Source organism: Syzygium oleosum, unplaced genomic scaffold (assembly GCF_021117445.2).
Source record: "Syzygium oleosum isolate NSW1041296 unplaced genomic scaffold, Sole_v2.1 Sole_v2.15, whole genome shotgun sequence".
Taxonomy (NCBI): Eukaryota; Viridiplantae; Streptophyta; class Magnoliopsida; order Myrtales; family Myrtaceae; genus Syzygium; species Syzygium oleosum.
This window is the reverse complement of record NW_026607499.1, coordinates 4,653,926-4,725,122: the sequence shown is the minus strand read 5'-3', so window position 1 is coordinate 4,725,122 and position 71,197 is coordinate 4,653,926. Positions and strand designations below refer to the sequence as shown.

Genomic DNA, 71,197 nt, shown 5'->3' with positions numbered 1-71,197 from the left:
TCCGCCGCCGAACAATCCGTTCGGGGACGTGTTCCAGGGGCAGGAGATGTGGGCGAAGCTGACGGCCGATCCGACGACCCGAGGTTACCTGCAGCAGCCGGATTTTGTAAAGATGATGCAGGATTTGCAGAAGAATCCTAGCAGTCTGAATCTGTACTTGAAGGATCAGAGGGTGATGCAGGCGCTGGGAGTGCTGTTGAACGTTAAATTGCACACTCCGGGTCAGGATGCGGGCTTTGAGGCTGAGGCGGAGGCTGAGTCATCGGCAGCGAATAAGCCAGACAACAAGCCAGCCAAAGCGCCGGAGCCGGAAGCGGAGCCAGAGCCAGAGCCGATGGAGGTAAGTGAGGAGGAGCGAGAAGTAAAGGAGAGGAAGGCTCAGGCTCAGAAGGAGAAGGAGGCCGGTAATGCAGCTTATAAGAAGAAGGATTTCGAGACTGCGATACTGCACTACACGAAGGCTATCGAGCTTGATGATGAGGATATTTCTTTTCTCACGAACAGAGCTGCTGTGTATTTGGAGATGGGAAGGGTAAGCACTTCGTCCTCTATGGCGATTATATAGTTTATGCTTATTCGTTCTGGTGCTTGTTCTGATGTGAGCACGAATTAGGTTGAGTGCTTGTATGTTGATTTTTATAGGCAAAAGTTTTGCCGGCAGGGCACCCAGGCAATGGTCTAGTTCGAGAATGTGCTTGCGAATGATTAGAAGGAAACTTTAATATATTGCTGGCTGTGCTCCTTAAACAAATTTAATTTGAAGTACACATGTCTGGCCTTAGGCCATGCTCAATTGATTGGTTTAGAGCCATAGGTAGTATGGATCTAGGACGTGGGCTAATGGGTAGACCGGTTATGTCCTTTATCTGACAGTTATGTTACTCTAGGAAGGACATTACCATTTCCGGGAGAAAATTTAATGCCTTGAGTGGAACAATGAACTGCATAAGTACCGAATGCGTGATGGAATGATATTGGCCTGCCTGATGGAAGTTGGAACAATGAACCATGAAGTACTAAATGCTTTGCTATTGTCCTTTTTAATCAGCTTTTTAAGTCTACCTGGCCTGCTCTAGATGGTTTCGGTGGATGGTCATGTGTGGAAATCTAGTAGAGTTGATGTCAGTATCTTGTTCTGTATCTGAGCAGCGTTGCCGTGTCTTTAAACTGTGTTCAGCCTTCTTGGCTTTGTTTCGTGGAAGACAAATGGATGGTGCTTTTCTCATTCTTATTAAAAATCACTGACAGCCCACTGATGTGAAACCTGATAATTCTGGCTGCATGGCATTGACATTGAGCCTTAATTTCTATGCATATCCAGCACTGTGTTTGGGTGTGTTCATTTGTGTTTTGGAGGATTCTGAAGCATGGCAAATTGATTAAGGCTCTAGTGATGTACTTTACTGCGATTGGTATGAGCTTTCTTTTGTCTTTGTCTTCTTCTTCTTTATACCAGCAAGCGAGGCGGCATTGGGTTCTGTGTGGTTATTTATAGGAAAACAGATTCCCATTCTGAGCGGTGACATTTGTAGAGTTCTTGATAACTATGTCTCAATCTTGGTGTTGAAATTTTTGCACTGAGATAACAAGTATCCAAAGGCAGGAGCAATTCCTATTGATGTTCTCTTTACCAAAGGAAAAAAAGCATATCAGGCAACACTTTACCATGTATGTCTTCATTGTAATTTTATCACGTGTCACGTCAATATTCGTGCAGCAGCCTCGTATTGTAACTGGCATGGCGTATTGATGGATGTTTTTGATTTGAAGATTGTGTTGCTATCCCTGCTTAATTTTTGGTAATCTTCTTCAATCAGAGATTCTGAGCTATTGAATTGGTCCTAAGAAGCATGTGGTCCTGCAATAACCATTGATTTATTCATTTTGGCCTTCAGTTGTATGTGCTCCTTTTTCATTTGTTGTATTTCTTGCCACTAGATATTTTTATCTGGCTTCTCTTTTCTCAAATTTTGACACTGCTTCCAGTATGAGGATTGCATCAAAGATTGTGATAAGGCTGTTGAAAGGGGAAGAGAACTGAGATCAGACTTCAAGATGGTAGCTAGAGCCTTGACAAGGAAGGGAACTGCCCTTGTAAAGATGGCAAAATGCTCTAAGGACTATGAACCTGCTATTGAGACCTTCCAAAAGGCTCTTACAGAGCATCGTAACCCAGATACATTGAAGAAACTAAATGAAGCTGAGAAGGCAAAGAAGGAACTGGAACAGCAGGAATACTTTGATCCTAAATTAGCTGACGAAGAGCGCGAGAAAGGTTCTGTATTTTGATTTATCTGTATGCATGTCTGATGTTCATTCATAGTCTCTCTCTGCTGTTTATTTACTTGGTTAGTGCTGAAGTACTGCCTACATTTGCGGACAGGAAATGAATATTTCAAAGAGCAGAAATATCCCGAGGCCGTGAAGCATTACACAGAATCATTGAGAAGGAACCCTAAAGATGCAAAGGTAAGGATATTTGGGTTTGTCGTTATTGCTATTTGTATGTCAGTTGGAGCATTGCTGATGCTTGTTTGTCTGTTTCCAGGCATATAGTAATAGAGCAGCATGCTACACAAAACTTGGGGCCCTGCCCGAGGGTCTGAAGGACGCTGAGAAATGCATTGAGCTTGATCCAACTTTCTCCAAGGGTTACACACGAAAAGGTGCTGTTCAGTTCTTCATGAAGGAATATGATAAAGCTTTGGAAACATACCAGGAGGGGTTGAAGCACGATCCAAACAACCAGGAATTGCTCGACGGTGTACGAAGGTATGGATGTTGATGTTGGAGGTCCGCTTTTATTGTTGGCTTTTGTGATATTGTTTGTTGCATTACATAATCGAGGCTTAATACTTGTTACAGATGTGTAGAACAAATTAACAAGGCAAGTCGTGGTGATTTGACTCCAGATGAGTTGAAGGAGAGACAGGTACTGCATTTTGTCAAAGTTTTAGCTTTTACCTATTCAATTGTTTTGAGAGGGTCCTGCTCTTACTTACGTCTCTTTTCTGTAGGCCAAGGCAATGCAGGATCCGGAGATACAGAACATTCTCACTGATCCTGTAATGAGACAGGTTAGGAAACTGATGTCATGAAACATAGCAATCAGCAGGATTTTACTGGGTTGGCTGACATCCACGTGTGTTTGGCAGGTGTTGATAGACTTCCAGGAGAACCCGAAGGCTGCGCAAGAGCACCAAAAAAACCCAATGGTGATGAGCAAGATCCAGAAGCTAGTCAGCGCTGGAATCGTCCAGATCAGATGATTACTGTAATTTGCATGAGAAGGTCATCAGTTTTTATCTGTATTTCCCTGGTGTGAAATCGAGGGGGTCTTGATTGTTGGAAACAGATTTTAGATGCAAATTTTGAAACGCTTTCTTCACGGTCTAAATTGTGGGTTCTTTTTCGGTTCAGCCGCAATTTTGGTGTTCTGCCAGATTTGTCAGCGGTCCATATACACTTGAGATTTGAATATCAGTAATGCAACAATAGTTCTGAAGGGGATGAAGGGGAGGTGGCGCAGCCTCTGTGGATGGAATCGGTGTTTGTCGGTTTCCTTATCAGAAGTTGAAAAGAGTTCTCTGTGTTGATACAGAATGGTGTCCTTACCGGTTCCCCTATTAGGCAGGCTAATCAAGATGTGCCTGGTCACTCTTGTGATGAACGTGTCTAGTCTTTTATGGATACTTAGACGTTGAGTGACATATATGGAACAAGGAAATGCGAGTCAATCTAGTCAAGTGTAGCGTTGCGGTCAAATTATTTCTCCGTGATATTGCTTTCATTGCGAGAGATCTGTTGGACACTGGAAGGACGAGAAAGCCAAGAGAAGGTGGAAAGTTTGTTTCTCGGCATTGTCGACGGGGGCTTGCTTCCGAGTCGAAATATCCTGCATGTCCATTGAGCTGTGATGATGTAAGGATCGAATGATATCAGTGTCAAGGTCAAATGCGTCCCTAAGAGAAGATTAGGAATGCAATACCTTCTCTAGATGGAAGGCATCTATGTACCTGGAAAAAGAATGGGGTTTGATTCCAACCTCATTCCCTTGTACCTGGCATCACGTTGAACTCTCAACCACCAGATTCTTAATTTGATTATCTATATTTCTTAAATCAAAACTACTAAGACAGGCGGTGGAATCTTCTTTCATTTGGGAAGGGAGGAAGGAGCCTGCTTCGCCCAGCTCCTATGCCTACCCCAAACTTAAATCATCACGTTGCTGTTGCACTCGCGGTGTCGAGCCTTTAGAACCTCGTAGTTTATATCGAAAGGCTATGCTGTGCATTGTTTCCGAGCTCTTCTCACTCGAATACGGAGACCTATGCATTCGAACGAGCATTTGGTGGGCCGATCCTAATATTTGCGTTGTCGTACTGAACATCTCTGGCCATCAACTTCTACTGTCCCGGAGATTTCTGGAACCCAACAGCGGAATCAAATTGGTCTTTTCTGTCTTTCGTGAAGGATGCTATTACCGCGACGGAATCAAGGCATAATAAGAAGACATTCCATAACATAAATATTAAATTACGTGATCAAACGAGCATTTGCAGCCTTGGCGGGCCGATTATCGTGTCTGCATTCTCATATCGAACGTGTGTGGCGAGCGACCCTCACAGTCCCGCATACTTCCGCAACCCAACAGCGAAACGAAATCGGTCCTCCTTGGCTTTATGTAAATGATGCTTTTACACCGCGACGTGATCGAGGAATCCGGACAAAGCCTAAGATCTCGTAACATGGAGAGACTATATCTTGCATGCTTTTGTCAAGCGCATGGGGCAGGCTAATCAAATTCTAAATTGTGAGTGCTTCTGTCCTACATGGCCCACATAGCGAGTACCGGGAAAATTAGACGTTGAAATGAAGGTTGATAATTAATGGTAGTAGCCCACGATACTCCTAGACAATCAACTTCACTTAACAGCTATAATGGAAAATATCTATTCTAACTTTATACTCCAACAGGCCCAGCTTTGTCATGGCTTGAATTGAGTGAATTTTTATATCTATTCAATTCCACCAGCCTCAGCTTTGTCATGGCTCGGCCTGGATTGACAAAGAGATTAGAGAATTTGATATGTTCTAAACCTGGGATCAAATAAGGACCGTTCAAGAACGTAGTTCTGGTTGGTAGGTCCCTCCATTCAACTTAGTGGAAGTCGATATAATTCTAGATGCTTGTAGGGTCTTAATCAAGCATCAACAAGAGAATGATTTAACGTTCTTGATAAATTACTCAAGTAAAGACATTCATTCCAATATCAAGTTGGAAGAACTATATGAACATACACAAATCGATCCGAAATCTGCCATGTTAAAATGACGAGAAAGGGGAGTAAATTCGGGTACTTTGCAGCCCTAAAATCTCCAAGCGCTCAACAACCAAAAGTCAACCACAAGCTTTAAGGGGACATCTAATGAACACGACTAGACATGACTTATGAGTGAAAGGGTACTCAAATTATTCTAAGTTTCCAGTCCACTCTAGCAAAACATGGGGCGTCAAGAAGAATCAAACCTCAGCTTGGAAAGGCTCCAGTTTTCACGCACCTTACTATGTTACTATAATGTCCATTTCAATCACCTCCATCCATACAAGAGATCATCTTCTGTCCCCCCCAAAAAAAGCTAGAGTTTATTAAGCAGAGCTATATAATTTAACAACAAAAGACAAAAGGTCTTTTCCTCATCAAATAGCTTTATCAGCAGGGACTTTCGCAAGACTCTTCCTCCCACAGAGAAAAGCTGAAAACCGCCTCGTCTCCGTGACCTCGCACAGCTGGTGCGCGAGGAGCTTCGAAGGACCCACCATTTTCAGACCTCCTTCACGCGTGTCGCTCTCTTCTCCGACTGCATGCAACCCCCTGGCTTTGCTGGGATCAAATAAGGCTCTCCGTCTCTGTCTCACTACCTTTTCTCTCTGTTGCATCAGCCCCCTTCTACTCATATACTCTCTCTCCCCGCCTTCTGGCCGCTGTCTCCATTACTTTTTTTAGTTTGCTTGAAGCGGGTTGTTGTCTCTCTGTGCTCATGGGTCGGCGACATGCTTTCTTCATCCGCTCAGCCTTGCTGCTCATGCTCGTAGCTTGCTTGGAAGCCCGAGGAGCGAGCCTAACCGGTCGACCTGACTGGAGGTTCGGCTTCGCCGAGCCGGAGATTCACATGCCGACCGAGAGAGAGGAAGCCGCGGATGATGAAGGCCAGGGGGTCGGGACAAGATGGGCAGTTCTCGTGGCCGGTTCGTCCGGTTATGGAAACTATAGGCATCAGGTAATGCTTTGCTTTATCTCGTGCTCCTTTTTTTTTCACATGGAGAAGTTTTCTGCATCTAAATCCTCCCGTTTTCTTCTCGAGGACTCATCAATTGGGATAACTTGTATTTCGTTTCTTGGAGTTGAGCTTAAGTTTAAGCTATCGGAAAGAGACATGAGGCCATGTTGTGTAGCTTTCAAATGGTGGATGGAGATATTTTGCTCTTTGTGGATCTCGCCTCATTAACTTACTCAAAACAGCTTTTATTTGCAATCTTCCTTGTTTCTACAAGCTTGTGATTAGTATGCTCGAGAATGATCAGTGAAGATACAAAGTGTATGCGTTGGGCATGTGTACATGCAGGCGGATGTGTGCCATGCGTATCAAATACTGAAGAAAGGAGGGCTCAAGGAAGAGAACATAGTGGTGTTCATGTATGACGACATTGCCACAAATCAGTTGAACCCTAGGCCTGGGGTCATCATCAACCATCCCAAAGGTGATGATGTCTATGCTGGTGTTCCTAAGGTTAGAACTACTCTTTTTCTTTTTTCACTTGCTTAAAGAATATTCCGCTCCATTGTGGTTGTCTGCCTTTTATAAAGTCTTATATGTTCATTGATTATCTTTCGGTTGAGTAAAAAAAGAATTAGTCCTAGCCGCTTTGTTGTTTGGATGATTGCGCGGGGGGAAGAAATTTGAGTTATTATGATGGTGATGGATGGTGATAAGGGGATCGTTATTTAGATCTAATGTATTTTGTTTATAGGTAATTAATGAACTTAATTATTGAGTAGAACCAAGGTTGATAGACTTCACTCTTGAAACAGAGACATTGAAAAGGACTTCAAAGAAAGTTATGTCGCATCAATTATTGTTTATTGTTATACAGATCTATCAATCTGACTTCTTTCTATGTCCGAACTTCCCGAAAAACCTTCTTAGTTCACTTGGATCATGGAACAAACTAGCAAGTGGAAAAGTAATGAAAGTGAAACAGTTCTAATTGTTTGCTGATATTGATGGTGATCATGGTAGGATTACACTGGCGGAAATGTTACCGCAGCGAATTTGTACGCGGTGCTTCTCGGGGACAAGAGCGCCGTGAAGGGCGGAAGCGGGAAGGTGGTTAGTAGCAAATCAAATGACAGAATCTTCCTCTATTACTCTGATCATGGTGGACCTGGTGTTCTGGGTGAGTCTTAGACTCTTAGTACTTGTACCCATGTTAAGTCTGCTGCAATTTCTTTGCTACTTTGCCCTGGGTAACTTCGAAGATGATCGATATTAGACTTGGCAGTGACAGTAGTTTTGACCAACAGGAGTTGCCAAACTCAACAATGATGTGGGGTGGAACTTATACTGTGAAAGAGATGAGACAATGTTCAATAAGAGACTGATATTAATGTCATCATCTTGCAATGGGTAGAATAGCAATTAATTATTAGTAGAGTCGTAGTTGAAGTACGCGAGCGAGGATATTCAATTAGTATTAACTGGTAGACCAGTAAATCTCTTCATTTTATGCTTGAAGTTTAATCCCATTTATTGGATTTTGACAATCACAGAGATATTTGTCTAACCAGCTCTGTACTTTGTATCTGAATTGGACAGAAAATGCATGATAGTTTTATCCTATGAAAGGCTGCATGTTATTTCAATTTCTCACGCTCGAACTCAAAGTAACAACAACAACTGGGGTGCTCTTGGACCAAAAAGAAAAAAGGCTGCATGTATTTGTATTGTGGTGGTTAAGATTCAAAGACATCTCTCATGGAGATGTTCAATTTATGCCAAATTTGGGGGCTCTTTGACATCACTAATTGCTAATCGATACAGGGATGCCGAACATGCCGTTCCTCTATGCCATGGACTTCATCAATGTATTAAAGAAAAAACATGTAGCCAAGGGCTACCAAGAGATGGTATTTGTTTCATTTTTGAAATTAGCTTTTTACTTTCCCATCATTTTTGCTTTTAATTATCCGATGAGGCTATCACTGGCATACGCAGGTTATATACGTGGAAGCATGCGAGAGTGGGAGTGTCTTTGAAGGGATAATGCCTAAAGATTTAGATATCTATGTGACGACGGCATCAAACGCACAGGAGAGCAGCTTCGGATTTTACTGTCCTGGGATGGAACCTTCGCCGCCTCCAGAGTACATCACTTGCTTAGGTGACTTATATAGTGTTGCATGGATGGAAGACAGGTAAGTCTGGTTTTCTGGACTGTAGTCTTTTCCTAAAATAACTGCCACACCGATTAGAAAAGGACATTAGTATATACAATCTCTAATTGTTCGATGTAAAGCCTTGTACATTTGGACTTTTGGACTCTGTATGTTAACCAATAGAAGTGAATTGCCAGTTACGGAATCATATGTTGTCCTGATGTTGATTAATGATCTAACTCTATGCAACCTTGTACAGTGAGACTCACAATCTCAAGAAAGAAACCATAAAGCAACAATATCATGTGGTAAAGTTGATGCTCTGAGCATTCGAAATGGCTTTAAACCCTGTGACTGAGGTTGATTGCTGACAGATCGATGATCGTGATGGTGCAGGTAAAGCAGCGGACATCCAATTTCAACACGTATAATGCCGGTTCACATGTGATGGAGTATGGGAACCAAAGCATTAAGGACGAGAGGCTTTACTTGTATCAAGGCTTCGATCCTGCAATGGTGAACTTCCCTCCGAACAGAGTCCCTCCCGAATACATGGGCGTCATTAATCAAAGAGATGCGGATCTTCACTTCCTCTGGCAGATGGTGAGCTTAAGCTACATCTTTTACTCTGATAATAAACCTTAACCGTCCATCCATTCTTTCGGACATTCTCTAAATAGAAGACGGGTCTTTTCTAACTCATCTTCTGTTGTCTCCTCAAGTCAATGGACTGTACAAATATACTTATTCTATACTTGCATCGGGATGTTGTGCTAATGAAAAATTGGCGCTACTAATTTTAATGCACCAGCAGAATTCAGATGTACAATGAGGCATTGGATTTCACTTTGGAATGTTATTGTGCAAATTTGAACGAGCCTGTTGCAGTTTCTCTTCTTCAAGCCTTAACTAGACATAATGCTCTGCAGGTTAAGAAAACAGAAGACAATTCAGAGAAGAGGAAGGAGATCCTAGGGCAAATATCTAGCACTATGAGGCACAGAATTCATCTTGATGGAAGCATCGAGATGATCGGTGCGCTTCTTTTTGGACCTGAGAAGGGCTCGTCCGTCCTAACTGCTGTGAGAGAGCTCGGTCTGCCTCTCGTCGATGACTGGAAATGCCTCAAATCTATGGTTACTCTAAATCTTTTACTGATATCATTCTCTTCCCTGTTTTCACTTGGGAACCGGTAAAGACTTCAAGCTGATGCCTTAAACTTTGGAACTTTCAAACTTGTTGTAGGTTCGAGTCTTTGAGACGCATTGCGGGTCGCTGACGCAGTACGGGATGAAGCACATGAGGGCGTTCGCCAACATCTGCAACGGCAGAGTGACCCGAGAATCAATGGAGGAAGCTTGTGCAAGTGCATGTGGTGGCCATGGTGGTCTCTGGCATCCTTCAAATCTTGGTTACAGTGCATGAACGAGTTAAGTCTCAGCAGAATAAGGGAAACTTGTATATATATAGTTCAGAAACATAAGAGAGTCCATTTCAGTGGTCCCTCTGTTAACTACATCTTTATGCAATTGCAATGATCTCAATATCTTATGTCGCATATTGGTTTACATAGGATCAGGCGAAGCCATGCATCCCACAAACTCTGTTTTGTATTTGTTAATCTGTCGTCTCCTTGCCTCATATACACAATATACACAAGCAATCTGATCGATAATAATGGAAGCAGCCGAACCTGTCAAAATGGATAATAAACCTATTTTTTAACTCATATATTAATAAATAGGTTGAGTTAGTTATATTTAGTAAATGGGTCATAAATGGGTATAGGTATACTATGGGTGTTAAATGGGTCGTAAATGGGTTATAAATGAATTTATAACTTATTTAATCTCAATTCATTTCTTTTGTCCTCATTCAATCTCACGCTCACTCCGCGCACTCTCGTATCAGTTTAGGTATAAGTTTTTGTAGATTTAGTTAAATATTTAAGTGTTTTAGCAATATGGATCAGGCTGGATATAGGTTGGACATAAATCAAGTCGGGTATAAGTCAAGAAAATTACATTGCGTATAAATGGGTCATAAACGAATCAATGGATCAATTTAGATTGAACTATTTGTGATTCGACCCAAACTCGATTCGATCGATAGATCTATAGCCGAAGCAGCTTCCTGATGCATGACACGGAGATTACGTCTTCTTTCACTAGATTAGTATAATATGCTGTTTTAGCTGAGAATAACCTAGTTGAAAAGGTCATCTGCGTTGATTTATCAGGAGAGGTTTGAAAGTTTTCAGGAGCAGATTCATTGGATGTGTCCAAAGTTAGTGATGTCGATCGAGTTGTCCCATGTTGCAGAAGAAGTCCCAGGAGCTCGAGAACTACTGGTTCGACCGAGAGGCCGAATCAGACATGCAGGTCATGTCATGGAAGCTCTGCGCGGATGGGGATCAAGTCAAATCACACTAATGATGAACAAGAAAGAAAAACGTGAGATCTATCATTTCACTAAAGAAAAGACGAACTTCACATATTTTCAAGGTTGGAATTGATCCTTCCCACATGGTACGACCAAGGTGAGAGTATCAGACTATCTACAATCTAAATGGATTTATTTTGGATCAAATTTTAATTTATTCAATATGTTATCAAAATTTTAACTCAATATATAATATCGTCTTTAAATTTTAATTTATTCAATATGATCATGAATTTTTGATACATGATCAATTTTATCCGTACACCATTTTAAAATGTTCAATAGTGTCCTTAAATTAAAATTAATGAAAGGATAATATTAAGCATTTTCAAATAGTTTTTTTTGTTCGGGATATTTTCAAATAGTTCAAGCATTGAGCAAATTAAAAGTTCAGGAATGACATTGCACATTGGACTAAAGTTAGGGACCATATTGAACAAATGAAAAATTCAAGGACCACATTATACATTAAGTCAAAGTTCATAGATTATTTGTGTCATCATCCCTTCTTCCCTCTACGCATTCTACTTTACTAAAACAATTTTCGGCTTATGATATAGCAATGCTCTTCTTCCAATAGCACCATATTGGGGTGGCGGGTTCGCTCGAAATGACGGGCAGTTATTGTTCAGACAATATATCATGTCGGCATTGTGGGACTCATATGTGGCATCCGGGATGATTCGTCGACTTCCGATCATCTCTTCTCACCCTTTAATCCATTATTTAAACAAAAAAGAGCAAGCGCACTAAAAACCAGGCTACTAAAAGTAATCTGTACATGTTCAAAGCCTCTAGCTCAGCTTTCAAACACGTAGGACCTATTCAAGATTTCATATAATCTCCGTCGCATCACTTAATCAGTCCATAAAAATTAATCAGTCTGCCAATAAGAAGATGATTTGAGCAGAGAGAGGGAGAGAGATGTTGCGACTTGCCCTTTAATCAATTCATTTTTTTTTTTGTTTATTCGCTGTGGTAGGTAATTTCTCCATCTTTATCGTACACGTCAAACACAGAGCAACCAACCAACCCGATGTCCCTTGGTGACGTGGACACCGTACACTGAACAGCCCGCGTAAGGACAAGTTAGAGCCGTGTCGGATCCGCACTCCTCGAACCTGAGCTGGGCCCACCGAGCTTGACTCCGGCCATTGGTGGGCCCAAAGTCCGCTCCCGTTTTCGGCCCACAGAAAGGTTCACGCTCTCTCTAACTAAGTTACTATTGGACAACGGCAGCTCGAAAAAAGTATAAAAGGAAACAAAGGATAAAAGGTGAAAAGAGGCTTTTCTTGTTTTTTGGTCGGAAAGAAAAGAGGTTGAAAAGAAAAAAAAAATTTATAGTAGTCGCGCTTTATTATTAGATTATGTGGTATGTGATTATCGGTATTGTGCCTTATCTTGTGCCGACCTATCTTGCTATATCTCCACTGTTACGAAGGAGGCTGTGATTTTACTAAAACACGCAAATCATATTAACGAGGTTAATAATTTTTATTTCTTCTTTTTTTAGTATTGTTTCCACTGAAAATCACATAGATGAAATTAATATATACATGATAGCTCAAGTTGACAACATTGACACGTTACGCCCACTTAGTAATTAGTTTTGGGAAATCACATTACATTGCAACATAAGCTCTATGCCTACATTTTATCTCTGATTAATGTGTGATGTTGCTGGTGTAAAAGTTTTCTTACACGATTGATATTGGACGAATGAAATATGTGTAGAGCCGGTTTTATAACTGCACCGCATTTTCCGGCATTGCAGCCATCGTAGTGTGAATGAGTACATTATTTTGTACATCGATAATAAATTTGAGAAAAATCTTTTAACCTTTGCAATTTTGTTTTATCCTTGTGGAGAGAGTAATCTCTAATCTTTGCAATGCAATCTACACAATTCACTTAGCCACCATACAAAAGAAAAAGAACCTACAACAGCCAAAGAAAAAAAAAGGAAATACAGAGAAAAATCTTGAGTAAAAAAAAAATAAAAACGCTACAAAGAAAATCAAGTGACCGCTAATTTGGATCAAAATTTGGGCCGCGAAATTCTCGCCGACCACCCAATCCCGATCCCAGAAGGGTCCCCGCCCCGCCCCCGCCCTACAATGCAAGCGAGAAAGCCTCAGCTCCGCCGCCCCCACGCCGCCCGCCGCCGGGGACCGCCGTCCACCGCGGCGATCCTGGTCTGGACCCTCTCGAACTCGGAGATCCCGCAGGGGAGCGTGATCCCCCCCGGGTGGTCGTACCCGTACACCCGCTCCGCCTCCCGCAGCAGGTCCCCGAACAGCGGGTGGTTGAAGTACATGACGGGCACCGTCACCCGCCGCGCGTCGCCCCCGGACCGCCCCACCACGTACACCGCCAGGTGCCCCGTCGGAACGTCCGGCGACGGCCCCTTCTCCCCCGGGTCGTGCCCCACCCGGACGTACCCGCGGCGGCGGGGCTTGAGGCGGCGCAGCCTCTGCCTGGCCAGATCGAGGATCTTGCAAATGGGGTTGCGAGGTGGAGACCCCAACCGGCGGTACGCCGGGAATCCGGGCAGCCGGATCTGCCGGAAGAGCCGCGCGAGCTTGGTCCGGAGCCTCAACCCCCGGCCTCTCCGCCTCCACCTCCTCAAGCTGGTGGCGAAATCAAGGTGGTTCATCCTAGAAAATCTCGAATTCTCACGTGTTTTTCCGATCGTGGGTGTCGAGGGAATCGCCGGAGACCAGCACGAGATGAAGCTAACAGCAGTGGGTTTGCATGCGGCGTTGTGGCGTGTGAGCTTGAATCTTTATGGTGGTCAAAAGCACTTCTCGGAGAGAGAGAGAGAGAGAGATGGTCGGCACGCGGAAAGGTGGGGGTGGTGGTGGTGTACTGAAGGGGGAGTGTGAGGGGACGAAAGTGAAAATTTGGGGCATGAGGAAAATGGAGGAGGCGTGACGATTTTATAATTATCACACGCCAGTGGGAAAAAGATGCAAAAAAATGAAAAAAAATAAGAAAACGGAAAGGAAATGAAAGCAAAAGAAAAAGGAAAGAAAAGGGCAAAAAGAAGGAAAGGCTCATCCGACTTTAAAAAAATAATGACATAAGTAATCTCTAAATTTTGACACAATCCGTAAATTTTAACTCAATATTTAATGTGATTTCTGAATTTGTAATTTATTTAATATGGTCCTTGAACTTTTGGTGCATATTCAATATAGTCCCCGAGTTATATAAAAAATATTGAATCATATTAAATATTGAAAATGTTATAGACTGTTTACGTCGTTATCCTAACTTTAAAACAGATGGGAAATGTGAAAGGAATTAAGCTAGAGAGGGAGAGGGAGTAAATCTCGGCTGGTTGGGTGTTTTCAGGGGAAGAGATCAAGTTAAGATTAGGGTAATTTAATTAGGGTTTTGGGGGGAGTCGGGGTGAGCGAAGTTGAAACGCAAACGGGGGCGATTAATAGTCAAATCAGCCAAATTAAAGATGTCCGATCTTATCCCTCTTATGTCAGTTGCTCATCGAGGGTGAGATGATGTTTTTGCTCGCACCACAACAATCACTAAGCATCCAACTCCGGGATTAACGTTTTCCATAACCTGCCCAAAGATTCAATTAATTGAGTCGGTTTCGTTTGAAGCCTTCTAGTTGGTCAAAGTTACCGGGTTTTTATCTTTATTCACGTTTGAAATCATCGACGGGAGGCCCAGTCTTAATCACTTGCCCTAAGATTCGAGTCATATTGGATATGGGGGGCGACTGTGTCAGTTGTAAAGTAGCAAATAAAAAACCCTAATGACCCCAAGACATTGATTGCGTGATTACAAAAAAAGGATAAGATTTGGTTTATAGGAAAGAACGAAGTTCCGGAAGCAACGGGGATATAAATTTTTTTTTACGGACCGCGAATGACATGGTGATCCGTCTTTGACTGTACCAAGAAGACAGATTTAATACAATATTGGCAAAACTGACTCGTGACACCACCCGATCACTTCATAAAAGGAAAATTACGACTCCTTTGAATTTCGCCTTTTTCAGCCGCATCCATATCGATTTTCTGTTACTCCGTAAAACTTTTACGAGGATGGATGGATGTATCGATCCTTCTTTCTTTTCTTTAAATCCAATGGGTAAAAGGAAGATCGACTCTTTCTGGGCAAAGTTGAGCGGGGCGTGGTTGCTTGTCGCTATTGATCCCAACGCATTAGTCCTCACGGATTATGATGAAAATGCAGACCAACAACACCATTAGCTTCGATGAGATCTAACATAGGACCACTATAATCGAAAAACACGTACGAACTTCGGAATCTTGGCAAAGCCAAAGAGGCCTACACAAAATAATAATAAAAAAAATCGGTCGTACACTGATTCATGTGGGGATCTTCAATCAACCACACACGTGTCCCTCTGCGTTTTGAAATTTTGTTTATTCTCTATTTCGATTGGTTTTCTTATTGGGACTGTAGGGCTACAGCCAAGACATCCTCAGATTTCTCATCAGAACTTGCCAAATTGATGTATGATCCCTTGTCTTTCTATAAGAGAACACGAAGGGGGTTGGATAAATTCTTGGTATTCGGTTAAGACTGAAGCCTCATCAAAGAGAGGGAGAAGAAGCTCTTACGAGGGTCTTCGCGGTTTGTCCGTTTAATATACCGGGACTCTATGGATGCGTTTTTTATTTTAACGTGCTGATGCCCACACGTTTCGCACATTTAATTTATCTTGTATCTTTGTTTTTCTCAAGAAAAATAAATATCCTCTGAAAGTTTTATATCGTGGTGATTTTGAGATTTGGACGAAGATTAAAATAGAGCAATTTAAGAATTTGCTAAGCCTTTGTCTTTCTACAAGAGAACACGAAGGGAGTCGAGTAGTTGCAATGGGAAAGCAAGACAAGAGGTTGGGGGGGTTTTATCCTTTAGCAGGTAGCTTGTACTAGTAGTACTTGTAAGTGGCCCTATTTGGGCAATTAGATGGGTGCTACATGGCGTGCGTTCATAGAAGTTCCACTACAGGGAAAGTGTTAAGACTATGGATTTTCCTTCTTCTTCTTCTTATTTTTGTAATATCTGTTTAATGAATTTTCATTTTCATTTACCCCAGACATTAAGGAACTGCAGAAGTCAAGCAAAGGACCAAGACCAGTGAGAGCTAAGGGGAACTAACAGCACATGAGATGGAACGCTGTTTTGTTTGTTTGTTTCGGTTTTTGTTTAGTATAAGGTAAGAAAATTTCAAGATATTGAAGATAAGGTTTTGAAAAGAAATCCATGCCCGCCTTTCATTGTTGTCACCACTGTTTTCAAGAGATATTTTCTCCTGAAGGGTTCGAGAACACATGCAATTATATAGAGAACATGATTGCATTATGACTTGCTGGGGCATCAAGATTACGTGTAGATGGTTTCAGGATAGGGCGGCTTTGAGATTGAAATTTTGGAACCTACCTGTAGGTCTCAATATTGAAAAATTTGAATCTAGAATCAGACCAATTATACTCGGAACCTGCTTGGAACTTGTCAAAATAACATAATTGATATTATCTATCATGTATTTTGTAGTCAACGACTAGTAAAGTCTTGTTAGTCGAGTGGTCTTGTTTGCCATATCCAAGCTGCATGCCGTGGGTTTCATTTTCCCCAGTTGTATCTCACTTTTTTTCTACATAAAGTCTATAAAACCGGTTCAACCCTAGAACCGGCTTGCTTGATTTGTTCCCAGGTCGAACTGGCGGTTTTGACATAAGAACTGGGACTAAACTAGATCGGTCCGGTTGCCAGATTTAACTAGCTCGGTTGCTTGCTCCTACAGGGTGTTAGGTAGATGTCAAAAAGAACGAAAAATATCTATCAATATAAGAGCTCATATTTTTTGTTGCCATATTTACTGAGTTCCTCACTAAGAAGCAGAAGATGCATAAGTATGCAAGTCGCTTGTCGATTCCCAGCATGGAAGACAATCCGTATGCTATCGTCCAATCTCCTTCAAAGGAAAATTAGGCACGCATCTTCCTTCGAACAGTTGAGAGTAACTTGTCGAGAGCAAACGATGGCGTCATGAATTCGTGTATGATTGCACCTACTGTTGTATATGAATCATCTAAGGACATTCTGATCGTAGTGACTGGCCTTGACAAACCAGACAGGAAGAAAAGAGAACACCTTCAAAAGGGGGAATTTCTCCGGAGATTAACAATGGAAGCAGAGGAATTCATTCATCTTCTTGCTCTTACTAGAAAATTTGGGTTTGGTGCATAGTTAGATTTTGTTTCTTAGATTTCATACGTACTCCACATATATACTCAGGGAGCTGCAACTTTGTGAGGACCATGCGATCGCAAGATTGTCCGAGAGACTAGCTATTCTTAGTTTTTAGTTTATTTAATCAATCTCTAATCATAAACATAAGTTAGACCAGCAAAACTTTACATATACATTTATGTTACGTTTTCTGTGATCCTATTCTAATTGCTGAAATCGCAACAAAGCTTGATAGGCGATACATCTATCGAGATAGTCTCTACTCTGCATCTATACGACAATATATATATTGATACGTAACTTTATACCAATCAGCGCTATCAGCTTCTTAACTATTTTTTTTCTTTGTAGTATGATGTGAATTTCAACCTCATATGGGTGCACAAATCTCCAACTTATGAATTGTACCATTAGGCCTCCTATTATTTTTGAAACGTTCATACCGCTACTAATTTTTTTTTTTTGGGGTCAAATTCGTACCGCTACTAATTGACTTCATGCATGATGGACGTTTCTCTTGGGTGTCTCGCTTTCTGGATCTTCAAACTGAGGATGCCATTATTTACTCTTCTAGAAATGTCTCCTTTCGTTTTGGGGGGGTAAAGTCAACAATCAATCTTGTCTTTGATCTTCTGGAGGTTTTCGTTCAAAAGAAGTTTCTTTCTTCTCTCTCCTGCATGTATGGCTATCGTTCCATTAATGAAGGGGGACCAGGCACCTCTTTAATATGATTGATGATGCCTAGTCCAGCTTCAAGTTGACCCTCATCAGTTTGCTTGAAGAATGCAGGAACTCCTAAACAGGAAATTCAGCTGAAAATTATAGAGCAAAAAGGACAAAACCAAGAAGGCCGGTCCTTTACGTCTCCCAAGTCTCATTATATATATATTGGTCAGAAAGTCTCATTATATTAAGTGCACGAAATATGTTAACCTATAAAGGACGAGAAAAGAGCAAGATAGAGGCTAGCATCTCGAATAGTGTCTAGTCTCATGATTATGAGCGGCATGATCATCCTATATTGAAACTGGTTACTTGCCTTAACGAAGACATTTTCTGTTAATTGACTAGTGAGCAGCTCGTCTCCTCGTCGATTGAGCCCTCTCTGTCTCGTACGCAACCTTATCCAAATGGTAGAGAAGATTTATAGACCAAAACTGTAGTGTAGTATCTCCAAGTTCATTGACTCCTAGTTCCTAGAGACAAGAAGACAAAATGGCATCCTCACTTTTGTCCTTACGTTTCCTGTCGTTCTTAGAGGGTTCACAGACCTTGTCGCGCTGCATTATTGACGTTGTTTAAGTGAATTATGCCGGTGTATATTCCTTCACAACCCGCACGAACAGTTTCAATTATAATTAATGTTGGTTCCGAAACCTAGATCTTCGGTCGCCGTGCAAGTTTAAAGTAGTATAGTTTTTTGGAGTGAAAAATTGTAAGATATTGTGGTAGAGATTTCGAATGCCTTCGTCGTTTAGCATTGATGATTTTGTCTCGAGTCAGTTGAGATATTTGACTGCTGGTAATTCTTGGGAGGAACAACGTCGAGTCATTTGGTTGAGAACCCGATTGCAAAGCAGTGAATGGTGGAGTGGACGCTAAAACAATCTCGATCAGTAGTGATTCCAACTCGGGAACAATTGGAGTAGGTCATTTGCAAAATCTAGTTATAGGGCTATGAAGCAAATCTAGTTATAAACCTCACTAAATATAACGTGCGCGCAATATCTTGAGCATCTGAGTGATTTGCAAAATATAAAGCGCATGGATAAGCTTGCTGTAATATGGATAGATATTCACAATTTCTTTTTAAGTGGGGCTATTCTCGCACTTTTTTAGTGTAGAAATGAGGGTAAAACATGATATGGCTAACCCAAATACGACACGTTTGATAAACGCGTTGAACTGTCTCGACACGAACATGACATGACTAATAAAGTGGGTCCTACAACATGGCATGACTAACACGATTATCAAACGTGTCACTGTGTCTTATGTCAACAGATATGATAAGCTAACCTGTTTAAAACGATAAACACTTAAGACATGTTTATACACAAATAACCCGCGTTAAGTGTTAAATCATTTGACTCATTTCAATTAAGGGTGCGTTTGTTTTAGGGAAGATATTTTTCGAGAATCCGTTTTTCGGACTTTCACTCGTTTGGTTCACCGAAAATGATTAGTCAATCGAAAACACTTTCCGGTTAAGGAAAACATTCATGTATAAAATTAAGAAAGTGAATTCCCTAATCTAAGAAGGTGAAAACACTTTCCGGAATTGTTTCCCTTTACTTTTTAATATTTTATTCTTTTCTTTTTTTTCTTTTTTTTTTAAATTCGAAATTTTTTTTTGCTTGAGATAAAATCATGGGATTGAAATCATTTTCCAAACATTTTCCAAATGAGATCAAAATACCAAAAAATGTTTTCGATCACATATCACTAAACAAAGGAAAACTAACTATTTTCCTGGAAAATGATTTTTCGGAAAACATTTTCCAAAAACGTTACATTTTCTGTGAAATAAACGCACCTTAAGTTTCTAGACAATTAGTACCGTTTACATTTAGAGATACATTCTTCAGTGACGAGCTCTTTATGTCATATGACTTTTGTAGTCCTAAATATGTTTCGATTTACCATTTCTTCTTTTTTACATGTGTTTTATTTTTATGAAATTTTAATGATAATAAAGTCTTTGGAGATGAGTACTAAAAGTGTTAAAACGTGTCTTATGGTATCTTGTTAAAAAGATGACATATTAATACGTTAACTTAAACGTGTCAATTCGTGTCTAAACGGATTAAGTATGTCAATCTGCATAAAACATAATTTTGGTCGTGTCTTAAACGGGTGACCCGTTTATGACACACACCCGTTTATGCCAAACTCAAATTTATCGAATTACTCGTCGTGCAGTGTCACGCAAATGGGTCAAGCCGAGAATTGATGGCCCTAGTTTGAATATAAAGAACTCGCGACTGGGTTTCGTCCATCATCAGAATCGCATAAAGCTTCAATAAATGCATAAGTATTGAACGATGCATTAACAACTCAAACCAAGTACCAACAACATCAGACCAAAACACAAATGAATTCCTGATCAAATAGAGAAAATTTGTTTCTTCAAATTTAAAACACGGTTAAGAAATTTTTTTATATTTAATTCATATGTCAAGTTCGTGAAAAAAAAAAGTAATCTACTATCATTGTCATTTTCGACCCACCAAAAAAAGCATTGTCATTCAAAAGGAAATCTTGAATGAGAAAGAGTGCTAACATAACTTTGGGCTTAGTACCGACCCAAAATGGAGAACTTGGCCCCTTTGGGATGGGTAATTATTTAAGACAAATTGGTAACCCAGCACCGATGCCTTCACACATGAACTGGCCCGATTGTGGATTTTTTTTTTTTATCGAAGATGGTCTACCCTTCTCAGTTTCTCAATAAATCTCGACCGTTGATACATTTAGTCAGAAATTTCACAACCACCCTAATTCATATGAAACCGTGGCTACGGCAAATGAGAGATACGGATAGAGATAGAGGATGAGTGCCCCGATCAAGTATTGACAGATGAAGATCCTCCATCATGTTGGGCGTCTCCATTAGTATCTCAATAAATCTCAATCGTGGATGAATAAGGCATCGAATTGGTGACACCAAGCATTGTAAAAATATCTAAGAAAAATAACTTGATTAAGCAGCTTCTCTATTTGAAAATCGATATAATTAATTGTTGAGAACCCTATTGGCGATTCAAGAGTTACTAATATATGATGGTGAAACTGCATAAATCATTGTTCATGAAAGAGTTCAAACAAAACTAGCTTAGTCAATGGGCACACCAAGAGCTCACTCTATAAGAAAGCGAGTATTTAAAAACCTCAAAATTGGAGATTCAAAACGTGACCTCGATAGTCCAAACCTTTTTGTGAGAAGCGATAATTGTCTAACGTGAATATGGTTTAAATATGGCAGAGGTCTTTGCACTAAACCCTACTCAATAGGCACCAAATACTTAGTCAATTGTGATCAATTATGACTATCACATGAATCATATGCGTGATGAGATATCCGACCCTTAGGAAAGGCCGATTGACTCAAGTTGATGACTTAGGCTATGTGTGGCAGTCGGGATAAAATTCAGGATAGGATAAAATTTTCTACCTAAGACGGATAAAATCGGATATAAGAGGAATATAGCCCGAATAAAAATATTTCATGGGGTAAGTGGGATAAAGGTGGATAAGATTTCTTATATACATAGTATAAAAGTTACATTTCTCGAATAACAAACTTCTTAAATTAATAAAATTGAAATAATAATTAAATGTAAATTAAATTTGAATTCTATTATACATTTCAAAATAACAAAAAAAAAACAACAATTGTCGTTTTTATTTATTCCTGTTTTATTTATATATTTAAATTTCTTTCTAACCTATAATATATATTCAATATATATATTTAGTATTAATTTTATTACATATTTTAGGTATTTTAGTGTACTAGGTATATTAGTATAGTTTATTATTTAATAAAGTTTAATTAATAATGATGGAAGGGAATAAAAAAGAAATATAAATGAAAAGAAATAAAAAAAAAAGTAAATATAAATAAAGTAGGCCAGAGTGTTGAAGCACTATACTTTTGAGAATTGCGAATATGAATGATTATGTTTTCTCTCTTACTGGATTCGGCATTCGTTGGCTGATCTAGCTTGTCGATATTGTTGTAGTCCATTTACATTTCTTGTCATAGTCGAACTTGTCACTTTGGATGATGCAGTGAGCTCCTTTGCTGTTTAAGATTTAGATCGTACAATAATCATGGATTTATTGATGGATGTTATTTCCGTTTATGCATTTGTGGTTTCTTTTTAGCAGTGAATCGTGAAAGATTCTTACCATATTCATTTGTTCATTTTTAGGTTCATTTACACCAATATGCCCTTTATACCCAATAATAGATAGGATATCATGTGAAAATATTTGCCTTTATTACTGTTATTCATCAAACAGTAGACTGAATATGGCAAAATCCCTGAATTTTATGTCTTCTCATATCCAATTCTATCATAACTATAGAAATCTAGATGACCAAATGCAGTCTTAGAGATTATCCTCAACATCATGGAACATCATATGATCGAGGAGTCAAATATAAAGAAACTGAATGAGAACGAATGAATCCTCTTAATTGATTGCTCATCCCTCTCCGAGCTATGCTGCTTCAAGCTTTAACGGGTGACTACGAGTCCTGTCCAAATCGGACCGGAAGGACGGTAGGCATATGAAAACAACCCATTAGGTACCATGTGAACTTGGTATTGGCCACTGAGTCTTTACACATGATGGCCTTGCCTTGCCTTGTATTTTGCCGACTGCCCCCACAACAGTGAAGATACCTCTTAAAAGAGGACACTGTTTCCATCTCTTGATCAGATGTTACTTCTTTGAGGGACAAGGGACTACTTGTTTAATGTTTATTGTTGCATTGGGGGAAAGTGAATATGTCTCTATCAAGAGAGAACAGGTCATGTTTGGGATGGCCAATGTTGCCTCACCACGGGTGAAACTTTTCATATTCCAGGTCCAGAGAAAGAGAAAAAGAACCTAAGAGGAACACAGAGACACGGCAGAAACCTGGGCTTTAACTACAGATATAAAGCATCTTCTCTTTGCATGCCGTGTGGCTGGACCACACTCCTCTCTCTCTCTCTCTCTCTCTCTCTCTCTCTCATTTGTACGCAAGTTAGTTCCTGAAGCTTTTAAGCTAGTTCATTATGAACAAAGTATGGTGGTTTCGCAGTGGGAAGTTGGACATAGTTGTGGAATGAGGCTTCTTTGAACTTTATTTGGTGCACTTGCCGGCATAGAATGATGAAATCTATGGGCGAGAATAAGACAGTGACTGGTGTGCAATTTCCATTAAATATTGCCATAACCCATTAATATATATATATATATATATCGAAGAATCAAAAGGACAATCATGACAGCAAATCGTAGCATCACATGCAATCATGTATATTGTACTATGGCACCCACGACCAATTGCACAATAAAATAGCATAAACTCTCACTCAAGGAAAAATACCAAAAAAGTCATAAATATATTAAATTAGTACAAATTAAGTCTTAAACCTTTTTGGACTAATTGAGTCCTAAACCTTTTCATATTGGTACCAATTTAGTCCATCTGACCATTTTAGACCGAAAATTATTGACGTGGACGTCAGCTGTCATGGTTGATGCTGATATGGACATATTTTATAATTTTATTAATAACTTTTTTTCTTTTTTTTCTCTCTTCTTCCATGGCCTGTGTCGGGGCCGGCGAGGTTTGGCCTTGCCTTAGCAAAGGTTGGTGAGGCCACCCTCGCCCAGGTGAGGCCAGCGCTCGCCGAACATGGCTTGTGTTGGCACAAGCTATGGAAGAAAAAAAGAAAGAAAGAAAGAAAATCAAAAAATTATAAAATATGTCCATGTCAGTGCCAACCGTGCCTTGTAGGACGGCCGGCGTTTACGTTAGCAATTTCCTGCCTAAATTGGTTGGATGGATTCAATTAATATCAATGTGAAAATGTTTATGACTAAATTAATTCAAGTTTAGGACTGAATTAGTATCAATGTAATATGTTTATGACTTTTTTTAGTACTTTTCCCCTCTCACTTGTATAGGTAGAACTTACAATCGTGCTTTAGATATCACATTTGTTGTATCCTCTGCACTATAAGTTACTCACAACCATTTACGATCTTTCAATATCTTGTAATATTTCGATACTTGTATTATTTCAATCATTTTCATATTGTTCTTTATATTTCATATTGTTTATTTATAGATTGTGTACATATATAGAGAGAGACACACACACCCCTTTAGATTCATAGTGTTATTATATCTCCTTCGATTTTCGGGCATCCATGGTTCACTATATATTCACCGTGATTCTATTCGTGTGAATACGGTTTATATTGATGGCATTCTAATGAAAGTCCCAGATAAACACCATATTTGCAAATTTGTATTTCGCATTTACTTAATTTCACGAGCAGGTTAGATCTAATAGCGCGCTTTTCTCTGTGTGATGTTAATTAATTAGTAATTGTATATTAAACATGTATGCCACTCGATCGATTAACACTGCTTTTGTAGATAATGTTCTTCATAACAAAGATTTTGATTAATCATTCATCTCAATATAAGCTCCTACATGTTAGAAAAAATAAAAAAATGATGAAAAATGAGTGAATGCGTCTATAAACAAAAAGTAGTCCTTAGCTCGTACCATTATTTTTATCTGCAACATATAATAACATTCAAGTAGATAGTATCACAAATTAACACAAGATTTAGTCCTTTAAGTTTAGTATCTTGTGTGATTTCACCCTCTAATTTTTATTTTGGGCAATCAAGTCCTCCAAGTTTCTCAATTTGCGCAATGAAATCCTTCGGTCAACCACTTTAATTAAATAGTCCAATCAATTAATGATGTGGCATTGCTTATATCACAAAAAATAACACGTGATGTTAGTTTGGCGCCATATGAGCAGAAAGGATACAAGGAAAATAAGAAAAAAGAAATCCAAATTTGACAGTATTAGTTAGGGGGTAAATAAAACTCTTGACTGCACAAATTACGAAACTTCAAGGATTTAATTGCATAGAGTAAAACTTAGAGGATCAATTGCACAAATCCAGAAAGTTAAAGTAGAATAGCACGAACGCTGAAACTTAGAGGACTAAATAAAAAATTAACCCTAGTATCATTGATCATATCTTCATGAGACAAAGGAAAATTTTGGCCATGCTCACATTGGGTTAATTTATTTTCACTAGAACTCGCACATATTAATGAAATAAAAAGTAAAATCCATTTGAATATATAGAATTCTTAGATCAAGGAGCATCTTTATAGGTTTTTAACGTTGGGATAAGTCCATTATATCTCATGATGTAGGAGAAAATTTGTACCTAGCGCACTTATAGGGGCATTTATCTAGGATCATCATCAACGAAATGCTTAAAATATACTTTATCTGCCTCTCATCTTCATAATATTTATATAAAATTCTGTCTTCTCGATAAGCCAAATACTTGTATTCCGTTTTTTAACTTTTAGAAGAAGAGAATATCTTGATAATAATCATTGACCATACTATTTTTCTTTAATAAAAGAATCATTTGTTGTCTCAAATATATCACCAAACTTCGAGTCATCTCTCATTTTCTAAATCATATGTGATGTGTGAGAGGGTATTTTTAGGAAGAAAAAGAAAACATATCGAGATAATGGTCACCATCATTCCAAATCCCACTCTTTTATCCTTGATTTGTTCTCATTTCTTTATCATATTACCATCACCATAATTGGTGTTATTATGCCGAAGGAGACACATAAACCGAAAAGTAATCATGGTCTTCGCCTCTCTTAACACAATGAATTTTCCATTTTCTTGTTCCCAAGCTTGGGCAATCAATGCATCTAGAAAGACTCGAAGCTATAATAAAAGGGGAAAAGGAATTCTTTGAGAGAGCAATCAGTAGTTGTCACGCCTGCAGTACCAAACGGCAAACGGTACATGTTGCTTCACTGTGTGCACGCGTTTCTGTGCCCGGAATGGCCCAGGGCAACAGTTGACCGGCTTATCTGAAGTCAAGGGTCAACTTTTTAGGCACCTTCTTCAATTGAATTTTGTATGTGCACCAGTACTTGAGTGCCGCTGATTTAGGGCAAGATATTGTGGTTATACTAATGTCTTTTCCCTAATCAAGAAAAGAGCACTCATGTCTTTTCAGCATACATTTACAGGTAAATTTTCAAACTATTTCGAATTATTAAGCGAACTACTTGATTCTTTATTAAAAATCGAAACTTTCAAACGATAATTTGACGATGAGATGGTGCTGCAATGGCATTTTATGTCTTTCCATTAGAAATCGAACTTCAATCTCGTGCTTAGGCCAAATCCGACTTTGTACGTGCTGATGGGGTTTGAACCTACATAGGTTTGTTGGCCTTAAAGTATTTGCATTGTTTGGAAATGCTTTTCGTCTTATGGTTTCTGTAATTTGACACAGTGCTAAGTTGATGACTGTTCCCATACTTCATTGAACATGTTCAATCTATCTAGGAGTTTAAGCACAGTGTTTGAGCAACCGAAAGCAACAAGATTTCTCTTCCTTTTTCTAAGTACGTACAATTCTTGTATTTGAGCGGAAAACCATATGTTATGATAATCCGAAATTATGAATACCAAAAATGCTATCACAATCCTAAAGAGAATCACCACACATGTAAGCCGAAATTACTGAAATGTAATACTCCCCACACATGTAAGCTGAAATGTGAGCTAAGGTGTAAAAATAATAGTAAATGGAGAGGGGAAATGAGGAACCTCAAGGGATTCAAATATATAGAATCTTTCGCTACAATATCATGTACGGATTTATGAGATTGCCACGAATCTATCCAAGGAAAAATCTGAAGTGTTAGATGAAACCATATTGAACTGCTCTAACGATGATAATGCACTTGACTAAATGAGGCCTCGCCACAGTTGGACTGTCATCCAGAGTAGGATTTCATCCTTGGAAGATCAGTTAAACATTCGAATGATGACGGCCGCAAGAAGTGCTATGCATTGTCATGATTCAATCTCCCCCGAAGAAATACTTCCCTTTTCCTACGTGAATGTAGCCTCCGAATACTGCACGCACTTAGTGGACTGCCGAATCATAACATGGAATTGGAAAGTGTATGCACGACTTCTCACGAGAGTGCATGCATTCAAGGACATTGGGCCAATCACAATGATGCGCACCTTGGCTCTTCAACTCCACATTAGTGAACGGCGATACAGAATGACCCAGTAATGATCTGTTATTATGTCGAGGAATTAGTATTCGCAGCGATTAATCTTTCAGGACCATTGCCTTTTAACTTTTGCATGGATGGCATCAGCTTGAACCCTTGAATGGGCTCAAAAGTCAAATGTATCACTCCAGATATACAGAAGGTGAAGAAGTTATATATTTCATCGCGATAGTTTATATGCATGCAAAGTAACTGATATTCTCTTGGTTATAGAACGAAATCGTAAGCAACGACTAATAAGTCTTCAAAGCATGCGAGACTGGATTGGGCTCGACAGTAAGAAGACAAAGCCAGAAGGCTGTACTGTGCGTCTGAACAGAATCTTGGGAGCGAAGCGAAGAGAGTGAAGGGACGTATCGGCAAGAACCGAAGCAGATCGCGCGAGAAAGAAACGAGAGAAAATAGACGATGCACGAATTTACCGGAGTTCACCTCGATTAGGGTTACGTCCTGCAAAGAGATTTCACTATGTTTTTAGGTTTACAACCACTCAACTCGTTACAATGATCGGAAAAGCGAGTAAAATATATATATGCCCCAAACGGACCCAAAACCTAAACCTATATGAAATCTCTTAATCTCGCACTATACGGGCCAGCCCAAACCCGTTGAGGTTTAGTGGCCCGCCCCCGAGCCCCGCCCGCTCACTTCGACGAGCGCGGGGGCACCAGTGTCGGGCGCTACCCCCGAACCCCCGCATTCCGCACGCATGGGTCACATGTCGTCGGACAACACTTCGGAGTTTACTAAGCTCACGTGGCGTACCCGGTGTGAGAAACAAGGTCCCAGAAGTATTCGCCAACTCCAACAGAGAGCACATGTGAATGGACGTGTTTGAAAAGAGATTGCCAAGGTTTTTAGTTTCACAAGGTCTTTTTCTCTCGGGGGAAACAATAAAATGCTCACGTGCTGAATTGTGGTATCAATTGTAATAATGGTGTTGTGGAAGTGATTGATTGTTAATGGCTCCGGTGAATGTTGGTCTGCCGCGTGTTTATGCGCATGTTCTTGCTGAATTTGACTCTCTGCAGTTCTGCATATCCATCTCACTGCTTCTCTCTCTCTCTCTCTCTCTCTCTCTCTCTCTCTCTCTCTCTCTCTCTCTCTCTCTCTCTCATTCTCAGTTGATTCAAGATTGTAGGAGTTCTTTTTTTCCTGGTACACATCAATTTAAGGGCATGAATGCTGGTTAAGATCACCTATAGAAAATTTCTTTTATAACCCAGTGACTCTGTGTTATCTTTTTTGACCTGAATAAAGTATATTTCAGGCCAAATCATGAGCATATAGCCTTGGACTCCAACCTAACTGATTGGACCAGTTCAACTCTTCAATAAAATCTCAGTCAGCTCTTTTGAAATTCTATTATTTTCCTTTTTTATGAAAGCACCTTCTCTTTTGATTTGATGTCCAGCCTCAGTTTGACATTTTATCGTTTCACTCAGTCTACTTGTATCATAATAAATTCGAAATTAGAATGCAAGTTTAACTTACAGTGTTGATGCGACGAAGAGTACAATGTGATACTGATCAGGCAATCACAGAGAACTTGAAAAGAGGACTAAGACTTGGTAGCAAATTTGAGAATTTTGTGATACTAAATGTATAGCTATATTGTTATTGAGTTTCCGACGTCCAATAGCTACAATCTCTCATATCACTAGTATGAAATGTAGATCAATGGTTGTAGTAGAGCTCAGTTAAGAATAAAATCTTGATACTCTCTCTTCTAATTATCTAGATCTGGTTTGCATTATAGTTTATGTTCCTAGTTCCTGCTCCTTGATTGTATAAAGCCTGGACTTATCTCGTAACAAAGCATGCATGCCATATTAAACAAGGTCAAATCATCTTACTTTGCTAATCTTGTATGAGCACCTCGTCATGCATTTGAGAGAGCTAGTACATTCACCTCCCGAGCAAAGTTAGTTGTACTTAGACTGGTTCACAGAATTGATATATCAAGTGATGCAATGGATCGTGAGTGGGCAATTACGCAAGCGGGGCATCTCCACCACCCAAAATTGTAGTTTGCCACATCATTTGGTATACAGCTTTATTACCCAGACTTAGTAAAATATAGCATTTCTCTTCCCTCTCAATCTAAAAATATAAACTTGCATTTTCTTTTCTCCAAAAAAATTGATGATACCCCCAATTCATATTTGTCTAAGCTGGTGGTCCAGCTAGTATAAAGAGAGAGAATGTCGAAAAAATAAAAAGCAGGTAAACGATCGCAATAGCAGATGTGCACCCATCGATGTCCAAAATAAGAATGAAAATACATGGCCTCAAGCGTATGGCCTACTTTTGTACTGATATTGCCCTAACTTTACTCCATACTTTTTTGTAGGTACACAGGACCCTTCTGAATAAAACCTTTGTCTGGACTGAAATTCCCAAACTACCATCTTCATATGGTGCCACACAGAAGAAAGCATAACCCACTTGTCATCCAAAAAGGCATGTACACAATGGACACATAAAATGACCAAACTTTCAAGATGTAACTTCATTTTCGTCTCGCGGTACCGCACTTTCAAACTAGTGATCCCTACTATGTATTTCGACATAGCTTCCTACATACAATTATGTAGCATTATCCTAGTCGTGCTGTCTGTTTGCGCCGATCTATGTTTACGCAATAAGTCTCGTCTCAATACATATTTAACGAATTAATTTGTAAATGCGGAACGAACTAGCATGCTAATCCGTGCTGATATTGTAAAATCTCTTTCGACATGCCTAACGATTGTTCAAAGGTTTGTGTGACATATGATTAGAAATTTTACTTCTGTTTTTGTTTTGTGTTACAATCACTAGTGATGAACTTATCACAAACTGTCCCACACTTAGACCTCGACTTCATCAAGTTAGAACAGCAGATCGCAGCCATTCCTTGTCCTGCAACATTGCATGATCCCATCAAAAGAAATGAGGTCAACCCGAGCGAGCTTGTCTTTTATTGAGCTGTTGCATATCAATGAAAGAGTCAGCTCTGATCCAACTAAACCTTGGTGACGACAGTGACTTTTCAAATGCAGTGGTAGGTGACCAATGGGAACTCACCAAAGAGGACCCAATGTAACTTTCATTGGTTTTTAATAAAAGTTTCCTTTACTGGTGTGAAGAGGATAAGCTTGTTGGGTACAGTGGGGGTATGCAAGAAGAAGAAGAAGAAGAAGACACGAACTGAGACACTTTTCGAAACGCCATTGGGCAGTTTTTTTCTAAGGAAGTTGCCCATTCTCTGGTAAACGTGGGGAACCGGGACAATCATGGGTCCATCTCAGCAATGATTAGGTCAGGACCCACCATTTGTTTGGGTTATAATCACCGCTAACCCTAGTTTACTTCTCCTCTTAATTAGGATAAAACAAATTGATTTATTGAATTCACTAGCAGTATGATAAAAAGTGTTCCACTATGAACCGCCAAAAGATAAAGACATATATATTATCTCTGCTATGCACACAGTAGACACATGGTTTGTTTTATCTAATCTCAATTACACTGATATCAAACTTCTAATGCCGCTTGCAATGATTACACATTTCACCTGTGATGAATAAAGCATAAAAAGATAACCGAGTAGTAGTAAAGAATGGTTTGTTTTTCAGAGCAGTAATTACATATAACACGAGATAGTTGATCAATTAAAAATTATAACTTGTAAAAAAAAGAAACTTAGTTAGTTGCTCAATAAGTGTCTTTGAGATACTAGTTATTAAAATCCATGAGATATTTCGTTGGCATCACCTAAAATAAAATTATTACTTGAGGTTAAACTTTAATATGTTTTGCGGGCTATTCACTCTTCCACCATTTCTAATTTAGTTTAGGGAACTGAAAACTATGAAAGTGCTGCTCCAAAGCATAATGATTGTGGCCTTGAGTTTAGAAACATCTTCTGCATCAACCTAGGCTCTAAGAGAAACAAATAGGACTTTTTCTACAAAACCCTAGCAAGCATGAAAATAGTATGTATACTTGTTCTTAGGGAAATTTATCAAAAAAAGTCATAAATCTTTTGTAATTATGCCAATTCAATCCATCCGGCCAATTTTAACCGGTAATTACTGACATGGACACCGGTCGTCTTACATAGCGCGACTAGTGCTGACGTTGACTTTTTAATAATTTTTTGAATTTTTGTAACTTATTTATTTATTTTTTCTATTTTATGTTCTTTCTCTTTACTTTTTTTTGGTGGGGACTGAGGCCGGCAACCCTCGCTGGCCACAGCCGAGGGTTGGTGACCCTCACTGGCACTAGGTGAGGGCTGCGACTGTGGTGCCCTTGCATGGCCCAGATCTGTCGATGGGCTGCACGCCCTCGCTTTGGCCTATGAGGGTGTCACAGACATAACGGCGGCCCGTGAGCCCTCGCCCAATGCCAGCGAGGGTTGGCTAGCAACCCTGGCCAGCCGTTACCCTCCCCTCCCCCCTCCCCTCAACAAAAAAAAGTACAAAGAAAAATAAAGAAAATAAAGAATAAAAATTTTTGAAAAATATTAAAACATTATTATAAAAAGCTCATGTCTGCACTGGTCGCGTCACGTAAGACGGTCGATGACTATGTTAGTGATTTACGGTCAAAATTTAGTTCTTTTTATACAAATACAAAAGGTTTATGATTTTTTTGTTGGTAATTTGCCCCTTATTCTTATGCGAACAAGAAGGTCCTCATCGAGGGCACTTTTCTCTAAAAAAGTTATGCCATGGCTCTTTACGTAGGATTTCCTTTTTCTCTATATATAGTAAGAGAAGAAAATCAGCAATGAGAATTGATGAGCCAATTGAAAGCGCAAGTTCTTTTCTTTTGAAATTAATTACAATCACAAAATAAATAAATAAATTGGAAGAACAATCGATTATAACCAATCTGTACCACAACCACGAATAGTCAATTTGCCACTCAAGATCAAGTGGGGGCCCAGATGACACTTGGATAACGTCTGAGACTTTTGCTTCACTTCTATACTTGTTTACAATCAGAAGATAAAGAAACTATACACTAAAATTAATAAAAATAAAAATAAAATAAAACTTTGCTGTTATAATTAGCTTTTGCAATACCCTTCACTCTTAAGTCCCCAAGCCTAGGCGAGGATCCGGCCCGATTCCCTGGAAAAAAAGCGAAAGTCTTGTTTTTTCTCTCCTTTTTTTGCTCATTAGCTTATCTTTCCGGCACGCACAAGCACTAATAAAATATTTCACGAAGCAAATCGAAGGACTATGATTAGCACATGTGTCACTCCGAGAAGGCATGGCCTTTGTTTCCTAGATTAAATATTGGAAAATTTTGATATATGACATAAACATGTAAGAGTCGATAAGTATATTAGGATTATGTACATCGTATCATGTTATATTTGAAATTTCTGTTTGTATATTTTGTTCCATATCATGCTGCATTCTGTAAACAGATCGTATGTCCAGTATTTCTATTGTTGAGAAACGATGAGGAACCAATGTAAGAGTTGTTTTGCTCTTTTTGTGATCGGAGTAAAGGTCTTTGATTGGTGGATTGCGAAGATGACAAAGTATCTCATATGCGAATTTAACTAAAAATAAATGTGAATAATGATCATTGTATTGCACACGTCTTTTCGAGGGGCCCAACTTGTGAAAGCTTAGGACATATTCCTTTTCACCCAGAAAATTATACAAAATAGTATATCATATGTGGGGAAAAATTTAATTATTATAAGATCGCGGACCAACCAACCAGAGGTCGCGTGCACTTGCTGGTGAGGGGCGTGGATACAATATTATATTGACTCTTCATCACTTCAAACACCAAAATAAAATAAAATAAAAAGAAAAGTCCTAAAAGGGCATTTCAAGAGCTATTTGTAATTATTTAGTCGGTGCACTTTTTGCAGTGAAATTGGAGTCTCTCATCTCATTGAGAGCTAGTTCTTGGTCATGCGTCACGCGGCAATGAGAAAATGCTTTTATAGGAAAATTGTAAATGGAGATCTATTTAAATAGCCATTTAATAAATTTCTCAATAATAAGCTTTTTATATGGAGGAAAGTGAGTCGCTAAATAACAATTAACTTTATCTATCGTCAATCAAGAAAATTCCTATTCCAGATTAGCACGTCGAAATCTATGGAATTGCTGAAGAGCACACACGAACTAGTGTTAGTGATTGATTTATCCACCATATCTCTTCCTCGATCTTAGTGAAAATTTGAACTCAACGATTTAGATCTTTCTTTTATAGGATTTCAACCACGTTTTAAGTAAATTTATCCAAAGAGAACAGAACTAAAGGTGAGTGATGTGTTGTTAGAGGGACGAGAACGGGAAACGGGTTGCGCCCATGATCATAATCGGCTTGCACCCAAATCGTGAGCTCAATGATCGTGGGCTAGCCCGCGTCGGACCATCAGCCACCGCGCGCAGCGAGACTCGCACCCCAAAAAAAACACCATTGTTTTCCTCCTTTGTGAGACCCACCTTTCACCACCAAGGGCTCATGGACATAACCAGCCAACGGACGATCCAATACTTCCGCTCAGCTCCGAGCTCAGTCAGGTCGGTACGGGGAGGTTTGTAATTACCTTTGATGGTGTATTTGAAGAGACATCACCATCGTATTGTCTAGGGTCGGCTCGGTTCGTGGGCCCCACTCGTGAAAGCCTCGGAAGTATAGCTTTTTTTTTACCTAAAAAATAATGTAATATGTATTTTTTGTCTGAGGAAAAACTAATTATTATAGGATGCGGACCAACCAACCAGACGTCGCGTGCGCTTGCTGGTGCGGGCCATTGATATTGATATAGTATTATATTGACTTTCCATCGCTTGATACACCAAAAGAGAAAAAGAGGAAGAAAATTCCTAAAAGGGCATTTTAAGAGCTATTTGTAACTGCTCAGCACTGCACTTTTTCCAGTGAAATTGGAGTTTTCTCATCTTGTCGAGCTTGTTTTGGGGGATGCAGCACGCGCCTATGAGAAAATATTCTTCTAGGAAATTTCATGTGGAGATCTAATCAAATTGCCCTTTAATAAAGTTTCAATGGATAGCCTTTTTCACTCTGAAAATAAGTATATGTTGAGCAACATTGATATTAGCAAGCGCTTACATTAGATGTAAGATGAACCACAACACATGATCTTAAGTTCACTATTGAGAGAACTATCTAGTAGATACACAAAAGCTACATAGAAACTAAAAATATGTGTCCAATAATTTCTATGATTACTTGTGCCTGTGATCTCGGGCTTCATATCTGTCGGCCAAAGTTCAATGGTGTTGGAAAGATTGGAGATTTTAAAAGGACACGCACGGAATCTTATTAACGGGGCGGTTCTCATATATGGATAGCAATATGTAGCACTAGCTAATACAAGAAAATGTCATGCATGAATATTGGATCTACATATATATGCTTGAGACATAAAAGAGGGCGGTTTTGCACTTGAATTTTTCATTACTTGCTTCCTAGCTTGCTCCTTTACCAACGCCAATACCATTTGTACTTGAACACTACATCTCTACAAAGAGTATTTCCCCATTAAGCTGCACTAAACAAACTACACTAATAAACTACACTAATTAGTAAGGTAAGTTTAAGAATGGTTTTATCAAAAGGGTCCAAGTAAATTTGCTCAAGTAAGAATTTGCTTTATTTATTTCTGAAAATTGAGCAATACTATTGAAGAACTAATATTGGAATGTTGTATATTCACATATATTATTCATAAGCCTAACATAAGTTAGTCTGAATCGCGCCCTCTAGTAATGAAAACTTTTTACCGCCCCATGTCCACACACAACCAGAAGGCCAACAAGGAAAGCAAAAGGAGAAAAAGAACGCAAGCTCATTAATTGCATATGATCTAATTCATTTATGTCAGTATAAGTCCCCCAAGTTATTTTAAGTGCACTTTTTTTGGTCGTGTCACTCAAGGACCCCCCAATAGTATTACAATATTTAATCACTGCAATCACTCTCTCTCTCTCTCTCTCTCTCTCTCACCCAAAAGAAAAAGAAAGAAGACATTCTCTTGTGGTCTCCATCAATGGCTGGTGGCTAATATAGTAGAAGTTCCACCTTCATCACTCTCTCTCTCTCTCTCTCCGAGCCATTTAAAGGTCTTCTTCCTTTTATCTGCGAAAGATAGAGAGAGAAGCTTTCGCAGCAATCAAGCGATCTCTGAAAGATAAGGAGAGAGAAACAGAGACCCCAAGTGATGAGAGCGATGGATTATTGCCATTAGGGCATGTGTTGTGTGCTGTGCTTGCTTCTTTCTCTCTTATTTAACCCCACCTCTTCTCATTTTTCCCATTCCTCAACCCTTCTTTCCTTTTGGCTCTCTCTCTTACTTTCTCTCTTTCCATTTCCTCGGGATCTGATGATCTCTCTCATATGTGCCTGGACAACAAGAAGACAAGTTCTCTTTTGTTCGAGACTTTTCATCAGTTGAGTCTCAATTCCCGAGGAAATTCTCTTCTCTCTCTCTCTCTCTCTCTCGTTTTTTCTTTGTTTATTTTTCTCTCTGGTATATGTTTTCTTGTCCTTCTTGTTTGAGAAAAAGTTACAGAAGAGTGACGATAGCAAAAGCCAGCAAAAAGAAGATTAAAAAGGTCGTGGTATTATATTCCTGAGCTGATAGTGAAGACACATACGGGGTTTGGTTCGATCCGGTCATCAGATCTGTTCAGTGTGAGTTCAGTTTCTGGGGTTTCTTGTTAAAGTTCTCTTGTTCTTGTTCTTGTTCTTCTTCATCTTCATCTTCTCCTTCTCCTCCTTGAACTTTGGTTTTGATTCTAATGCATTCACTTAATCGCAGTTAATTTGCAATAGAACGATCAGTGGTCGAGTAGGAGGATGAACGATGCTTCACATGCAAGTTTTAGGTTAGACATTAGGATTATCATTTTGTTCAGACAGGAAGCCATGATTGTGTTAAGCTAAAAGCTCCCATTGTTGCGTTGTTATCATTTGAGTGCTCTTGGGCACAAAACAAGTTTTAACTTAAAATTTCTGCCTGGATTCAGTTCTTTCTGGGATTTGAAAAAGATAAATTAGGTCACCTCATATTGATAGTTTCTGATAAATTGGTCTTTAGTTTCCTCTTTCTCCTAGACAAGTTTGCCGCTCCCAATGGTGTCGCATTTTCCATCTAGGTCTGTATTCTTTTTTCCCACATCTCACAAATTTAATTATTTTGTTTGTCATATGGGTGGCATCGATCATTAGTATCCAGTAACCTTTGAACAATAAAAACAACATGATTATTCTTGGTAATTTTAGCTAGCTAAGCTAGATTAATTATCTTTTCCATAGGAGTAATCTGCACGGAGATGTTTTTTGTTTTGTATTTTCATGAATTCATGAGTAGCTGGAATTTAATCAACTCTCCCATAAAACCAATATTCTTTCACAAAAATGTAAACCTCGATTAATGTTTAATCATAGAGAAAGGATGTAGAAAGGGTCATCTATTGCAAAAATGACATTACTATTATTTACATCATAGAAATTACTTGAAATCCATATGTCCGCATTACTTATTCGTTAGATTTTCATTTCTTTGATTGATTTCAGTTTTTTTGGGTGGAGAAAGATACTTTTGTGAACTGGGTTTCATGTTGTAGCATGACTGAACAGAAAAGCTAGCAGCTTTGAATTAGTTTTATTAGGTTTATCTACTTCTTTAACCAGTCTTCTTCATCTGATCTGATGAACAAGCATGTGAGCTATCTCCTTGCTTTGATTTAGTTTTCTCGCTCAGTAAATTTTACTCTGGCGTTTTCTTTTTGTACTAATCCACATTGAAAATACCTAATTAGTAAATATCATTTCCAGTAAAAGAAAAGCATCTAAAATCCGTAAATGATTTAAGTTTATAATCCTTCAACATGCCTGAACCATACTAATTGTTCTTTCATTAATAAATTGTAATTGTAATGTCGGTTACAACATGTCCCACTGGGCAATTAGATTTGATCTTTCAGAAGTGATTTGTCTCTTTTTTTTTTTAATCAGACAGACCAAAAAGTCTTCAGATGAGAGGAATATAAACCTAGCAAGCCTAGGTTGCTGCTATCTAGTAAAGGATTAAACATACTTCTCCCTTTCTCTTTGTCTGTGTATCTTTCTTTTACCTCCTTTTATATTGGATTTGGAGCTTGTTAAACTAACTCGTTGATTTCGTACCATATGTCAATCAAAAAAAATTTCAGTGCAGAAAAGATTAGTCCATCTGCAGATTGTCCTAAGAAGTGTTCAACAATTTATTGGAAAAGTGCACTAGAAATCCTAAAGCATGTGTACGGAATGCAATGAAGTCGTTAACCCCTCAAATGGTTCAATTAAGTCCTAAACATTTTTAAAAAGTGAAATTAAGTCCTTTTGATTAACAATACCTAAAATTGCCTTTGTAGCATCCTGAATTGCAGTGTTTGGCATAAGATTTACGATCCAATGCACATTTTAGTAAAACTATAGGTCTTGGCCAAACTAATTGAAATGTTTAGGACTGACTACATTCCCTACGTTAGATTTAGGACTTGTAGTGCAATTTTCCCATAATTTATTAGGGTAACTTGGTGCATATTATACCAAATAGTAAAACTCCGTGATATGAATTTCACTTAATGAAAAAAGTGACCAACAGAAATCATATCCTATCAAAGGTCCAGCAGACATATAATCATATAGACTCTCTTGGTATATCCGTTTTTTGTTTGGTTCAGACAAGACAAGGGTCAATGAGATGTTGTTGTCCACTAGAACAGCTTAATTACATTAATTGCATGCGATGCATTCATTCTACTTCTCTACCAAAGAAGAGAGAAGATAATGATATACCTATGTCTGCATTAAGTAGCTAGGAGAATGTACTCGGTTCATGTCAACCTTTTTTCTTATATTTCTCACTGAAATCCTCCAAGCATTGTTATTACTTTTCCTTCATCATGGCCTCAGCACAATCGAAAATACACGCAATTTCTATCCTCTGATCATTACAAAACAGACTGCAACTTTCTAAAATGTTGATGTCGTGAATTCTACTTAGGCTCATTATTTTATACAATCTCTCGATTAAGAAGCCATTAATGATTTGTTTTCTTACATGTAATTTGCAGGTCTTGCAAAGTTGCTTGGGAAAAATATGAATTCCTTTTCACATGTTCCTCCAGGCTTCAGATTTCATCCCACAGATGAAGAGCTTGTAGATTACTATCTAAGGAAAAAAGTCGCCTCAAAGAGAATTGACTTGGATGTTATCAAAGATGTTGATCTCTACAAAATTGAGCCCTGGGATCTTCAAGGTATCAGTTATCCTATAACCTACATTTGTAGCATGTTAAAATAAGTTATTGAAACTTTAGATTTTCAATTGACTTATTCGTTAATTTTGGCAGAATTGTGCAAAATAGGGACTGAAGAGCAGAATGAATGGTACTTTTTTAGCCACAAAGACAAGAAGTATCCGACTGGCACTCGCACTAATCGGGCCACAAAAGCTGGATTTTGGAAGGCGACAGGAAGAGATAAAGCAATTTACTTGAAGCATAGCCTCATTGGCATGAGAAAAACCTTGGTTTTCTATAAAGGGCGCGCCCCGAACGGACAAAAGTCTGACTGGATCATGCATGAGTACCGGCTCGAGACTAACGAAAATGGGACTCCTCAGGCAAGAATGGAAGTTATATAAGTCATTGCTTTAAAAGTAAATAAATTGCTTATGAGGAGGTCGATTTCGTACATGGATGCATGGTTAATTGTGATCACAATTAAGTCTCTCTATGGATACTATTAGAATCCTGAGGTAATTAATAAGACATGTCTAATAATATCCTTCACCTTTCATCTATGCTTATCTGGATAGATACATGTTAATTGTAATTATAATTATAACAAAAGTTAAATAATTTGGCACCAAGGGCATGCATAAAATATATGCAAGTTTCATTGAAAAAAGTCATGATACAAAGTCTATTGCATCAATTGTACTTTTTCCTCAAAGCATAATTAGAGTTCCTGTGTGATTTTTCCAAAAATGAGCCAAAAAAGTTTAACTCGATTAATTATGAATTTCGACAGTCATTTGCTCGGTTAAGATATCCCTTGAACATCATAGCCTTTATTTTCATGAAGACATTGTTTTTCTGGTTCAACAGGAGGAAGGATGGGTTGTGTGTAGGGTTTTCAAGAAACGGATGACCTCGATGAGGAAGATCGGCGAGTATGAGTCACCATGCTGGTATGATGACCAAGTCTCATTCATGTCGGAGCTCGATTCCCCAAGGAGGATTTCTCAGCCCTACCCGTCATCCTACCACCACCAATATCCTTGCAAACATGAGATTGAGTTGCAATACAACATGCCGCCACATGATGCTTTCCTTCAACTGCCTCAGTTGGAAAGCCCTAAGGTCACTCAATCAGCTCCAAATATCACTTGCAACTCGATGATGCCGTATGCGTACGATCGTAACAGTTGCAGCAATTTCCAGTCGTCGAATCTCACACAAGAGGAGCACATTCAGCAGATTCACCACCTAAACATGAACTCGCTTTTTGGAAACATCCCGAGCGAGCAAGTGGCCGACCAAGTGACTGATTGGCGTGTTCTCGACAAGTTTGTTGCATCTCAGCTCAGCCACGATAATGCCCTGAAGGAAAACCACTACTCCAATTCATCGACCATCTATCATGTTGGCGAGCAAGTGAGTATCGATTCTAAGAGGCCTGAGGTCCCGCAGGAATTCGCTTCGACATCGACCTCCAGTTGCCAAATCGAGCTGTGGAAGTGAAACATTACTCTACAGAAGCTAGACATACGATACATATACTGATCTTAGAAGGGGGCTACATGCTGAAGGACATCACATAATTTCTGTTCATTGTACATAATAAAACTAAAATGGTGTTGCCTGAAGCCTTTTAATTATATATGGCTATATGGGAATGGGAAGGCTTTGTGTGCTGGACGACTAGCTAAAAATCGAGGACACTGTGCTAATTGGAAATAAATTAGCATATGTACGTAGATGCAAGGTATGACCGAGTTGTATTGGGAATGTCTCGGTGCATTCTGAATGTACTTAGCTTTTTTGCATGAAATATCTTCATGTGAACTCAGAATGGAGTTTCTTGTTTTACCCCCTTATATCATCTACTATGTTCTTCTACTTGAAATTGCAATTTGAGTTTATCAAAGCACATTGTGTTTTTCTTTCTGTTGAAGAACATTTTGATTTTTTTCTTCTCCCAGGAGAAATAGTATGCAACTTCATTCTAGTTTATCACACTGATTCCGCTCAATACTTGTCCTCATCTTGAATTAACTAGCTCAAATTTATCAAAGAAGAGATGGATATACACATCAGAGGAGATCATTGTATCTTTTATTCTAAGATTGCCAACCGTCCGCATTTTCTTGAGAAAACCAATCACTCATGCTTAACATTCAAGCCTAAGACCTCCTGTCATCACTTGACCTACTCATCAATGAAAAGAAGTTGATTGATTTTGCAAAGAAAATTTTGACGCCTTATTAACTGATTTCTTCTGGTACATTCAAATCTAACAAATTTGCTTGCAGGTCTTATAGCTCAGGTTCAATATCTTGAATCAGATGTCCTCTTACTTCAACAAAATAAGTGCACAAGATGAAACAACCTCTCTTTTGGCATCTATTGTCCATGTTAACCTAAATTGCGCAATCCCTTAGAGTACAACTTCTTTTATAGTCGCCAATATGTGTAATCTCATAAATTGCAAGCACATGAGAGAGAGAGAGAGAGAGAGAGAGAGAGAGAGAGAGGAGCTTGGCGGGGCGAGGAGGAAGAGGTCAAATGTGGGTGCTCTATTGTCTTGAGTATGCTTTAAGGTCAAGAGTAGATACTTGTTGCATCTAATCTAGCAACAAGTGCAACAACTTCTTTACTCAAAACGTTTTTGCGTACACCTGGAGTAAGGCTAGTGATTAAAAAATTTGACTTGATCAAACAAACTTTGAGTTTGGATTATCGCTTATTCTTAGCCAGGTCTTCCATACACTCCTACATTTGTCAAAGAAAAGCATAAGATAGTTGTTAAGGTAGTTTCATAATGTCAAAATTATTTGACTCCTTCCATTTACTCTGCAGAATTCCACAGGTGTGGAAGAGGTCAAATATAACGTAGAATTGGCACAGTTTTTCTTTTGAAAAAAGGAAGATAAAAACCCAAGAAACTCCATAACTTAATTGTGGCGATCAAGAACTTGCAAGACTAACCTCGCGATAGCAACAATGGTCAAATTGCTGACAGAGAGATGAATGTAAGCAATGAGTTTGAGCAGGCTGTATTGTGTCACTATGCATGACTGAATAATCAATCTACGTGATCTTCTCAATGCGCTATGTTCTTGTGCTTTACTAACACTTCATATTCTATGCATGCAACCCAAAAAAACACGTGCACAATACCTGTCGAACAAGGTGATAGACTGAAGCCGAAGAATGCTTGTAGAGGCACAACATATGAATCACTACGTGCCAACGAAACGGACATTCCTTCTAAAGACCACAAAATGCAAAGGATCTAGAGAGAAAGAGCTATAATTTAGGGAACTCCCTGATAAATCTGAGCATGCATCCGTGGGAAAGAATAGAGAGCGAGAGCAAAGCATTAAAGGACAGCAAATAGGAGTTACAGATTGGTTTCATGACTCACTCAGAAACTATCAAAAACACATCAAGCATTCCTTGCTTCTTCTATGCCAAAGTTGCAGGACTCGTACTCGACAAGAAACCCGGCAAGAAACCCGGCACTCAGACTGCGACAAGATCAAATTTGAAAATTGAAGTTCGGTTTAAATACAAATGCAACGAACCCAAGTAACAAACTTATGGTGGTGAATGGATGGACACAAAGAACGGTATGATGGTGTTTTTGTTTGGCTGTCTTTGACTTGGAGTCATTTCTTGCTGGGTTCAAGTCAAGCATGAGAATCCCGTTAAAGCAATGAGAGACATAATGATTGGGCGTGCTCTCATGGACTCATCATTCGTTAGCTCTCACATGGAAAGAGAGAGAGAGAGGATGGAGGGTCGAAACCCTAGGATTGTCAGTGCGTTGTTTCTGACTTATGTTTGATCTGTAGGAACTTATTAATTAGGCTTTTCATTTTAGGGTTTGGGCCACAACCCAGAATCTTTATTAATTTTAAGGTAAATTAGGACAAAGAATAAAGAATTCCATCCATTTTCCTCTCACCCATATGCGAAGAGAGACTACTTTGATTTGTTGATGCAAGTACTATGTAGGCTCATTCTATAGATAATACAAAAGATAAAGATCAGTTAAAGTATGTAAAATGCGAATATGTTTAAAAACAAAGGAATGTTTCAATTCAGGTACTGTACAAACTCATTTTATGGATGACATGATCGGTAGAACGTATTACAATAGGTGAAACAATGTGTAAATGCGTTTGGTGCAGTAGGAATGAGCCTAGGCGATAATTTTGTTTCAAAGCTGAAAACACCATGCGCATTGACGCTTTCTTCGGTGAATGAATAATTGGGTTTTTGTAAATTATGTTGTTTGAACTTTGAAGGCTAAGTAAGATGACATCATTAAGCATCTGAAACAAACCCATGTGAGACAGCATCATCATGTGTCCAGCTGAATACTGAAGCCTCCCACTGTCTTTGGAGAATGAAGATGAATTTAACGTGCCTTGCTTTTCAGTGTTTCATCGTTGTTTAATGTAATTAATCCAATTTCTCAACTAAATAACTGATGTGGGCTGCAACTCTAGCTTTGCTTTAGTAATTTTATGTATATTCAAGTCAATCCTCTTTCTGCTACAGTCCAAGGAAAGAACGAGGGTCCTTCCCGCGTCAAGAAGAGGACACCATATTATATCTTTCAGACAATTAATAATAACAAATTCGCGTAAAAAGATACAGCATCAGCGAGATAATATATCCTAATGAAATCCCACATGCAACTTCTGCATGCTTTTATATTTAGGTTCACTTTATGACATGGAGAATGACCCTAACATATTGAATTGTTCAAAACGTGCTGCTTTCTTACAAGGAGCGGCAGCATATTCCGTCCTTGTTCCTATACCACGAAACCACAGTATTCCATGATTTAGCTTGTAACATTGGTCTTAAACATCTAACCACTTGTGTTATGTATAATCAGCGCGTCACATAGCGCGTCTATTCCAACTCTGCAAAAATTGCATGAGTCAAGTACAGGTCTAAGAAAATAGGAAAGGCGTATGTACGTATAGTTAAAGAAATCTTACAGATGTCCAGATTATAATGGGCCAATTATGTATTTGCATGATTAGAAAGCAGGCAAAATGTATGTATACACATATATACCAAATGAATCCGCGGAAAGATTGTCCTCTGAAATACACTTGCAGCTCCTGACTTTTTGCAAGTTGAGTTGAGGAATCTCATGATTGCTCTTAAAAAAGGAATGGTGGAGAGAGAGAGAGAGAGAGCGAGAGAGAGAGAGAGAGAGAGAGAGAGAGAGAGAGAGAAACGAGAACATATGGGGGGTGTGATTGTCAGTGAATATGGTGTGTAACTCCCAATATAATCTGTAATACATAAGAATAAAGAGGGAAGATAGATAGAGGTGTTTCTTATATGATTGATGGTCATTAATATACTTCTGTAGCATGTGAGCTGATAGCTTGGACATAATCTGAAGTTACGTATGCTCACTGTAGATCGTCCTCTGAATACATTGGTAACCAAGAACCAATCTTAGGGAAGGAGATACAGTGTTGGGACATTCTCTTTTGGTAGGGTCAAAACTCGGGTTTCACTGTTTCTTGAGATATAATTGACTTGAACTAGTAAAATGATTCCACATGACAGCTTCCGAGTTTGACGAAGAGGAACAGCCAAGAAGAGAGACAAGCCATTCTTTCTTCACTCATTGATGCTGCACCTCTTTTTCGGTTCACAGTAATTCTCGATGGTCCCCTGAAACGGAGTAGTAAAGTCCAAGCAACTTCTGCTGAGGGGACCCAGACTTGGCTTGGGAGTTGGGGAATATTGTCTCTCTCTCTCTCTCTCTCTCTCCACCACTCGCTTTTCTGTGAGCTTTCATGAGATTCCTCAACTCAACTTGTAAAAAGCCTCTCCTCCTTTTCCTCGATTTGATTCATCTCTGGGAATCGATCTTAGCTTCCAAGGCTCATCCTCATCTTTTGAAGAAATTATACTACTGAATAACGAAAGGGTTAGATCCGCACGTCCAGATGCACTTGTTTACAGTCGAGTCGAGCGGGAAAGATGAACTTACGTAAGTTGTGGAGCAAGAGTTTACTAAACAATTTGGCATGTTCCATCAGTTTATATCAACCGAGACTAGAAAAAAGCCTGAAGTTCAGGAATCGAGCAGATCATTTACACTTAAGAGTGGCGATCGTGTAATGGCTTATAGGAAATAGGTATCTTACTATTCTCGACTGCAATAGTTAGACTATAAGCACAGCATTGGACCCTATATAACCCTATTTGGAGATGCGATTTAATTAGTGGGTTCTAAAGTGAAGTCTGACTTGTCTGATTTATACCATCAGTAAGACTCGGGTTGACTTTTGTCCTGATTTGCAGCAGATATAAGTCGAATTAATGACATATATTGAGAGTCTAGATTGTGCAACACACACTCAAATATTGCCATTCTTGTGATTGATTGCCTCTATTATTGAATTAGTTAAAGATAGGATAGGATAGAATAAGAAATCATCAAATTACTTATATCTTATAGAGTGATATTTTATTTGGAAGAAAATGTGAAAACCCTACAGCAGTAGAGACAAATAAAGAAACTCAATGACTTGTGGGATTTTGCATCCATCGCTTAAGTAACCGCTATCGCCAGCGGATGCGGAGGCTGCATCACACAGGAGGTGACAATACACAAATGCCTCTTCTTTTTTTTTTTGGTCGTTTCATTTTTCTTATCGCCCATGCTTACTTCAGTCGGGGCCTTGATTGTTCTGTATAAGCCATATCCAACCTATGTGGTATTTTTTTTCTATTTTGGTTCGAAACTAAAAATTGCACTAAAAAAGGTGGAGGAAGGAGATGCATGAGATGATGAGACTCGAACCAAGACAAGGTCCCTCGACAACAGATGCCTATACTGGCGGAACCAACTGTTGATCCTTCATCTCATCCACTGGCAAACATATCACCATAAGAGGCACCTTTTTTTTGTTACAGAAGGTCGCATCTACAAGGGGGTTGTCTTCGCAACGATAATTCGAACAAAACCACATAGCAAGCGAAATAGGATCAAGACATCATGGCCCTGAAACAGAAACCGCACCTCAACCACAGGCTTCGGGCCTCTTTAAGATAAGACTTTCAAGTAACAGCCCAGTTTGCTCCGCCCCAATGTTCTGTACCCTTTGAGTCGGGGTAATCTATTAATTCCCCTCGATTTCTCCATGTTCAGTGATTGCGCAAATTATTTCCTAAGGAATTTGTATAGCGAGTGAACTCTCTATCTTTTTCTCTCTCTCTCTCTCTCTCTCTCTCTGGTAATTTGATTAAGATAGGAATTGAGAGAGAGATCTATAACAGGTGGCCTCTTCAAATGGTATTCAGCTATGGGAGACTAGAACATACAACCCCATCTGAACTATACTATAGTCACAGCGCAGTTTTAAGCTCGCCAAGTTCGAAAAATCAATTCAGTATTTCCTGTTCGACTCATCTCAGCATCAACAAATGTCTACAATCAAACGCAACAACATCGATGTTCACGACTGGTATACAGTGTACTTCATTTGACAGATGCTTTTTTTATGTACAAGGATGAACATTACAACTTCCCAAAAGAATACCTCTCAAAATTTACTTTGCATCGCAAAGTCCAGTACTCTCATCACAGAAGCCATCTCGATCAAGCAATTTTGGTGGGGGTGCACTTAGCAGAGGTGAAGATGGACTGCCATAAGCGTTGCGACGGCTGTTTCCACAACCCAAGCTTTTTCTGGTGTCTATCCCTGTAATTGGGTTTGTGCCACTTGCGTACTTGCAAAGAGCCTTTATAAACAGATACAAGTATTTTAGAGCGGCTAGACCATTAAGCAAGCAAGGACTACCAGATAAACAGGTCCAGCACATGCACTGTGATGTAAAATCTGAAATTGAGCTAGAAGATTTTGACTGTCCAAGAGATGGAAGCTGTCCTTTCTATAATTGTCCACGCATGGATTCATTAACAGCACAAAAATATCAAAAAGTTCAGTGAACTGGCTATAGTATTTTGGCTCATGCTCACAGCCAACAAAATAAAGAATGGTGTTAAACGGCCTATGAGTTTTTTTTTTTTTTGGTAAGGTATTAAACGGCCTATGAGTTCTTGCCTGCTATATCCTAGAAGCTGCAATTCATGCATGATTTCAACTCTTCTTCGCATACTTTAAGCCAACAGTTAAACATGCACAAGACACTGATCAATTCTTAACCTTTAGCTGCGAAGCAACCAACAAAACTGGCAATTATAGTCTAATTGAAAGTGAAAAGAGCAATTATAAGTAAAGGCAGGAAATAAGGAATCAAAAATTAGGTTGTGTAGCCAAAACAGTAAAGAATCAATGCCTATCTATTCATCGAAAGAAATTTAGAAAGGGACAAAAGGAAAAAGCCGTGGCTATGTATATTATGATTATTGAGAATGTGCTGTGATCGTGAAACTTCCTATCAGTCAAAATTCTCATTTGCTGATAGATCACTTTGATCTCAGGAGGCTAGATGATCCTTGCATATTGACAGAGTTGTTTATATTAAGCGACTTGTAGATGCACATAATCCACTGAATATACATGGTCACCACAGTATGTTCCAGGCTTCCAGTGGCTCCAAGAACCAAGGGTTGGTGGAAGTAGTGGAGTAACAGAAACAGTAAATATATGCAAAATGAAGACCAAAACTAATGAAGTTCGGAGAGAACAACTGTTGGAATACCTGCTTTTGTGGAAGATCCAGAACAGCATCGCTGAAGTCAGCACCATCAATAATGGCACCTCCAAGATCACTGCGGGTCAGAACTGTTCTTGCTAGCACTGCATTGGTGAGGTTAGCTTCATTGAGAACCTGAATTCATGCAAAAATTTACAGCAAGTTACAAGTTATGACAATTATCAGCACAAGTTCAAGTTCATCCAACATCTAATGACAATAGCCGTCCAAACCTCAAAGCATAAAGCTTATTTTACAGAGCTGGGAGGAATATGTAAATAGAACACTCAATTTATCCATGATTAATAGTTGTTTACACTTAAATTAAGGAATGAAGTAAGAGCCTTTTATCTTTACCATGCGATCCATCAGCGTGTCACTCAAGTCTGCACCTGAAAATCACAAATAGACAAATCTTAGCATGAGATGGACCAATGGAAAAATTTTCATACTGCTGCACAAACAAGTATATGGAGGTATTAGGCATACCCGTAAAGTTTGCCTTATATGCGACAGCTTTCTCAAGATAGGCGCCGTTGAATGTAGAACCACTGAAGTCAGATTCCCTCATATCCGCAGCTGTGAAATTGGCTCTTCTGTATCAGCCATTTACACTGTATTAAAAACGTAAAATTTAACTAGACATTGCGTTAGCAAATATTATCCACACAATAGACAGCTGCATAAGCTCGGTCTAAGTAGGAAGCATATGACAACGAGCCATGAATAATTTGACGCTGAAGTGATCGGCCAAGGACGAAACAACATGGAAATGCAGATTTATAGGAAGAGCAGAATCCAAATGATGCAACTTTTGATAGCTAATTGCCATCTTGGGTTAAATTAATTACAATGTTCATCAATTAACTAGCAAATAAGTCACATAATCTTCCTGGTAATGAATAATAGAGCTCTTGTTACAACTTACAAGTGGTAAGTACAGTGAGATGGAGAATTACCTGAAATTTTCATTCACGTGCACTGCTTTCCTGCAAGCCAAGAAACCACAATTCAACAACATCCAACACAGCTATGCAACAGCGGAAGTTACGAAAACTCAAAGAAGTTTCGACCTGAGATCCGCCGAACCAAACTGCGCGGCCGACCCTATCCCGAACTCGCCGCGGGTCTCCGCTTCATACTTGTTGAGATCAGCACTTGCCGGCAGAGACGAGCTGCATCCAATGACGGCCGCCGCCAATGCAGTGGAAACCACCGCTCGCCAAGCTTTTGACTCTGCATTCGGGGCAAAAGGATGCATCGATCAGTTCACCACATCGTTTTTCTTCTCCCTTTCCACTCTCGGAATCAATTTCACATTGCTCGCTAACTTTTTTCCGCACGCAATCCAGCCACTTTCAGATAGAAGATACCGCGCGATCATAACGAGAAATTCGTGCTGAAAACGAAATTGAAACAGGAAGTACGAAGACGGGCGTGCGCATGCGCGAACTGCGAAGTTCGATACGACGGAGAACGGGAACTCACCGCGAAACGGAGCCTTCGCAGGAGGCTCAACCTCGCGCGCGACGCCGAATGGCTTCGAAGCGAGCTGCAGAGGCTTGGCAGCTCTCCAATTTGACGAAGAAGGAGAAGAAGAAGAAGAAATGGAGATGGATTTGATGGATAGAAGAGAGATCGAACCGAGAGCCGCCATTGAAGGGGAGGGACAGAGAGAGCGGAGACAGAAATCCTTATCCGGAAACAGAACAAATGCGGCACGTGACACGTTCGTGATCGTCCGTTTGTTTCTGTTGGGGGAGGCGAGAGGAACAACGATTGGCTGTGATGAGCACACGTGCGACTGCTTCCCTCGTTCGGTTGATCAGATGCCACGTGTCTGTGCATTGGTCGCACCAGGACGAGACTACAAACAAACAAAAAAATCCGTCGGCACACGGTGCGACTGCACATGTGCTGGTAGATAAGGTGGGCTCCATGTGGAGTCTACCTTATCTAACGGTGCATGTGAATTGGGTTGACATGGATCGAGAGCGTGCACTTCTTGCTTTCCAAGTATATTCCTGTACAGTATCTACATGTTGCATCTACAGCTATCGAGTTAGATTGTACACAACGGGTATATGGAAAGGAGATGGGAATATAAATTTTACGCAATTTGAGAATACATTACAGCTGAATGGGATTGATAGAGCATGTACGCTTGTACCGGTACAGGGAATACAGAATGGTATGCACGCAAAAGTCGACTGTACTGCGGAAGAACAAAATCTAATGCTGGTCTTTTCTGTCGATGCTTTGCTTGGGACTCTATGGGGTGTGAAAGCAGAGTTCGTCTGCCATATCTTGAGCGGGGCGGTGACATTTGCCTCGGCAACATTGTTGAATAAAGAAGATCCCGGGTGTCTCCATAAATTGCCTTCGTAGGATAATTGTGCGCGGTGATGATGGTTCTACCTTCTCGAGCAAGCAAAGGTTCCTACTAGGAGATGGTCCACCTGGATGAAGAGAGAGTTGCTCCGGACGAATCTGATGTTCTCAGATAGGCAAGCGTTTCGTATCGAAACAATTGAAGGTCAACTCACCAGGATTCTCAGGGACAACTTTTCTCCTTCTAGTACTGGGACAGAGCTCCCATAGACTTGTCTATTGACATCGCTTGCCTCGGAAGATCTACCAGAAAAAGTCGGAGATTCTATGACTGAAGCAAGCCCAGTTCGATGAAGTAGATGGTGGAGCCAATCACATAGAAAATTCGTGATAAGAGATAGGGTGTGTGTGTTGACTGAGGTAACAGTGGCAGCCAAACAGTCAATCTAGGAACTTTACCATGGAAGAAGGTAAAGAACGCACTGTGATCGTGTTAGTGGTCTGCCCTAAGAATCAATCAAGGTTGATACTCTAATATTAGTTGTGGATTAGGTTGTGTCGGAAAACCGATCTTCACTATACTTAGGTAGTCATAATGTGTTGCTAGAGACCGCTTATGACTTGTGGGCCAAAAGAGTTTTGGGCACACCGCTAATGTTTAGTGAACCTACAAGGTCGCACACAATAGCGAACGGACTTAATATTGTCTATGCACCTTGATCTACTTAAGAAGTAGATTTTAATTTATTCTCCTATTTAAATTATCTACGCGGTCGTACGCGTTATGAGATAACGATTAAACATACGATTGACGGTGGACGGTTTGACGGGCCCAAATAGCCCGCCCACTTCTTTTAATTCCGCTAGATAATGAGGCTGTATAAATAGATAGAGAATCGTTCTCTGTCTAGGGTTTTTCGATAGAGTATCGAAAATCAAAAGGCGTTCAAGAAAAGGAACTTCAAGATCTTTCGCTAGCACGTGGATCGTTGGAGAATTCCGTTCGTGTGTGTGTGATACCGGAGAGGCGCAACACTTGGGGCGCCATCCAAACACAATCGGCTTGATTTATCTTCGATCTCGCAAAAGGTACGTATCGAACTTCCGTCTCGATTTCAATATACACATGGATCCCGTCTAGGGTTCTATATTCCGCCTTGTTATCGTAATGAACCCTACAAAGGGTATCGAGTAGCCGCTGTGATATATTGAAGTTGAATTGGAAACCCTAATTGTTGATACATATGATGTATGCCCAAGTGAGTCTAAATTAGGGTTAGAAGAATTTGAAATACGAATTGATATGATCAATTCAAGGAACGAAGGTGGATGGGTCGATGTCGATCCCGTTCCGCTCGCTGTCGAGGCAAAGGATGCGCCCGGGCTGCTGCCCGAGGCGGAGACGGCGGCGAAGACGGCGGGGCGGAAACGGCGCGCGCCTGGCTATTGCCTCAAAGTGCGGGACGCGCGGGCGGAGACGATGGGCGGATATGGCGGCGCGTCCGGGTGCTGCGCGAGGCCGAGACGGGCGGCCGGAGACGGGGCGCGTCTGGGTCTCATGCCCGAGGCGGAGACGGCAGCCGCGCTCTAGTCTTCCTCGGCCAAGGCCGAGTGACTCGAGGCGTTCGGCCAATTGCGTACGGTGAGGGCGCGGGAGGCGGCAACACTGATAGTCCGAAGGGCCTCGCCCCTGACCCCCGAGGTGGCGCCGCCTCGACTTCAAAGCGTGGCTTTTCACCTTTGACCGCATGGAATTGTTCGTTCCTATATATATGATTGATATACCTTTGTTATGATAAGTGATGCTTTGTTTTTGTTCATAACATGTATACATCCATCGCTAAATAAACAATAAGAGTCCCTAATAAAATTAAGTAATAATATGATGCCTTTCCAATCATACACCTATTAAGACTTGAATCGTCAATAGATGAGCCTGCCAAAGCAGGGTGTCTTTAACTATTTGAGTAAAATAGGATGGATAATGGTTATCCATGAGTCAAGATTGGTTTACTTAACGAGGCTATCAAAACGGTTTTGGGCCTTGAGGCATAGTGTTTGGGGATATGATATGAGATATCAACCCCAACAACCAAGAGTTGTATTCGATACAATTGACAAAGGGTTGTCTACCTAAATAACTTAGTCTTGAGCGGTAAGCCAAAGTTTACTCGAGTCTTGGTAAAATATGGATCTTGGTCCACTATACTTTTGGGACACATGTTATAAAAGTATAGTGGGAGTTTATTATTTATAATGTTAATGAACAATTCACTTTGCATATTTGTTGTAGATAATGGCAAATAGCTCGCATCACACTTTTCATCGCGATCCGTCCTGAGAAGGACAAATTGAATGGTTCGAATTTTTTGGATCGGTATAGAAGCTTGAGAATTGTTCTCAAGCAAGAGAAAAAGGATTATGTCCTGGAGAAACCACTCCCTCAGAAGGCACCTCCTTCCAATGCTCCCCATGCTGAAAGGAATGCTTATCAGAAGCATAAAGATGATGCATTGGATGCATCATGTCTAATGTTAGCTACCATGAACTCAGACCTTCAGAAGCAGTTTGAGAACGTGGATGCCTATGATATGATCATGAACCTGAAAAATTTGTTTCAGGAGCAGGCACGTACTGAAAGATACCAAACGGTAAAGACCTTAATTGAGTGCAAGCTAGCAAGTGGGAGCTCAGTTAGCCCATATGTCATAAAGATGATAGGTTATATTGAAAACCTGGAGCGACTGGGCTCTCCCATTAGCCAAGAGTTGGCTACTGACATTATTCTTCGGTCATTGCCTCAAGATTATGACACGTTTGTTATGAACTATAACATGCATAATTTGAATAAGTCTTTGACTCGAACGCATGGGATGCTCAAATCATGAAGAGCAGAATATAAAGAAGGACCCTACCCCTAATGTTCTCATGGTTCAAAAGGGAAAGGCTTTAAGAAGCCGGTAAGGTCAAGGGTAAGGGCAAGGGCACTAAGCCTAAACCCAAATCCAAGACCAAACCGGTCCGATCACGATGCTGTATGCTTCCATCATGTGGGAGAATGGACATTGGAAGAGGAATTGCAAGAAATATTTGGAGGATCTCGAAGAAAAGGGAAGTGAGACTTCCGATTCGGTATTTATGTTATAGAAGTAAATGTTACTACTAGTTCTACTTCATGGGTATTGGATACCGGTTGTGGTACTCACATTTGTATGAATGTGCAGGGACTAAAACGAAGTAGAACACTTACAAAAGGTGAAGTGGAGCTACGTGTTGGGAATGGAGCAAGAGTTGCTGCATTAGCCATAGGAACATATGATGTAGCTTTACCTTCCGGCATGTTTTTAGAACTCGAATAATTGCTACTATGTACTGCTATATACGCAGAATATTATTTCGTTTCTTGTTTGGACAAGGAAGGTTTCTGTTTTGATATAAAGAACAATAGTTGTTCGTTTTATCTTAATGGATTATTTTATGGTAGCGCCCATATTGTGGATGGGATATATGTTCTAAGTCTTGATGTGCCAATCTATAATATAAATACAAAAAGGTTTAAATCTAATGATTTGAATCCAACCTACGTATGGCATTGTCGATTAGGCCACATAAACGAGAAACGAATTCACAAGCTTCATAGCGATGGACTATTAAATTCATTTGATTTTGAATCATTTGATACATGTGAATCTTGTTTAGTTGGAAAAATGACAAAAGCTCCTTTTACTAATCAAAGTGAGAGGACAAAAGAATTATTGGCCCTTATACATACCGATGTGTGTGGACCACTAAGTTCTACAACCAGGAGGTTATCGCATTTCATTACATTTATCGATGATTTCAGTAGATATGGATATGTTTACTTGATGAAATATAAATCTGACTCCTTTGAAAAGTTCAAGGAATTTCAGAATGAAGTACAAAATCAACTTGGCAAGAATATCAAGGCTCTTCGATCTGATCGAGGAGGAGAATATTTAAGCCAAGAGTTCAATGACCATCTCAAAGAGTGTGGAATTGTTTCACACCACTCCCCCGGAACACCACAAAGGGAATGGTGTCTCCGAGAGGAGAAATCGAACTTTGTTAGACATGGTTCGATCAATGATGAGTCATTCAGATCTTCCATTATCTTTCCGGGGATATGCACTCGAGACAATTGCGTTTACACTAAATAGAAGTCCATCAAAAGTCAGAGAGAGACACCATATGAGATGTGGACAGGAAAAGTTCCTAGTATGTCTTTTCTAAAGATTTGGGGTTGTGAAGTTTATGTAAAACGTTTACTTTCTGATAAGCTTGGACCCAAATCTGATAAATGCTTCTTTGTCGGATATCCTAAAGAAACGAAAGGATATCACTTTTACAATCCATCAGAGAACAAAGTGTTTGTTGCTCGAAATGGTGTCTTTTTAGAGAAAGAGTTTCTTACTAAAGGAACCAGTGGGAGTAAGGTAAACCTCGAATAAGTTATTGTGCCACAAGAGGGTATTCCAGTTCATGAGGAACCTCAATTAGATCTACAAAGAGTTGTAGAGTCTACTCCAGTGGCACCTATAGTTCGTAGGTATGAAAGAACACATCGTGAGCCTATGAGATATGGTTTTCACGTGACAGAACACCGTCATCTATTGTCAATAGAAAATGACGAACCTACGACCTATACAGAAGCTATGATGGGCCCCGACTCCGATAAATGGCTTCAGGCCATGAAATCCGAAATGGACTCAATGTATCAAAACAAAGTTTGGACTTTGATTGATCCACCCGAAGGTGTCAAACTTATAGGGTGCAAGTGGGTTTTCAAGAAGAAAACTGATATGGATGGAAATGTTCACATCTATAAAGCACGGCTAGTAGCTAAAGGTTTCAAACAAACTCATGGTATTGACTATGACGAGACCTTTTCGCCAGTGGCCATGCTTAAGTCCATTCGGATTATCCTAGCGTTTGCTGCATATTATGACTATGAAATATGGCAAATGGATGTAAAGACAGCTTTCCTTAACGGAAATCTTGAGGAGGATGTGTATATGACACAACCTCGAAGGCTTTACATCACCGGATAATATCGGGAAGATATGCAAGCTTCAACGTTCTATTTATGGATTGAAGCAGGCATCACGATGGAATATTCGTTTCGATGAAACTCCAAAGAGTTTGGCTTCATCGAAACAAAGAAGAAGCTTGTGTATACAAGAGGTCTAGTGGGAGTGCAATTGTGTTTCTAGTGTTGTATGTGGATGACATACTACTCATTGGAAACGACATTCCTATGCTTCAGTCAGTTAAGACATCGCTAGGAAAATTTTTCTCCATGAAGGACATGGGAGAAGCAAACTATATCTTGGGGATCGGGATCTATAGAGATAGATCTAAGAGACTTATTGGACCGAGTCAAAGTACATATGTTGACAAAGTCATCAATAGGTTTAATATGCAAGATTCCAAGAAAGGTTTTCTCCCAATGACACATGGCATAAGTCTTAGCAAGACTCAGTGTCCTTCAACACAAGATGAGCGAGACCGCATGAGTAGGATTCCTTATGCATCAGCTGTGGGATCCATCATGTATGCTATGTTATGCACTCGTCCTGACGTTGCTTATGCATTGAGCATGACAAGTAGATACCAGTCAGATCCAGGGGAACCTCACTGGATTGCTGTCAAGAATATCCTTAAGTACTTGAGAAGAACTAAGGATTTATTCTTAGTCTATGGAGGTGAGGAACAGATCACTGTGAATGGTTACACTGATGCTAGTTTTCAAACCGACAAAGACGACCTTCGATCGCATCGAGTTTTGTCTTTTGCGTGAATGGTGGAGCGGTGTCTTGGAAAAGTTCCAAGCGTGAAACTCTTGCGATTCTACGACGGAAGCGAGTATATTGCTGCTTGAAGCATCAAAGGAAGTCATTTTGGATTCGAAAGTTCATAGAAGAACCGGGAATCGGTCCCACTAGTTCGATTCCAGTGGACCTCTATTGTGACAGCAATGGGGCCATAGCTTTGGGTAAAGAGCCTAGGTCTCACCAGAAGACCAAACACATACTCAGGAAGTATCATCTCATTCGAGAATTCATTGAAAGAGGTGATGTCAAGTTGTGTAAAGTTGCAACGGAGTTGAATACAGCTGATCCGTTGACGAAGGCTCTTCCACAACCTAAGCATAAGCGTCATTGTAACGCTTTAGGCCTTAGACACATTAGTGATTGGTCTTGATGTGAGTGGGAGTATATGTGATATACATTTTCATTGTTCATTAATAATATATATATTATATTTGATTTCGATTTAATTTGAGTATATAATTGAATGCGAAATCTTTATCCCCTGAATATCGAATATCCTTAATAGATCATCAAATACGTGATTTGATCGTGAAACTCTATTAATAGAGTGAATATTCATATTCTAAATGTCCCTAGTCAATTGCCATTGTGCATTGGGACGCAAATGGCATTTGAGACTAGCATGTGAGTCAACTGATGACCAAGTTTCACGGGTCATGAATATAGAGATATAAAGTTGATCACATGGAATACATGTTGGAGAACATTGTATTGGACTGACCCGCTATGAGAATACTGTAGGATTGTTATATAATGTCATCAGTATTTCTCATCACAGCTATAGAGTATAGTTCTTTGACCTGAGTCTACCATGGTTTACTAGACGTGGATTGGCATGCTTTAACATTGCCAAACGTCAGCCGTAACAGGTGATTATAAAGGTAATGACTGGGTATGTCATGAAGCGTGCTGAGTGATGTGAGTAGACAAGATGGGATTTGTCCCTCTCATATAACGAAGGTATGATTTCCTGGCCTCCCGTAGAGTTGAGACTGTGAAATGCATGGCCATGCTCAAGTGAGTTGAAGAGTCAACTACTTGTTTTGACAATCTAACCATGCGGTATCGGGAAAATGAGTTTAAGCTATATAAGGATGACACTTGTCCTGTCTTATGCTTAACTCGGAAATCAAGTGACAAAAGAGACTTAGTTTATATGATTGGTTCTAGTGCAAGTGGGAGATTGTTAGTGGTCTGCCCTAAGAATCAATCAAGGTTGATACTCTAATATTAGTTGTGGATTAGGTTGTGTCGGAAAACCGATCTTCACTATACTTAGGTAGTCATAATGTGTTGCTAGAGACCGCTTATGACTTGTGGGCCAAAAGAGTTTTGGGCACACTGCTAATGTTTAGTGAACCTACAGGGTCGTACACAATAGCGAACGGACTTAATATTGTCTATGCGCCTTGATCTACTTAAGAAGTAGATTTTAATTTATTCTCCTATTTAAATTATCTATGCGGTCGTACGCGTTATGAGATAACGATTAAACGTACGATTGAAGGTGGACGGTTTGGCGGGCCCAAATAGCCCGGCCCACTTCTTTTAATTCCGCTAGATAATGAGGCTGTATAAATAGATAGAGAATCGTTCTCTGTCTAGGGTTTTTCGATAGAGTATCGAAAATCAAAAGGCGTTCAAGAAAAGGAACTTCAAGATCTTTCGCTAGCACGTGGATCGTTGGAGAATTTCGTTCGTGTGTGTGGATACCGGTAGAGGCGCAACACTTGGGGCGCTCATCCAGACACAATCAGTTGCTGATTTATCTTCGATCTGCAAAAGGTACGTATCGAACTTCCGTCTCGATTTCAATATACACATGGATCCTGTCTAGGGTTCTATATTCCGCTGCGTTGTTATTGTTAATGAACCCTACAGATCGGTCAGTGCAGATTGAAGTCTTGAGGTTGCCGTCCCGGCATTTAACGACGTAGAAATACACAGGAGTCTGCTCGGATAGGCTCTTGCCTGCGCAAGCCGTGGCTGTCGTAAGGCCCAAGAGCGCCCGGGCCGGGCAGGCTCCGCCGCCGGCTGCCGCAACCGAAATTGGCATCCACTTCAGGTGTTGTTGTCTCTAGGACCTCTTCATCAAACTCAAATTCTGCCATGATGTTTACGCGAAAATTTTCATCGCTTACAAGAAGTTCTCGACTTTACCAAATTTCTATAGCAACTACTGAACAGCACAGATTTGTGTGGCGGTTCCAACATCTAGAGGCACAACGGATTCAGCTTTGACCTCTATGTCACTAAATTCCTTAACGTTTAATCTTAAACTTTCCAATTCCTCCACTGGCCATTGAAGTAGGTCGGTGCCCGTCTCTTTTATCGAGCACCAAGGTCCTCGGAATTCCCTGATAGATGCCAGTAAAATGATCGTGATTGATTTATCGATAAGATCTTGAGCTTTATTGACCCCAAATATCACATTCGATGTCTCTTATAATTTCTAGCTTCCAGTCTCAAGACAACAGTGAACACGGTTCAACCTATGTTTCTACAGTCTTACAAAATTCAGAAATGCTTTGATCAATTGAATAGAAGTTCTACAACCATGTCCTGATTCTGGCCGATTTGAAGCAGCTAGGGGTTAATTTCAATCAATTTCATTCTCCGGAAGTAGACTGTCCAAGCACAACTGTAAAAGTCAACAGAAATAGTAATAAAACCTGAAGTGAAGCCCATCCCTTCTGCACAAGACTCCCCTGCCGTTGTTGTGGTCATAGAACGTCTTTGAGGCATATTTATTACCATAATCATACCAAATCCCGATCCCCACATCAGTTTCAGGACTGTCCGAAACCCAAGTATAGGCCTTCACATCATAAGCCCCAACTGCATAGTAATCATGCCAATCCTCATCGACGCTAGCCTTCATCACATGCTTCACTCCTGGAACATTAACCGGCATGTCCAAGCCATTTTCGGAGTTCACCAAGACCGGAAATAAGTCCACTCATTCCCACATGCCGGTCCCTTGGAACAGCATGGAGCACACCAGGCAAAAGCACGTACTTCTTGAAGTCCTCGGTCTCGAACACAAATGACATTCCTGTATTAGTGACCTCAGTGCCAATTATGATTCACCATTTTCCTCCCGAAGTGTTCAGAGCAGTCGTAGGGTCACGGAAGTCCAATTTGTCAATACCTGGAAGAGGAGCTATAACAGGGTTGCCAGAGTACTTGATCCAATTAATGAGGAGTGGATCGGATGGATTGGCGGGGCACACGAGATTTTGGTACTGCCTTGAATCATTGGATGATCCAGTGTAGAGCACAATCACTTGGCCATCTGGCAAGATAGTGGCTGATTTTCTCCACGCGCCATCATTGGTGTCGTGGCACTGATCAGCCACCACGGCAAGAGGGAGGGGGAGCCAGTGGATCAAGTTTGTAGACACGGCATGGCCCCAGACCATTTTATTGCATCTGCACTCTGGACCTTCAGGGTTGTTTTGGTAGAAGAAGGGGTACTATCCATTTAATACAATCCAAGGGAGCTCTCCAATCATGAACTAAGCACAGGAGAATGACCTGAGATCTGCTGGACCGAACTGCAGAGCGGAACCTATCCCCAACTCACAACCAGTCACTGCTTCAAATTTGTTGAGATCGGCATTTGCCGGCAAACATGAGCTGATCACCGCAGCTGCCAATGCAGCAGAAACCACCGCTAGCCAAGTTTTGGGTTCTGTGTCTTCACAAATGGATATGGAGCAGCTTGTATCAGGTCCTTTTTTCCCCCATTCCTGTTAAAGTAAAAGAGCTTTAAAGGCGATAGAAGATATGAAAAAGATAACACAATGCAAGAACAAAGTGATCCTTTTTATTCAATAATTCGAAAACACACACATCAACATGACAGAGGAACAAGCTAATAAATAGCTAAATTCAAATAACTGAACTCCTAGAAAACATAACAAAACGTGATAACGTTGGATCATGTTCCCACTAAACAAGGATCACTAATGACAGTTCCTACAATCATGGGATTTACTAAAAAGATCACCAAGACCACTTCCTACTAGCCGTTAGTGATTTGAATCACATTCCTAACACCCCCTCTTGATTCAAACTCCCCCATCCCAAGCTTGCTTCTTAAGTAACTAAACTTGGAATATGACAACGCCTTTGTGAAGATGTCAGCAACCTGATCATCTGAATTGCAGAATTTCAAGCTGATTTCCTCCTTCGCTACTAGCTCCCTTATAAAATGATGCTTTATTTCTATATGCTTAGCTCGACCATGAAAGACGGGGTTTTTGTCATAGCTATAGCTGAACTCCATCACACCGTGAATCTCGGTTGCCCCTCTTGCTTCATACCAGTGTCAAGCAAGAGTTTTCTCATCCAAACGGCTTCGCACGCTGCTGCTCCTCCAGCTACATATTCTGCCTCGCACGATGATAAGGCAACCGTAGATTGTTTCTTTGATCTCCATGTGACTACTCCTGATCCAAGTATAAAGCAAAAACCTGTTATACTCTTTCTATCAACTGATGAACCTGCCCAATCACTGTCACAATAACCCTCCAGTTTCAGAGATTTGGTTTGACAATACCAAATCCCCAATTCTAAAGTTCCTGCAACATACTTTAACACTCTCTTAGCTGCTCCATAATGGTGTTTTGTTGGTTTGTGCATAAACCTTGATACCAAACTCACTGCAAACATGATATCCGGCCTTGTATGCGTGAGATAAATTAAACCGCCAACTAAACTTCTGAATTTCTGCGCATCAGCAGCTCCAGACCCATCATCCTCCTGAAGTTTCTCATTCACATTCATGGGTGTCTCTACTACTTTGCACCCGTTCAGGTTGAATTTCTTCAGAAGATCCATTGCATACTTCTTTTGAGCTATGAAGATCCCCTCCTTACATTGCCTTACCTCCATTCCCAAGAAGTAGTGAAGCTTGCCCAGATTTGTCATGTTAAACTTCTGCATAATTTGGCTTTTAAATTCTGTAATTAAAGAGCTGTTAGACCCCACATATATCATATCATCAAATACAAACATACTAATAAAAAATCATACTCCCCACAGCTCTTAATGTACATCGTTGGCTCATTTTCACTTCTTTTAAAGCCAAATTGCAGAAAATATGTATCTATTTTCATGTACCATGCCCTAGGAGCTTGCTTAAGTCCATATAAGGCTTTCTTAAGTTTATAGACCTTATCTGGACTCTCTTGATTAACAAACCCATCAGGCTGAGCTACATAAACTTCCTCACTTAGTTCTCCATTAAGAAAGGCAGACTTGACATCAAATTGATAAACACAAAGCTTGAGAAATGCCGCTATTGATAGTACCACTCAAATTGTTTCAAACCTTGCCACAGGAGAAAAGGTATCTTCAAAATCTATCCCTTTCCTTTGTGAGTAGCCCTTCACCACTAGCCTTGCCTTATGCTTTAGTAGAGTTCCATCTGGATTATATTTGGTTTTGAATACCCATTTCAAACCTATGGCTTTCTTATTCTTTGGTAGATCAACCAAACTCCAGGTTTCATTCTTCTCAATTGCTGACATTTCCTCCTCCATTGCTAGTCTCCACTCTGACTTTTCTGTTGCTTCTTCATATGAGGAGGGTTCAGCTACATAGAGAGCAAATGTGCATGACTCATTGATCTCTCTAAGTGACCTGAACTTCATAGGTGGTGTCTCACTATCATCATCATCATTGTCTGTATCTCCATCTGTGGAACCTGCACCATTGTTAGACGAATTTGAGCTGCTGCCCTAGTGAGTTGAGGTCATGCGAATTGGTCTGCCCACTGAGTTTGAGCCATCTGGACTCGCAACTGAATTTGATTCTGACGTGGTCATGCTTCTAGTCTCCCTGCTATGTACTTCTTCACCATCTTTGATCTGAAATACAGGAGCTTTTCCTTTGTCTTCCCATTGCCAACAGTCTTCCTCATTGAACACTGTGTTCCTGCTTATAATCACTTTACCAGTTGCTCGATTATAGACCCTATAAGCCTTAGTTTGTGAGCAATAACCAATAAAAGTGCCCTTAATTGATTTTCCTTCTAGCTTATGTCTTTCATGTGCATTAATCATTACATACACAATGCACCCAAAAATTTTAAGATGCTCAACTGAAGGCTTTTTACCTGATCAGGCCTCATAGGGAGTTTTGTTAAGAACAGCTTTTGTTGGTGAGATATTGATCAAATAGATGGCAGTAGTCACTGCCTCCACCCAAAATCTATCAGGTAGCCCCTTACTCTTTAGCATACTTCTTGCCATTTCAACAATTGTTCTGCTCTTCCTCTCCGCTACTCCGTTTTGCTCTGGAGTGTCGGGTGCAGTCAGCTCTTTGTGTATTCCATGCTTCTCACAGTATTGATTGAACTCTCCAGAAGTGAACTCTCCTCCTCTGTCAGTGCGCAATGTCTTCAGGTTGCTCCCCTTCTGCTTTTCCATAAGAGCCTTGAACTTGACGAATTGCTCAAAGGCTTCTGACTTAAATTTGAGAAAATACACCCAGCTCATCCTACTGTAATCATCGACAAACAGTAGAAAATATTTACTGCCACCTAATGACTCAGTCCTCATGGGGCCACACAAATCAGCATGTACAAGCTCCAACGGCTTAGTTGCTCTCTAGGATTGACCAACAGGGAACGGCCTCTTGCTTTGCTTCCCATACATGCATCCCTCACATACTGCCTCAGCTGTTTCAATTCGTGGAAGACCACTTACCATCTCCTTTTGAGTCAGCAACCTCAATCCAGCTGTGTTTAGGTGACCATATCGAAGATGCCAAAGTTGAGTGGCATTCTTAGACATAGTGACCATTGCGTGACTTTCCAGTTTGCTGAAAACTAAGGGGAACATGTGGTTTTCAGCCATATTTACTTTGGCCAAAACATGACCTGTTGCTTTCTCAGTAATAGTGCAGCATGTTTCATCAAATAAAATAGTAAAACCACTAAGTAAAAGCTGTCCCACACTCAAGAGATTGTGGGCCAACTCTGGAGCATATAGAACATTAGAAATGAGTTTACTTTTCCCAGAAATAGACTTTACCTCAACTATACCCTTTCCCTCTACTTGGATTTGCTTGTTGTTCCCCAAACGAATCACCCTTCTTTGAGTTTCATCAAGCTCTCTAAACATCTCCTTCATCCTAGTCATGTGGTTAGAGCAACCACTATCTATGAACCATACAGCTTTTTCTTCCTTTCCATGCTCCATTAACGCCATGAACAGAAAGTCTTCTTCTGTTGCTTCAGTTTCCTCAGCAGCAAATTCAGCTTGACTGCTTCTGCAGTCTCTTGCAAGATGACCTTGTTTGCCGCACGTGTAACATTTCCTTTGCTCCACCCAACCTCTGCCTCTACCTCTTCCTCTTGAACCGCCACGTCCTCTTCGTCTGCTGCTACTGTTGTTTCTCCGTTCATCTTGAGTAGAATCTCTCACGGCAAAGGCTTTTTCTTCACTCTTCTCTTGTGATCTGTTCAATCGATCCTCATGTGCCTACAGTGACCCCATGAGTTCATCCACAGTGAAGACTGACAGATCCTTTGACTCCTCAATTGCTGCAACCACGTGATCAAACCTTGGAGTGAGACTTCTCAAGATCTTTGCAACAACAGTCCCATCCGTGATATTCTCTCCATACGACTTCATGTGATTGACAACTACTTTTGTTCTCGATAGAAAGTCCTGAACAGATTCGTTGGATTGCATTGACAGTGTCTCAAACTCCCTTCTCAATGATTGGAGCTTGACCGTAATGACTTTGGATGATCCCTAAAATTCAGTTTTCAGAATCTCCCACGCCTCCTTTGCACTTTCTGCTGCTAAAATTCTTGAGAAAACACTTTCATGAAGTCCTTGCTGAATGAAAAAAAGTGCTTTTGCATCTTTCTTTCTATTCTCCCTCAACTTTGCTTCATCATCAATCTCACTATACCCATCTTCAACCACCTCCCAAAGCTCCTGAGACTTGAAAAGTGTCCTCATCTTGGTCCTCTAGAAATTGAAATTCTCACCCTTGAAGACTGGAATCATTTACTGCATTGAGTTGGATCCTAATGAGGCCATTGCTGTTCAAGTCAGAAAGAATAACCTGGCTCTGATACCAAAATGTTAAAGTAAAAGAGCTTTAAAGGCGATAGAAGATATGAAAAAGATAACACAATGCAAGAACAAAGTGATCCTTTTTATTCAATAATTCGAAAACACACACATCAACATAACAGAGGAACAAGCTAATAAATAGCTAAATTCAAATAACTGAACTCCTAGAAAATAGAACAAAACGTGATAACGTGGGATCATGTTCCCACTAAACAAGGATCACTAATGACAGTTCCTACAATCATGGGATTTACTAAAAAGATCACCAAGACCACTTCCTACTAGCCGTTAGTGATTTGAATCACATTCTTAACAATTCCTAGAAAGACAAATGATCAGATTTGTTGAGAGTACTTGGCTAATAGGGGTATATTTGTCTATTTCCTTTATTATTTTATATATTGCAGCAATAAGGGTAATATTGTAATTTTGGCCTTTTTGGCTTTATTATAAATAGATAGCTTGGGGTCACATAGACCTAACCAAGCATTCAGTTCAGTTTTTCCTCTTAACATGGTATCAAAGCCAAATCTGAACTGAAACCTTAACCCTAATCTCTCCTCTGCGTAACCTTTCTTTTTCCTCTCTTCACGCCTTCACTCTCTCCCACCGCAGTTCCTTCTCATCTTCTCCTTTGCTCTCTTTCACAGTGTAGGGCAGCACTAATGAGGTGATTCTTTGAATCTAGTATCTGCCCTAAACTTCACCTCTATGACATAACTAAAATTTCTTTGCAGTCCGCGATAGGTGGTTCAACTTCTTCTGCGATTTTTTGGATCTTTTTGTCTGGAATTGTTTCTGCCTTGCCGTTGGCCTACAATTCTCTCGTGTGTGAAGACCAAAGCACTGCAGTTCGTGGACCACCATATTTTTTCAGATTCTTTGGGATAAATTATAATTATCGATTTTTTTCAAGTTTTCAAAAAAACTCATCTTTATTACCAGTGACACAATGTCTGACGGTTCAGTTGAGAACCCTCCACCTACAGGAGATGGCCGTACAAATTATATTACTTTTGCTATAATCTCTGTGAAGCTCGACGGCACAAATTATTTGATATGGTCTTAATCTGTATTCTTGACCATTGCAGGCCGTAGGCTTACAGGTCATATCAACGGCACTTCTGTGAAGCCGGAAACATCGGGTGCTACTCAAGACAAGTGGATCTCGAATGACTCTTTGGTAATGTCTTTTCTGCTTAACTCGATGCAGCCACATATTACAAAAGGATATTTGCTTCTTGATTCTGCGGCGCAAATTTGGTCAGCTGCTAGGGATACTTATGGTCAAATCGGGAATGATGCACAGGTGTATGAACTTCAAAAAAAGGTTCATGACACTTCTCAGAAGGAGATGACTATATCTCAATATTATACTGAGCTTCGGAGTTTATGGCAAGAGCTAGATCATTATACCGATTATCAACCAACTAATGCTACAGACATTGCTGCCTACAAGAACCATGTGGACAAGATCAGAGTTTATGATTTCTTGGCAGGATTGAATGTTGATTATGATCAGATACGTGTTCAAATCCTTAGCCGGTCTCCATTCCCCACTCTGGAACAGTCTTATGCCCTAGTTCACTCGGAAGAAAGCCGTAGGACAAAGAATGCTCCGATCCTCTACTATTGATCGATCTCGCTTTACAAATTAGTGCGGCACTATTACTAAATCTGGTTCATTCTCTCGATTTAATGATACCCCTAAGGAAGTTGTGAAGTGTGAATATTGTCATAGGCCTTATCATACTAAGGCTATCTGCTGGAAGTTACATGGAAAACCTGCAGATTTTGAGGAGAAAAAGGCATAGAGAAAGACAAAAAACAAAGCAAACCATACTAAAACTGTTACTGCTACACCTACTACTGATATCGGTTTATCCCAGGAAGAACTTCAGGCATTTCGACGTCTACTGAAAGCTTCTACTACTGCTGCTTCCTCCACAGTTGTCAATTCGTCTTCCCATTTTGCTTCAAATCTAGCCACTTCAGGTATCTTCTTTGGGGGGTTTAATACATCTGCTGTTTCCAGCCCATGGATCATTGATACAGGGGCTACAGATCATATGACAGGTTCTTCTAGTCTCTTTCATCAGTATACCCCTACTTCCGGTAGAGATAAAGTTCGTGTAGCTAATGGAACCCTCTCTTCCATCACTGGAAAAGGGTCTATCAATTGTTCCTCCACTCTTCCCTTGTCTTCTGTTTTACATATTCCATCATTCTCTACTAATCTAATTCTATATGTTTTGGTAATTTCTAGATAATTTAAAAATGCTTCTATTGAATTATAATTTTTTTTGACAATTTACAAAGTACTGACTTTTTTTATATTTCACCAACTTTTTATTGCCTTCTTAGTAATGCCTTAAATTCACTAACTCTTATATGAATTTACAAATTTTTATTTGATAGACATACTAATCAGTAATCACCGAAATACATACCAAAGTTTATTTGATTTTTTTAAATTTATTAACTGATGTAGTCGTTTACCAACTCTTTAATTTATCAACTCTTATATGACTTACTAACATTTATCTGTGTGACTTACCAGAGTTTCATTCATTAATCTACCATACTAACTCTAATATGAATAGCTCACGCAAATAGCATCATGCAAGAGATGATGAGCTCCTTTGGATTACAATTTAGATATGTTGAGTGTTAATTACTTTCACTTTCTCTTGTGACCGAAACAAAAATTGCTTTCGTTTCTCTACGTGTATCGTTAGAAAGAGAGTAATTAAGAATCGATGGATGCTACATCAATTGTACAAATGCCAATTCAGTCATAATCTCTCAAATTGGCCAATTTAACCCTAAATCTTTTGACAAATTGCCAATGTAATCCTTCCGGCCAATTTTGGTCCGAAAATGCTAACATAATCAATTTTTTAAATTTTTTTATTAATTTCTTTTCCTTTAATTTTTATTTTTTTCTTTACTTTTTCTTTTCATTATTACCGACGAGGTAGGCCTGGGCGAGGGCAACTCACCCTCGCCAGATCCACCGAGGGCTCGACCCTCACGTCCCTCGCCGACCATAATAAAGTATACTATCCCTATGCATTTGATGTCGTTACTTAGCTAGAATTAGCTCCATTTAATTTTTTACTTCTTAAATCCAATTAAAATTTTCATTTTCCTTTTGGAGATTTTGCGTGACATTTTACAAATCAATCTTGGTACACGGCACGGAATCTAAAATTGACATGAAAAGTTGGTTTTGCGTTAACTTTTGTTTTCTATCGTGCTAAATGATTAGATTCCACATATTAGTTTTCTTTTCGACCTTAATTTTTGTGATTTTACGGTATAAGGGGCATTCTTAACAATTGATTATGGAAATTCTATATTCTGGTTTCCAAAATCCCACACTTGAAATGTGTGGTCAGCATTTCTTTGTCACTTGACGGCACCGTCTTCCTAGCATGGCCTTGCTTTTGGTTGTCCGGATTTCTAACCACGATATGATTAGATCAGATAGGATATGAAATCTAAGGATTTTGTTATATCATATCTAATGTTTGGTGAATCACAGTAATAAAATCGGATATTGTCATATTTTATCACGTCCATTATTTGTTATTTATGACATGTCAATATAAATGAATCTAAAATTGCATAAACGAATATTGTAAAAATCTCTCATAATTCATTGCCAAATCTAGTAAGAGAGTAAAAATATGATCATTCACTTTTGTGATTACGAAAAGTATAGTACTTGGACTCCCTCGTCATTTTCATGGAACTTTAACATGAACTAAAAAACTACGGAGTCGTGAAGTTTCAATGTGAACCAGAGATACATAGGAGTAGGATACGAGAGAGGGTAGGTTTTTTTAGAAATTTCATTACCCCTCATTTTTCGAGAATTAGAAAGATTCTTTTCAAATTTGAATTTGTTTATTAAAATCATTAAAATCTGGGTTCTTCTACCTCATTTTTATTTACTCAATTTTTTTTAAAATTTTTCCCATCTCTTTTTTAATTTTTTTTATTCCCTTCCATCAATCCTTTATAAAAATTTTATCAACTTATAAACTATACTATTATACCTAAATTATGTAATGATATAGATATTAAATATATATTATAGAGTAGAAAGCAATTCAATTATATAAATAATATAGGAATATATACAGGCTAAAATTATTTTTTTTGTTAGTCTAAATTATCTTTTTAAAATTATAATTCAAATATTATTTTATATTTAAATATTAATTTATTTTTATTATTTAAAAGGTTTGTTTCGAGAAAATAGCTTTTATACCATACATATGAGAAATCCTATCCACCTTTATCCCACCTTTTCCCGGGATAATTTCATTCAGGCTATATCCCCATATATTCGGCTTTATCCAATCTTGAGTATGAACCAAACACATGATAAGATAAATGTTATCATATCCTAAATTTTAGCCTCACTACCAAACACAAAGTATAAGGGGCATTCTTAACTATTGATTTTGGAAATTCTATATTATGGTTGCCAAAATCCCACACTTGAAATGTGTGGTCATCATTTCTCCATCACTTGATGGCACCGTCTTCCTAGCATGGCCCTATTATAAGTTTTCAATTAAGGTGAATGATCCGATCTAATCGCGTAACACTATTTCATCACACTGGAAAATAATATCATGACAGCTAATTCATTTTTCCCCGCCTTAACTGTAACGCCCCCACCTCGGGGTCATTAACGTGACGTCCCGTTCATTATTATCTTTCGTTACACACGAGCGGAAGCATTTCTCGGGACAATCACAATCAATATACACAGCGGAAATAAGACAAGAAGCATCATGAGCAAGCCTTATGTTTACAATGCATACAAAAATGTTTTAACAAGCCCTTCGGGCCATGGCAAACAACACATATTTCATAGCCGACTATAAATAGCAAATCTTGACTTGGGTTATCCTATACCCACTACGGCTTCTCGCTACTCGCTTCTTCACCTCCACCCCGGTCCCGTCCGCCTGGCCATCTCACATCCCACCCGTGGCTTTATCCCGGAGCCGACCCGCCCTGAGGCACCAAGTCTGTTAGGCCCTCATCGTATATCACAAGCGTCGTGATTCGGCGATAGGCGCGGTCTTCTCTGACATCTATCACGGTGAGCACTTCGGCTCTCTGCTCCACGGGATTGCCAACACGAGCTGGGGGAGATGCCATCCTACGGACCTGAAAAAGGGGAAACAACGGGGGATGAGTCGGGGAGACTCAGCAAGTGAAAACACTAATATCAAGCGAGGACGAGACAATCGTCGTTCACACAAGTCGATTCTTACCGTACCGGTATCAATGGCATTTCAAATAGCAAAGTCATGCTACGAAACCAACAAAACAAACATCAAACGTGAGTATCACACGCGAACATCATTAGATAAGAAACAACGAACAACCATGAAACCAAGAAACGGGCCAACCAACCCATGTTACAACGTATCGCAACTTCCTTTCCCGGTATTAGGGAATTCGCTTACTCAACGACAAACAAAACTAGAGAACGGGGTTCGAGACGGGCGAGCTCGGGAAATTTCGGGCTTTCTCCTTACTTCCTTCTTGCTTGGCCAAGCAAACCTAGGCCTACGAAGGCCAAACCATGGGCTCTTGGGTAGGAACGAGAAGAGACACGGGCCGGTTCGGGATTGTTTTGGGCGTGAGCTTCTCGGCCAAAGTGAGAAACAAGAAACAAAGGAAGAAGAAGATGATGGTGAGGTTGGCGTGAGAGAGGAGAAGGGGGGGATTTCACGTGAGGTTTCTTGCTTCCTTATAGCCAAATAGGCTTGGAGAAGAAGCCAAGTATTAATGTGCACAATAGTCAAAAGTCATGATGGCTTGTATTTAATGCCATTAAAAGCTATTAATGGACTAAAATGATGAAGAGGCTAACATTATCTCTTCCTCATTGGTTCTCCTCTTTCTCTCTCTCTCTCTCTCTCTCTCTCTCTCTCTCTCTCTCTCTCACGGCTACTCCCTCTCTTTCTCTCTTGGCCGAATGGCCTCTTTCAATTTATCAAACCCCAAACTTGCTCCTCACTCAAGATTATTAATGCTTGTCGTGATGAAGAGGCCTCCAAAGTCTAAGGTCATGATGGATAGCATTAAAGTTCATTAATGAACTATAGCCAAAGGATCACGATGAAGAGAGCACAATGAATCCAAGCCACTAATGATTTCTCTCTTCCTTTCCCTGTCTCGGCTCTCTCTCGGTTCACTCTCGTTTTCCCCCTGAGACGGCCTCCAATCAAAGCATAAAATATCTCATTTGAAAGCTCAAAACGTATGCTTTAAGTCACCAGAAGACACCAAGTCCAAATTCCAACGTTCTCATATAGAAAATACTGAATCTTTGAAATCTGACAAAACCGGATAGCTTTGCACTGTTCACGAAATCGGACTTGAAAACATAGTAAATGGACTTCACAAATTCTCAAATTTGAATATGTCATAAACAAGGCCTTAACAAAAATTCTTCATGAAGAACACGAAATCTGAATCTCTCCGTAAACATCATTTTTAGTACCTCAAAAACAGACTAAAAACGGTTCGCTGGAACAGCATTCTTGTTTCTCAAAGTAAGCTCTGTCCAGAATCCAAATCATCTTGGAAAATTCCCAAATTTATATGCATTATAGAAAAGGACGTTCTCAACAACTTTTATGAAGGAAACTTTTCCAAAATCGGCCCAGAAAATCTTGTAGAAAATAAATACGGTGTGAACATCACCGAAATACCCATTCTGAGCAGTTTCACACGGTCCGAAAATCAGGCCATTATGCTACTCATATCAACTCCAAAAATTCTGAAATTAAAGTATGTAAAACTTCAAGATGTTTGGAACAACTTTCAAGAAGGAAGTGTTTTGAAATTCGGATCACAAAAGTCTCCCCAAAATCAGGCCGTCTCGTTTCAGCTTGTAATAAAGATGAGTTTTTTTGTGAAGCTTGTGTCTTTGCTAAACAAACTCGTTCTACATATTCATCTTCAAATAATAAAAGTCGTTTCCCTTTTCATGTGATTCATACTGATGTGTGGGGTCCTTCCCGATGTACTTCTATTTCTGGTCATCGATGGTTTGTTACTTTTATCGATTGTCAATCTCGTGCAACATGGGTTTATTTGTTGAAGCATAAGAGTGACGTTTTTCGTTATTTTCAAATTTTTCACAAAATGATTCAAACTCAATTCAACGCCACTGTGAAAATTCTTCGCAGTGACAATGGCACTGAGTACACTGAAGGTCAGTTTCAACGGTATCTCTTTGATCATGGCATTATTCATCAGACCAGTTGTGTTGATACCCCAGCACAGAATGGTGTTGCCGAAAGAAAGAACCGACATTTGTTAGAGGTCGCCAGGTCTCTTATGTTTGCACGTCATGTCCCCTCTCAGTATTGGAGTGATGCTATTTTAACCGCTGCCTATTTAATCAATCGGATGCCAACTATAATTCTTGATTTTCGCACACCAATTGATGTTTTACAGGGATCATCAACTTTTATTCTTCCTCCAAAAATTTTTGGTTGTGTTTGTTATGCTCGTAACACTACCTCTAAGAGTAAGTTGGAACCCTGCGATCTCCACTACATATTTCTTGGGTATTCAGCTACCCAAAAGGGTTATAAGTGTTATTATCCTCCTTCTAGGCGCAATATTATATCTATGGATGTGATTTTTCATGAGTCTACTTCTCATTATTCCGCTCCACCTCTTCAGGGGGAGTGTCCTAGTGTAGAGGTGTTGCCAATTCTAGATGTTCCTAAGGATATTACTTACTCTTCTCCTTCTCCTCCTCCTTCTCCTCCTCCTCCTCCTCCTCCTCCAATAGTCTCTGATCGTTCTCCTTTTCCTTCTCAAGAGGAGAACAATGCAACGCAAGAGAATATTACTTACTCTTCT

The 71,197-nt window shown here is 39.7% G+C and overlaps 5 protein-coding genes and 1 pseudogene across 6 annotated transcripts in view; 3 read left to right on the top strand and 3 right to left on the bottom strand.

Moving 5' to 3' along the window:
* Positions 1 to 3,544, top strand: part of LOC115687811 (hsp70-Hsp90 organizing protein 3-like) — a 4,032-nt gene extending 488 nt beyond the window's left edge. The window contains exons 1-7 of the mRNA XM_030613482.2: positions 1 to 532; positions 1,987 to 2,275; positions 2,384 to 2,469; positions 2,549 to 2,772; positions 2,866 to 2,932; positions 3,018 to 3,077; positions 3,156 to 3,544. The exon at positions 1 to 532 is cut by the window's left edge and continues 488 nt beyond it. Of these exons, the coding sequence (XP_030469342.1) occupies positions 1 to 532; positions 1,987 to 2,275; positions 2,384 to 2,469; positions 2,549 to 2,772; positions 2,866 to 2,932; positions 3,018 to 3,077; positions 3,156 to 3,269 (1,372 nt within the window). The 3' untranslated portion in view covers positions 3,270 to 3,544. The remainder of the gene's footprint in view (positions 533 to 1,986; positions 2,276 to 2,383; positions 2,470 to 2,548; positions 2,773 to 2,865; positions 2,933 to 3,017; positions 3,078 to 3,155) is intronic.
* A 2,106-nt stretch (positions 3,545 to 5,650) lies between these two features.
* Positions 5,651 to 9,996, top strand: LOC115687812 (vacuolar-processing enzyme). The gene is made up of 9 exons (XM_030613483.2): positions 5,651 to 6,282; positions 6,628 to 6,792; positions 7,303 to 7,459; positions 8,104 to 8,189; positions 8,278 to 8,477; positions 8,698 to 8,746; positions 8,835 to 9,041; positions 9,368 to 9,574; positions 9,684 to 9,996. Exons 1-9 carry the CDS (start codon positions 6,043 to 6,045, stop codon positions 9,861 to 9,863), a joined length of 1,491 nt encoding a protein of 496 aa, XP_030469343.2. The 5' UTR covers positions 5,651 to 6,042; the 3' UTR covers positions 9,864 to 9,996.
* Positions 9,997 to 12,728: 2,732 nt separating this feature from the next.
* Positions 12,729 to 40,806, bottom strand: LOC115687813 (auxin-responsive protein SAUR36). The gene is made up of 2 exons (XM_030613485.2): positions 40,788 to 40,806; positions 12,729 to 13,686 (listed from the first exon to the last, which is right to left on the bottom strand). Exon 2 carries the CDS (start codon positions 13,534 to 13,536, stop codon positions 13,015 to 13,017), a length of 522 nt encoding a protein of 173 aa, XP_030469345.1. The 5' UTR covers positions 13,537 to 13,686; positions 40,788 to 40,806; the 3' UTR covers positions 12,729 to 13,014.
* LOC115687772 (NAC domain-containing protein 7-like) lies at positions 35,183 to 40,191 on the top strand. Its single transcript, XM_056318629.1, has 5 exons — positions 35,183 to 35,466; positions 35,583 to 35,710; positions 38,140 to 38,325; positions 38,419 to 38,690; positions 39,178 to 40,191. Exons 3-5 carry the CDS (start codon positions 38,166 to 38,168, stop codon positions 39,811 to 39,813), a joined length of 1,068 nt encoding a protein of 355 aa, XP_056174604.1. The 5' UTR covers positions 35,183 to 35,466; positions 35,583 to 35,710; positions 38,140 to 38,165; the 3' UTR covers positions 39,814 to 40,191.
* A 4,998-nt stretch (positions 40,807 to 45,804) lies between the features above and the next one.
* Positions 45,805 to 48,699, bottom strand: LOC115687855 (thylakoid lumenal protein TL20.3, chloroplastic). 2 transcript variants are annotated; one of them, XM_030613544.2, is made up of 7 exons: positions 48,490 to 48,699; positions 48,075 to 48,237; positions 47,961 to 47,990; positions 47,491 to 47,597; positions 47,359 to 47,393; positions 47,008 to 47,136; positions 45,805 to 46,083 (listed from the first exon to the last, which is right to left on the bottom strand). In XM_030613544.2, exons 1-7 carry the CDS (start codon positions 48,656 to 48,658, stop codon positions 45,892 to 45,894), a joined length of 825 nt encoding a protein of 274 aa, XP_030469404.1. In that variant the 5' UTR covers positions 48,659 to 48,699; the 3' UTR covers positions 45,805 to 45,891. The 2 variants fall into 2 exon arrangements, with proteins under 2 accessions (XP_030469404.1, XP_056174603.1); XM_056318628.1 differs by lacking the exon at positions 48,490 to 48,699 and having other exon boundaries at positions 47,491 to 47,615; positions 48,075 to 48,161.
* An 8,602-nt stretch (positions 48,700 to 57,301) lies between these two features.
* LOC115669564 (acid beta-fructofuranosidase 1, vacuolar-like) lies at positions 57,302 to 58,932 on the bottom strand (annotated as a pseudogene).
* Positions 58,933 to 71,197: the final 12,265 nt, after the last annotated feature.

Excerpts from the sequence above, each read along its gene's own strand:
- LOC115687812 (XM_030613483.2), top strand. The coding sequence starts at position 6,043 with ATGGGTCGGCGACATGCTTTCTTCATCCGCTCAGCCTTGCTGCTCATG. Across the intron at positions 8,747-8,834 it reads TAAAGCAACAATATCATGTG|GTAAAGCAGCGGACATCCAA; the intron begins GTAAAGTTGATG and ends GTGATGGTGCAG. Across the intron at positions 9,575-9,683 it reads GGAAATGCCTCAAATCTATG|GTTCGAGTCTTTGAGACGCA; the intron begins GTTACTCTAAAT and ends AACTTGTTGTAG.
- LOC115687813 (XM_030613485.2), bottom strand. The coding sequence starts at position 13,536 with ATGAACCACCTTGATTTCGCCACCAGCTTGAGGAGGTGGAGGCGGAGA.
- LOC115687772 (XM_056318629.1), top strand. The coding sequence starts at position 38,166 with ATGAATTCCTTTTCACATGTTCCTCCAGGCTTCAGATTTCATCCCACA. Across the intron at positions 38,326-38,418 it reads TGAGCCCTGGGATCTTCAAG|AATTGTGCAAAATAGGGACT; the intron begins GTATCAGTTATC and ends TAATTTTGGCAG. Across the intron at positions 38,691-39,177 it reads ACGAAAATGGGACTCCTCAG|GAGGAAGGATGGGTTGTGTG; the intron begins GCAAGAATGGAA and ends CTGGTTCAACAG.
- LOC115687855 (XM_030613544.2), bottom strand. The coding sequence starts at position 48,658 with ATGGCGGCTCTCGGTTCGATCTCTCTTCTATCCATCAAATCCATCTCC. Across the intron at positions 47,991-48,074 it reads TTTGGTTCGGCGGATCTCAG|GAAAGCAGTGCACGTGAATG; the intron begins GTCGAAACTTCT and ends CTTGGCTTGCAG. Across the intron at positions 47,137-47,358 it reads ACACGCTGATGGATCGCATG|GTTCTCAATGAAGCTAACCT; the intron begins GTAAAGATAAAA and ends GCATGAATTCAG.